This window comes from Pinus tabuliformis, chromosome 1_2, assembly GCF_031772625.1.
Source record: "Pinus tabuliformis cultivar Carrire ecotype Pingquan chromosome 1_2, CPIR1, whole genome shotgun sequence".
NCBI lineage: Eukaryota > Viridiplantae > Streptophyta > Pinopsida > Pinales > Pinaceae > Pinus > Pinus tabuliformis.
This window is the reverse complement of record NC_142298.1, coordinates 336921127-336993215: the sequence shown is the minus strand read 5'-3', so window position 1 is coordinate 336993215 and position 72089 is coordinate 336921127. Positions and strand designations below refer to the sequence as shown.

The 72089-nt window shown below is 36.5% G+C and overlaps 1 protein-coding gene and 1 pseudogene across 1 annotated transcript in view; both read right to left on the bottom strand.

Annotated features, from left to right (window-relative positions):
* Positions 1 to 4606, bottom strand: part of LOC149205757 (aldehyde dehydrogenase family 2 member C4-like) — a 5506-nt gene extending 900 nt beyond the window's left edge. Inside the window, exons 1-9 of the mRNA XM_089393544.1 lie at positions 4328 to 4606; positions 4063 to 4193; positions 3462 to 3604; positions 3212 to 3365; positions 1757 to 1986; positions 1559 to 1648; positions 1305 to 1478; positions 1080 to 1217; positions 1 to 138 (exon numbers count right to left, since the gene is read on the bottom strand). Of these exons, the coding sequence (XP_089249670.1) occupies positions 1 to 138; positions 1080 to 1217; positions 1305 to 1478; positions 1559 to 1648; positions 1757 to 1986; positions 3212 to 3365; positions 3462 to 3604; positions 4063 to 4156 (1161 nt within the window). The 5' untranslated portion in view covers positions 4157 to 4193; positions 4328 to 4606. The remainder of the gene's footprint in view (positions 139 to 1079; positions 1218 to 1304; positions 1479 to 1558; positions 1649 to 1756; positions 1987 to 3211; positions 3366 to 3461; positions 3605 to 4062; positions 4194 to 4327) is intronic.
* Positions 4607 to 36583: 31977 nt separating this feature from the next.
* Positions 36584 to 51092, bottom strand: LOC149205756 (aldehyde dehydrogenase family 2 member C4-like; annotated as a pseudogene).
* Positions 51093 to 72089: the final 20997 nt, after the last annotated feature.

Below are 72089 nucleotides of genomic sequence, written 5' to 3'. Positions count from 1 at the left end.
CTGCACATCGGAGAAAATGGTTGGTTCGATGTAAAATCCTTTCTCACCCACGCGATTACCACCTGTCAATAGTTTTGCTCCTTCTCGCTTCCCATGCTCAATGTATTCCAATATTTTTTCAAATTGTGTCTTGTCAATCTGCTCAGAAAGGAAAGAGTATTTACATGAATATTCGGTATACACATTTTTATAATTATAGTGCTTTTATCGATTTAAATTGCTCTTTTTCAATATATTTCCCTAAAATAAAGGAAAATAATAGAAAGTTACATTGTTGATTTTTGACCAAAGAAAAATAATTTTCTTAGATCCTCAGATTTACATGGTGTATAAGTGACATTTTTACGTGGATAATAGATTTTTGAAAAAAAATTGGAATCCGAAAATCAAGAAAAAAAGTCAAACAATTTCAGATATCATAAATATTATATGAAAATCAAGAAAAAAGTCAAACAATTTCAAATATTACAAATATTATATAAAAGTCTGGATGACAGATTTTATTTTAAAAATATCTTGAAATCTGAAAATAAAGAAAAAAAATAAAGAAATTTCAGATATTACATATATTATATAAAAACAATATCCCAATCTGAAAATCAAGAATCAAACAATTCACCCTTGTCTTAGTAGTCACTTTCCTAGATATTTCTGCCATAGAAATAAGTTCAGCCTTGGATAACTATAGTACAGTTTCCTAAATATTTCTAGAATCTGCCATCAATATAAGTTCAGCATTGCATAACTATACTATAATACAGTACGGTTTTCCAAAAATTGGTTTCTTAGGTATTCCCAGAATTTGTAATCGACCAAAAGTCAACATTGCCTCATTATAAAGTATATTGCTGTAGGTTTTCAGAAAGTCAACATTGCCTCATTATACAGTATATTGCAGTAGGCTTTGAGAGAGTATGGAAATTGGAATTCATTTCTGGAATTACGATTTAAAATTTCAGAGAAAATGTTGCCGAATTTCAACAAATATTTATAACCCCGATTCAGATGAATACAGTTCTAAAATGGCAGCCCCTTACAGAAAATTGCGGATATAATTGCACAGACAAACATAAACTTACCTGAGGACCATGGTCAACTTCTGGTTTGAAAGGATCGCCGACCACCTGCTTCTTCGCTCTTTCCACTACACTCTTCAGAAATTTATCGTGGATGCCCTCTTGAACATATATCCGGGATCCTGCGCAGCATACTTGTCCCTGTCATCCAAATGAAACAGTAATTGGTTTGATTAATGGAAGCGGACCTAATAACTGACTATGACTACATCGTTGAGTTGTGCTTACACTGTTAAAAAATATGGCCGTGTGGGCAAGATTCACGGCCTCCTCAATATCAGCGTCATCCATGATAATCAAAGGAGATTTTCCCCCGAGTTCAAGAGTTACAGGTTTCAAGTTGCTCTGGGCAGCGGCCACCATGATAACTCGACCTATATCAGTAGACCCTGTAAAGGCGACCTACACGCAAACAAATACTTCTTTACCAATGCTTCCATAGTACCTTGATGCTAAGAAAGATAAATAAGAAACATGATTACCTTGTCAATATCCATATGACTGCTTATTGCAGCACCAGCCGTTACTCCAAAACCAGTTATGACATTAAGAACACCAGGTGGAAGCCCTGCCTGTGGCAACAGCAAAACATTGAAACATTGGCATGAAAACTTCTTGGGGATAAGAAATGATTTCTGACTTCAACGGTGAATAGAAATTACAGACACATATTGACTTACCTCCTTGGCCAGATGTGCACAATAAAGTGCAGTTAGAGGAGTTTGTTCTGCAGGTTTGATAACTATAGTGCATCCACAAGCCAAAGCTGGAGAGATTTTCATGAAAAACATGACAAGTGGGAAGTTCCATGGTATAATCTGACCGACCACTCCAATAGGCTCATGCAAAGTATATGCCTGATATTGCCCTCCCATTTTTAATGTTTCCCCATGTATTTTATCAGCCGCTCCTGTACACGATACATTTGGTTTTATCGGTACAAGCTACACGAGCAACATCTATTTCTTATTCTAAGGAATCAAGATATTAGATAAATATATCTTAAAAGGACAACAAGCTAGTGACAACATTTACCTGTTATTTAAAGGAATCAAGGTGGCATTACAAACAAGTAGGTTATATGAGATAAATTTTCTTAGATAGTTTATCGTAGTAATTTGATTGGTACAAATAACATTTATTTTTAAGAAATCACGATAAAGGAATTAAGGTGGTATTACAAACCAATATGTTATAGGAGAAAAAATAAAAAAATTTAGATAGTTTATTTTATTAATTTAGTAGGTCTAAACAATATTTATCTTTATTTTAAGAAATGAGAATTTTTTTTTTACTAATTTAGTTGGTCTAAACAATATTTATTTTTATTTTAAGAAATGAAAAATCAAGATAGATAATTATATTATTGAGTCAAGAGGTTCATTGAGGGGAGAGGCTCATTTTACATCCCAGTGTGATGGATAATGTCCATTCGTCATTGAAGTTGAAATTTTGCTCATGTCTGCCAAAATAAAAAAAAATCTAAAAATCTAAAAATTAAAAAATAAAAAAAAAACTATACAAAACATTTAAATAATATCAACTCATAAAAAAAATTGCACGTGAAGAAATTGGATTGCTCTAAACTCATATTAGATCAATATTTAAGATAGATATGTGCTAGTATATAAACATATCATAACATGATATTAAAACTAGAAATAGAAAAAAAACAACAATCCACAAATACGTCATAACCTGAAATTCAAACTCTATAACCAAAAATAAAACTATACAAAACATTTAAATAATATCAACTTATAAAAAAAATTCACACGTGAAAAAATTAGATCACTCTAAAAAAAATAGATTTATATTAGTATATAAACATATTGTAACATGATATTAAAACTAAAAATAAAAGAAAAGCAATAATCCACAAACATATTATAACATAAAATTCAAACTCTATAACCAAAAATACAATATAATCCGTCCCGCATGGCTTTCCCTGCTTGACAACTACCACAAGATACATATAATATAATAGGAAATTTCAATCTTATACCTACATATAATATAATAGGAATTTTCAATCTTATACCTACCACAAGATAAGATACATATAAGACTCAAAATTTCTTCATGGGAAATATTTGAAGCACAGGTATCATGGAGTATTGACTGTTCAGTACCTGCATAGTATCTGAGATTCTCGATACACCCCGGCAAATCGACTGCACGAGCAAGGGTCAGTGGTTTTCCATTATCTAGGGTTTCAAGAGCAGCTAGTTCATCTATATGCTGCTCTACCAAATCTGCGTACTTGTTCAGAAAGCGACCCCTTTCCTACACACAAAAAGGAAATTTTTCATGAGATCCAAATCACAAGGCAAAAACAGAAGGGAATCTATGTATGCACAAGGGTCTAAAAACTGATATTACATAGCCAGACATTCGAGGCCAAGGTCCCTTGTCAAAAGCCTCCCGGGCGGCCTTCACAGCCAAATCCACATCCTCCTTATCACCCTCTGCGACACGTGTTATCAAATCTCCTGTTCGAGGATCCAAAGTTTCAAAAGTCTTCCCTGCACCACCAACACCTTGCCCGCATTAATCGACAGAAATGTCGCCTCATCCTTGCATGCATTAATCCACAGATATGCCAAGCTCTGAATGTTGTTCAACATGCTTTAGCTTATACATAGTTAAATAATCATGTTTCCTTCAGATACACAGTTTATATCTATATCGAACAATAAAATAAAACAGCAAAAATTCAAAATATTTAGTTAGGATTGTTATTTTTTCAAGAAATTTAGTTGTAGAGTGTTTAAATCATTTTTATAGTGGAAATAGATTTATTATTATCAAGAATTTTATGGTAATGGAGGTTTTCAAAAAAATTCCCCATATCTTTTTAAAATTAAACAAAAATTTATATTATTTAAACAAAAAATGTTCTACTTAGAGTTTAGATTAGCAGGTTTGTATTGAAAAAATAACCCAGCAAAACTCAAAATATTTCAAGGTAACATATAAATACCTGAAATTGCATCCACAAATTCTCCATCGATGAAAAGTTTGGTGAATTTCACAGACACGATACCATTACCTACCCCATTATCTGAGCCGGCCATTCTTTCACGCAACTCCAATTTCTTGAATCCTTCAAGACTGCACACCATTAGTTATAATTAGAAAGTATTAACATTGAAGTCAGACACAGATCCATAGGAAGAGCCATGCACCCAATACTTAGAAAGTTGGAAAGGAAATTGAAATTGAAAGAATTCCACCATAAACAATACCTTCAACAAAGGAACCTCAGACAGCTTACTGGATGTATTGATATCCTATTTATAGGAGTCTAATGACTGAGTGACACAGCCAAGAATCTCTCTAGGGTAGGCGCATAGACACGTCAACTTTGTACGTGGGATTGATGCACACATTCTCAATTTTACCTCCGTTACTTTCCACTCTCACCTGCAGACACTATTAAATACGCTCCTTTTACCTTCGTTATTTTACAAAAGAAACTCTTATTTTATTTCCGTTGCTTTTCTACTCACACTACCAGAAATTTTTGAATGTCATATGTGATTAAAACAAGTATAAATCTATCTTAAATATAAATTTGATATGCAACTAGAAAGATGTAATTTCTTCACTGTGATAATGGACGAATCTCATTTAGCTCTGAACTGAACGAGTCCACCCTTCTTCCCTGTGATAATGGACGAATCTCAATTAACTCTGAACTGAACGAGTCAAGCCTTAGAGAGATTGCGTGACGATACTTCTGATATTGCGTGATGTATGACTTTCCATTTTTAATACTTGTGATGTGTAACCTTCCATTTTTAATATTATTTTTCAATTAATAATACTCCTTGATATATCTGCAACGTTTTCTTGACAGCCACTCGTACGTCTCCTGCGCTTGATTTATTAGATACGACGCCTGAGTCAACAAAAACAAGATAATGAAATTCATGTAACGAGTTGTTTTATTCCTGCGTAGCTATCAGCTAGTGATCCTATTTACTGGGAGAGCACGCTGGAGATTAACGTGTTCCGAATTAAATACAAATAATCACTTGCAGTCTCCAGGGAAGGATTCAGTAAAAAAAATTACTTCAAATATGATTTCTCTGCTTTTCCTTTTAAATTAATGTCTGAATAACGATTAAAATCGCTACCATAGCTCCTTCAAAGTCTACACATGAATAAGTAAGAGGAGCTCTGACCTCCTTATTAATATTGTTATACACAAAAACAACCTCCTTATTAATATTGTTATACACAAAAACAAAGACATGCTAGACAGAAATATGATAGGGTAGAAGTAGCTAGTAGCACGGTGATCAGTGAAATATATATAAGTTGCATGAGTTTTTGGAAAGTGAGAATTTTGGGAATTTAGATAAGGGTATGGGAAAGGTTCAGAGATTTTCTAAAATTTATAGGAAATTGGTTAATCAAAACAGTAATATTATATAATAAAAAATATAATTTTTTTATTTATATAATAATTAAAATTTACATTGAATCAAAATATTTAAATATTCAAATTAATTTAAATAAATATGTAATATTTTTTATATAAAAATATATTTCATGGGTGGTTTTTTTTAATCTTTCTTTTTAATATATATAAAATGTCAAGTTCATCATTAATTCTTTTTTCTACATATGAATAGTGTTTGAAATAATTTGGCTTAAAAATACAAAGGAACAATTTTACATATGTTTTTCTAGTTTCATTTTTAAGAGGAAAAACGAAGCAACTCTAATGTTTAAGCATTGATTGCCACATACAATATGCACACACAATCTTCTGTAATATATATACATAAACAACAAAAGACATACTCATCAGCATGACATCCCAGATATTGCCCTTAGGTAGAGGTGCTCCAGTTTCTCAATTAAGAATTTATGTGTTAAGGATGTCTTTGGCCTTTCTTCCTGCGAAGGTTTCAACATACGCTCATGTTTTCTGGACAGTTCAACATAATTCTCTACAGGCTTTGTATTCCCCAACCCCAAGGAATGATGAAACTCAAAAAAACAATATTCAAAGCTCATTGCAGCTACGGTTGAAAGGGTGTGTCATTCCCATATAGTTTGAAAGCTCACGTTCCCATACAGTTCCAAAGCTCCCCAAAAGGTGTGAACCATTGGAACTGGTTTCACACGAATTCTGATGCTAGTTTGTTTTCACTCATTCAGGATTACAATAGATGAGAAATTTTCGGTTTCTATAAATAATGGGGAAGATTATGTGGGCACATTTTTTACATCATTATTGTGTAAAATTTACTTTACATAGATATGGTGAATTAAATTAACTTTGACTGTTTTTACACCAGCCTAGATCCATCTTGACCCAGAGGGATCCAATCTCTTGAGGTGCAAACCTCTTTTTTGAGTGCAAAACTTGAGGAAATGTTTGCACCTCTAGATATTTCATCTCTTTGGGAGCTTGATAGATCTAGGCTAATATGGATCTAAGCTAGTTATATAATACTATATAATATCTATACTTGTATTTACTCCCCCCCTCTCTCTCTAACTTTCTCCCTCTATTTCTTTCTTCTTCCTTCCCTCTCTCTCCCCCTCCAACTCCATCTCTCTCCTTTTCTCTCTTCAGTCCTTTCTTTCTCTTTATCTCCCACCTAGGTCTTTCTCTCCCCCCCCCCCTCTCTCTCTCTCTCTCTCTCTCTCTCTCCCCACCTCTTCTCTCTCTTCCATCCTCTCGTCTATCCCTCTATCTCTCCATCTCTCCCTTTCACTGCCTCTCTCTCTCCACCTCTATCTCCCTATGTATTTGTTCTTTCCTCCCTCTCTTCCCTCCTCTTCTTCTCTTTCTCCCCTCAGCTCTCTCTCTCCCCCCACCACACACACACTTTGTCTATGTCTCTGTCTCTGCCCTCCAACTTTGTCACTATATCCCTTCCTCTCTCTCCCTCCCCTCTCTTCCCTTCAACTTTGTCACTATATCCCTTCCTCTCTCTCCCTCCCCTCTCTTCCCTTCACGCTGCTTGTTACCATGGTTTGGATACTTAGTTAAGATGGACCTATGTTGGTTCTTACTAATACCATTTGTGTTATATAAATTTCATGTCTTTAAATATAAAAATATTCTCATTTTTTATTTTATTAAAACCTTAATTTAATTTCTATGGGAATATTTTTAGTAGTATTAAAGATAAAGAAATTAGATATATCTCAAAACTAATTATAACCCTTTTCCTATTAGCTTGTTATAAAATTAAATTAAAATAAATATTTTAATTGTGAAATCAGTTATGGTTTTTGAGCATGTGGTATTGATAAGTCATGGTATTCGCCCATGGTATTCTAACAAAGTCTATTTACAAGTTAATAATATCCATGGTAAAGTGGGGTGAATCTGGTTAAGAATCTTGTCATATTCTTATAAAATATTTTGATCGTGAAATAGGATATGATTTTTTAGGATGTGGTATTGTCAAGCCATGGTATTAACCCAAATCCATTGTAACAAAGCCTATTCACAAGTTCATAACATCAATGAAAAAATTGAAGTGAATATACATAATTATTTTTTACTTTTATAATTATTTACATACTTACATTACACCTACACATCTACTCTATACTGTGTTCAAATTTATAAAAATAATAGTTTTAAATTTTATATTATAATAATAAGTAATATAATAAATTAACAAAAAAAATTTACAATAATAACATGTTTTTTTGCCAATTATATTATTACTTATCCACAAAAATAATTTATAGTGTTAATTTTATATTTATATTTAATTTAATTTTTAAAATATTTGTTATATTATTAATTTATTGATTTTTAATAAAAATTAATTAAATATACATTTCTAAAGGATGTGAATTAATATATTATTTTTAAAATCCGAGTTTTAGTATATTTTAATCCTTTTAAAAAAGGAAAATCCAAATTTCCCCTCTATATCTATTAAAATATAATTTAACCAACATAAGGCTGGCTATAGAAAGGATTTTTAATGGCATAAGCCGTCATATTTAAACTGCATAAACTACATGTACACTGAGCGTTTCTTGTTCTGGCTTGAAAATAATAATGGCCATTGTTTAACTATATTATTTTTCCTTTTAAAAATGATAGAAATTTTAGTAATATTTTGATAAAAAAGTTTAAGAATTTTTGTAAATTGTGATTACAATTGTTAAATTTCAAAATTTTAAATGTTTTAAATTTTTTTAATAATATTGAATCTATTTTTATCATTAAAAGCGTGAAAATATTTTGTCCGATACCAATTACTTACCAATTACTTTTAACGATCCAGGGAATTCCTCCCAACAACGCCATAATAATTCAGTATTCCTAGCGAACCAACTGATACAACATCTCGATCACAATTGTCATTTAACTTTAACATACGTATTTTTAAATTTAAAAATAGTGTTGATGACATTGTTGTTAGATTTTTAATTGTCATTGACTTTGCATATTAAAGTTTAAATCTAAAATTAATTTGGATAGCATTGTTGTGGGGAAAGCATTCCTAGGTCTCCAAAAAATTATTTCAAAGTATAATTTAATTATTTCTTAATACATAATGTTAAAAAAAAAGTTTTTTAGTAAGTATAATTTAATTATTTCTTAATACATAATGTTAAAAAAAAGTTTTTTTAAATTATTTTAGTAAGTTTTAACAAAAAGAAAAATCCAAATTTCCCCTCTTCTCTATATTTATTAAAATATAATTTACCAAATTTGAGGACGGCTATAGAAAGAATTACTGATTATAGTTAACGTCGTCATGTGTAAACTACATGTACCGAGTTTCTTGCCCCTCCATGAAAATAAATAACTCGATATTTCGAACGAACGAACAAACAAATATAACATGATAGTCAATTATTTTCAAATTCAAGTTTTCTTAATTTATATTTCTTTTTCAAACAATTTTGAAAGAAATCATATTGTAGATCTAAGATGATGTGTTTTAAACCAACTAGTGTGGTTCATTATCACGACCAGATAAAAAATTAGATCATAGAAGTAAGTTAAATAAAGAGTCAAGACCACCTAAAGTTTATGGGGAAAACGGCTAAAAATAGCTATTTTTGACTCTATGAGAAAAAAAAAAAAAAACAAAATACTAATTAATTTATTATTATTATTATTTATTTATTTTTAAATAAACTGAATTAAATAATAAACACATTATATAATAATATTTAATTAACATGACGTTAGTTTAACCTAACGAAGAAGTAATAAAACAAAAATTGAACCAAAAGGAAAAAAATATATAAATTAGAAGGAATTACTTTTATGAATTAGTTATAAAAAGAAAAAACAATTAAATTGGTTATACAATAAATTAAATGTAATAAGAATAATCAAATTGGTTGGTTCGAAATGCATGGACAAATGATTTATCATGTGATTTACAACAAAAAACTTTTTTCTCATAAAGAATAATCAAACCTTATTTTAATTTTAATTGTTTATTAATATATTATTTTTTAATTAATAGTTATTCGGAAAAAGAGAAAGAAATTATAATAATAAATAACATGACCCTTAAAATGAAATTAACTTAATCCATTGATTTTAAATCATTTTATAAGCATTTGACATTAATCAAAGCAGAGGAGAGGAACAGGCGACGACTGGTAAGAGCTAGGGTTTACAAAATTAATCAGGCGTTGAATGCCATGGAGGGGCGTAAAGGGGGAGCTCAACTCCCTCCTACAATCAGGCAGTCTCTAGCCGAGGAAAGAAAACGTTGGAGGTTGATAAAGGTCTCTCAAGAGGAGGGAAATGGGGCAACGATGATACACAGAAGCAGAATAATGGGATGGAGGGAGATGGAAAAAACGATAAAGAAGGAGAGGAAAAAAACAGCAAGAAGAAAACAAAAACAAAACGGTCCATGTAAGCCTAAGACTGTTGTCACACCCAAAGTGGTGTTAAGTGATCTAGCACTACAGGCACATAGGGATCACATGAGTACTTAGGCCATCATTTGTAAATTCATGGGGTTATGGCCCACAGAGAAGGTGCTACAAGCATGGATTAAATATCACTGGAAACCTAAAGGGGATATAGACCTACATCTTAGGTCAAAGGGTTTCTTTACTGTAGTCTTTACTAACATCAAGGATAAAGACAGGGTGTTTGAAGGAGGGCCCTACTTCTATGTAGCTGCAAGCCTCTATATGCGGCCTTGGATGATGAATTTTGTCCCGGAGCGCGAGACGTTCACCTCGGTCCCAGTTTGGGTAAGGCTCTACTCTTTACCTCTAGAGTAATGGCAACTAGAATCTTTATTAGCAATAGAAAATAAATTACGGCATTTTGTTAAAATATTTGAGGCAACAAGAAGGGGAATGTACAACTCCTTTGCCCATATATGTGTGGAGATGGATCTCTTTAGAGCTCTACCGAATGAGGTGATCCTGGAAGTTTTTGATGAAGAACGGGTGCAAACAGTGGATTATGAACATGTTCCTTTTAGATGTCGCAAATGCCATGAACATGGGCATCTATTCAGAGACTTCCCTCTCAACTATACAGAGAGCAGAAGTAAAGTTACAATAGGGAAAGATACTGAAAGCTTTCATAAAGTGGGAAATAGAGGTAAAGGAAGGAAAAGGTTGCAAAAGAAAAACCACACCGAGGAAAAACAGGCTAGTCAGAACAGGTACAAGATACTAGAAGAAGAGGAAGAGGTAACAGAGGCAAATCAGGCCACAGAGGACAGCCCAGGGGAGAAGGAAAAGGAAGAAAACAGGGAGAAGACACAGGACAATAACCAGCTAAAGGAGACTATGCTAAGCAACATGGAACTTGAAATGGACCAAGAAATGACCCTGAGTGAGGTGGAAATGGAGGATCATGAACTGCAGGATATTTTCGAAAGAGAACATCTAGATCTAGAAAGATTCCTGAAACAAGGGACCATGGAAGGTATGAATTCATTACTTCAAGATGATTTTAATAGAGTGCAGCAGCTGTTTTTGTGGAGAACTCAGGCTAAAGGGATGATAGGGAAAAGAAACCTTGAAAGACAGGACAACAAAGGGGTGAAAACCTTGAAAACCACCTCAAGACTCGCTCCTAGAAACCCAGGAAGGAAAAGGGGTAGAAAGAAACAAAATGAGTTACTAATAGAATGTGGAAAACTGATGATAGATTCAAGTAAGATGAAAGATCTAACCAGCTACTCCTTTACAAATCTTTCTTAATGAAGCTCACATCTTGGAATATTAGAGGTCTAGGGAGTAAAAGGAAGCAAAGGAACCTTAACAATAGAATGAAACAAGAAACTCCATATATGATTTTCATCCAGGAAACTAAATGTTCAATTCAGAAAATAAGATAAACACACAGTAAATGGCTCAATAGATATGAATTTCTAGAAGTCAAGGCAGACAAAACAGCAAGAGGGATTCTAACACTTTGGAACCGTCAAAATATTGGCATAGTGGATGTTGAAGCATCTAGGAATTATTTATCAGTGGTTATTCAGCCTGTGGGAGACAGGGAGACTTATTTAATCACAAATCTTTATGGCCCTTAGAGACCTGATCACAAACTCAGACTACTCACTTCTCTAGAGGATTTAAGAATTAGACATTCAGGAATACCATTAATTCTGGGCGGGGAGTTTAACATGATCAAATCCCTCTCAGAAAAAAAGGTGGGACTAGAACACTAAGCGGAGACTCTATAGCATTTCAAAATTTTATAGACAACATGAAGCTGATTGACATAGTTACAAATAATGGCCTCTTTAGCTGGAAAAACAAAAGAGGAGGAGAGGCTCAAGTAGCCTCAAAATTGGACAGATTCATTATCTCAGAGGACCTCATGCTCACAAGCCTTGATATGATAGTGAGAATTCTCCCCTTTGGTGGCTCGGACCATTGGCCTATTCAATTTGAGGCGATCGGCATTGGAACCCCAAAGAATAGACCTTTTAGGTTTGAAAACATTTGGCTCACCCATCCAGAATTTATTAGCAACATTGAAAAATGATGGAAAGAAGATCTGCAGATCCAAGGAACAAGGATGTTTCTATTACATAAAAGATTGAAGCATATCAAACTTAAGCTCAAAGATTGGAATAAGAATGAGTTTGGTAATATTTTTGAAGCGAAAAAAGTTGTTGAAATAAAAATGCAAGAAATTAATCAAACCCTTATCACAAATGGCTTTGATGGGGATAGAAATGAACAAGCCAACAAGCATCAACAGGATTGGGAGGACTTATGCAAACAAGAGGAAATATTTTGGAGACAAAAATCAAGAGTACAATGGCTAAAAGAAGGGGAAAGAAACACAAGGTTTTTCCACAGATCTACAATGGAACACATGTCTCACAATAGAATCTCCACGATCAAGGACTCCAGAGGCCATCATCTCAATACCCATAAAGAAATAGAAACTATGTTGGTTCAACATTTTCAAAGCATAGCAGAGGAACCTCTCTTCAATAGATCACAATTCATCAGGGACTTCACAAAGCACATCCCTACGCTAGTAATAAGAGAAGATAATTATAATCTTAATAGGTCGATGAATGAAGAGGAGGTTAGTGAGGTCATCAAAGAAATGCAGAATGGAAAAGCGCCAGGCTTGGATGGCTTCAATGTAGATTTCTTTAAAGCATGCTGGAGTATTGTCAAGCAAGATATTCTGAATGTGGTGGAGGACTCCAGGAAGAATAGAATGGTATTGAAGGTGCTCAATACATCCTTCATCTCCTTGATTCCTAAACAGGACAATGCTATGACACCAGACAGATTTAGACCTATAGCTTTATGCAATGTGGTGTATAAGATAATATCCAAAATTATTTCCAACAGACTCAAACCCCTTCTTCCTACTCTGGTTTCTGTGGAGCAGACGAGATATGTGGAGGGCAGACAAATTCTCAATAATATCATTCAAGCGCATGAGGTGGTTCACTCATTGGTGAGTAAAAGGCAGGCAGGAATGATTATGCAATTGGACCTAGAAAAGGCATATGATAAGTTAAATTGGACCTACATCAGGAAGGTCCTGCTAGCTTTTGGATTTGACCACAACTGGGTAAGATGGGTAATGGCCCTGGTGACATCCTCTAGTTTTTCAATTCTAGTAAATGGTTCTCCATCTAAGACCTTTAAACCTTCAAGAGGCCTCAGGCAGGGAGATCCTCTACCCCCCTTTCTCTTTATTCTTATGATGGAAGGACTAGGTCGAGCCATAAAGTCCACTAAAGAAGCAGGTAAAATCCAGGGTCTCAAACTTTCCAGTAATGGGCAAGCTTTGATCCATCAGCAATTTGAAGATGATACCATGCTACAGGGCATTCCCACAGTCAAAGAATCACTTGCTTACAAACAAATCCTGAGTTACTTCGCTATGGCGGCAGGCACAGAGGTCAGTCTCTCCAAATCAAAGATTTTCTTTTTCAATACTAACATTGTTATTCAGTCAAAATATCTCCATAATTCTAGGCTTTCAAAGGGAAATGCTACCTTCCAAATATTTTGGTGTACTGCTCATAGACAAACCTCCAAACAACACTGTTTGGGAGTCTGTGATTAATAAGCTGCAGGACAAGACGCAAATATGGACTAACATATCTTTGAACTTGGTGGGCTGATTGGTGCTTACAAAAGCTGTCCTACAAACAATCCCCATCTTCATGTTTTCATCCCTTCCAGCTCCAAAAGGAGTTATGCAACAATGTAGAAATATCCAAAGAGATTTCCTTTGGGGTAAAGGAGAAGAAAATAACAAATGGGCCTTGGTTGCTTGGGAAAAGATTTGTAAACCTAAAAACCACAGAGGTTTAGAACTAGATGATCCTGAAGTGCTAAGTAAAGTTTTGGGGGAAAAATTATAGTGGAGATGGATAAAAGATTCAAATTCTCCTTGGGCTAAGATTTGGAACCAGAAATATGCAAGAAATTGGCAAAACAAAGACCACATAAGAATGTCTGGCATCATAAAAGGCTTCCACATCTGGAATAAAGCTTGGAATAATAGAGACATAGTTCAAAAGAATAGCTTCTGGGAGATTAGAGCAGGAGACCTGGCATGGTTTTGGGAGGGTAAATGGCAATAGGAACCAAAGCTATTAAGGTAGGACTTTGTGGATCTCAGAAATGATAATGATAACAAAGGGTTACTCCACGTAAATGATTTTTGGGATCAGACAAACAACAAAGGAAAATGGAGAACCTGGAAGAAAATGGATTACAGGGATGATAACCCCTTGAAAGAAAAGGCTGATGCTCTAATGTCCATTTTGGATCAAAGAAAGATATTGATATCAGTTGATCCTGATCAACTCAGATGGGGAGATAACAATGAAGGCATATTTAACCTTAAAGAGGCAAAATGCATAGCCCTTGAGCTTGATTCCACAAAGCTGGATTGGGTATGGAAGAATCTCTGGAAGAACCAAGGATGGATGAAAACCAAATTGTTCATGTGGCTGGTACATCATAAGAAAATTATGACATGGGAGAATATCCGGAAAAGGGGCATTTTGGGCCCATCCAGATGCTAGCTATGTGAATCACAAGAGGAAGCAATGGAGGACCTTCTCAACACCTACATATTTACCTCCGTGTTGTGGGATGGTATTGCCTTAATATTCAGACAAATAGACAGGGACAGAGGAAGCATTACCAATACCCTAAGCAACTGGAGGAGGAACTTCTTTGATTATGAAATGATAAACAAAGCTTGGGCTTTAACTCCAAGCTTCCTAATATGGGATGTACGGAAATAACGCAACAATAGAATTTTCAAAAATAAAAAAAGTTTCCTCCCATAACATCATGGAACAAATTTTAAGATAGCTGAAGGAGACGGTTGGAACTTTAATGCAAACACCCCCTAACACTCTCCCTTCAAATGCTGATGTGAAGATACATCTTCAGTTGGGTATGCAGGGGCTTATTCCTCAGGGCAAGAATAGGGTTGTAAAGTAACTGGTCACTAATAAAGATTTTTGGCACCCTCCCCCTCAAGGATTTATGAAATGTAACATAGATGGGGCCTCAAAAGGGAATCTGGGTATGGTTGGTTATGGTGGTGTAATAACAGATGATAAGGGTTGCATACAATACATTTTTAATTTCAATCTGGGAAGAGCCACATACAATATGGTGGAGCTAATGGAATTAGAGAAATGTTTAGAAATCCTGAAGTATGATAATCTTCAAAATATCATAATTGAAGTAGATTTTGAGCTGATAATCAATTCGATCAAGAGAATCTGTTGTGGTTTGGCTCCAGAAAAGGTCTCAAGACACTGCAGGTTTCTATAGGTTTATCAAACAATCCATCTCTACCTGCAAAACATGAGAACCTTAAGCTTCACACATGTGTGCAGGACGGCCAATAAATTGGCAGACATATTTGCCAACAAAGGTGCACTCTACATCAAAAGTAGTAATAAGTACAAATGGCAAGAGGTTCCTCGGGGTAGATTGAGGGATGATTGTCTTAACCAGGCGAATGAGGACCGAGAGATACATCAGAATAAAGAAGGTCAGCAGTAGCAGAGGTTGGGTTTGTAGATACACAATCAACATGAAGGGGTTTTCTAGAGGTAATTTTGAAAATGGCACATAGGCATTTGTTAGCTTTATCAGTCCAGAACAGCTCAGACATAGAGTTCTTGGGTGGGAGATGATCTGTAGATTAAGGATTCTTTCAAAACTTTCTCCTAACTCAGATCAACTCAGTTTTACTCGGCGCTAAGAAGGGGTGAAGAGTCTCCAGTCAGAAGGAACAACAACACCCCACCATAGGTATATAACTGTTGGCAATGGATATAGCGAACGGGCGAGGTTGGTCTACAGGGTTTTGGATGCTCGAATGGCGGGAATCGCTCCTCTCATCCGTTGGATCAAACAACTAAGGGTCAAGGGTGGAGATTCAAATCACAGAATGATGGGTTTAGGCCAGAGTCTTTGCTTCCTTAGTAGATTCGAAACCTTCCTCATTACTACCTTTAGTTTCAATACTGCCCTCACAGTGGTTTTTGGCTTATCGGAAGCTCTCAACTCCGGAAAGTGGTTTCAAAGATTTGAGCCCGATGCCACTCAACATGCAACACATGGCTCTAGTAGGAGAGAGAATACCACCCTCATTGGGTGGGTATTCTCCAGGCTTCTTTTCCATCTGATATATTCTTCAACAGTTGGATCTTGTGAGGCGGATCAACGGCCCAGGATCACTTTGAATGTTGTTGGGTCCAGGTTAGAGTTGCACCTTATTGTTATTGTCTATGCTTGTTCAGCTTCATGTCAGGTAGCAATGAATTTCGAGCGGACCACATACGCTATATTTATGCCACTTTTTGGACCCGAAATCTGATTATTTTGGTTTTCAATTCCTTTTCGGGTCCGGTTCTAGTTCCAACTTGTTTGCCTTCTTTCGCTCCTTCGTGACGGATCAAATTGCATCTGTTTTTTGGAGGATGTAGGGGTGGGAGCGCATGGCTCAACTGTTTAGCCTTGGGTTCTCTGGCCCATTCCCTGGGAGGGAAAACTAATTCAATGTCCCCCGATTCCTTAGGGGTGGTTGTAATTTATGTAATTAATCCTTTTTGGTTAATATGAATAGAAGGCACGACTCTTGCTTCAACAAAAAAAAGAAAATAACCTAATCCAAATTAATGGAAGAAATAATCAAATAAAACATCAATCAAGTCAAAGGAAAATAAATAAGAAGGAAATAATATTATTAATTAGTTGTACAAAATAAAAAATTTATTTAAATTGGTTATACATTAAATTTAAATGTATAATCAAATTCAATGCAAAAATTTTGGCTAATCTAATTAATCTTTGGTATACAAACTTTAAAACATTTAGCTATATTTTTATAAAAATATTTAAATTTTTAAAGATTTTATACATTTCTATATAATTTTCGTTATTCAATAATTTTGTTTTATAGAGTTTAGGTGAATCACTTTTATAAAAAATGAAAATATTTGAATTATTTTGGGCCAAAAACATGGAATTTGAGACCATCGAGAAATTTAGCCACTAAAATTTTCTTATGAAATAACATATATATGTATGGGAAATGGATTAGAGATATGAAACTACGTAAAAGGAAATTGTGTTTTTAGGTCAAATGAAGAATTCAGGTACAATGAATGACTTACGCAAATATTTTAAAGTTGTCTATCATCTTGGAGTTGACCAAATCTAATTTAAAACTACAATATGATAACATAGTGGGAACTCCTTTAAACCAAACTATGCATCATGATAGAATGACCTATTTGAAACACATGGGACTAGAACAATGAATGAAGGATGTTTTTCTAACGCACTCCTTGTGTGAAGGTTGCTAGTTCAAATCCTCATGGGTACAAAAAAGGCTAGAATTGTTAAGGGTTGGTGTGGTCTAGGTCAAGTGCAATCCCTCTATGATTTTGATGTCTTAGATTCCCATAACTCATAGTTTCTTAGCCAAATGTTAGTCCTACAAGTCATGAACAAGGTAGCAAATAAATATAAAAAAGAACGACATATTTGAAGGTAGGAATTAACCTAGATATATTTTAAGGATCATGGAGCATCATGGAGTTGCCATAATTTAATTTTGACCTCCAAATGTTCAAAGTCATAACATTAAGAAGGTTTCCCCAAGATGAAAATTTTTACAATATGCTTTATAGAGTACATAAAAAAGGCATCAAAAAGTATCATGCAACTAGTCCTCAAAAAACCATTTGTGTTTTCTATGCACTACTTCTTATGGAACATCATTTATCCTTCATATGCAAGAGATATAACAATTGGAATATTATAAACCAAGGATTCACACATTTTTAGTTGTTTTTTGACATGTTTTGTATATAAATTTAGACTAGACAATGCTCTCTTTTTCTTTTGACAGTTGAGAAGTTGTTTTAAGGGGTTGTTGATATGATCCAGTGTTACATATCGAAAAGTTCATTGGCCCCATGCGGAGAATGTGAGTAGCAAAAAATTTACAAATATGGCCATGTTTATGTGCTTGGAAATCCAATTTTTGCTTATTCAAACATGGAACTAAGGCATGTTCTTTTAAGTCTAGGCATGAGGATTACCTATGTCAATTTTTAATATTTGGAATGCATCACAATGGGAGCTTTGACAATAAAATTAGATAAGCATACTGAACAATTACCAAGAACTTTGAATGAGAAAATGAATCACATAGCATTAATCAACACTTCTCAAGCTTTATCGTTGATATTTAAAACTTATTGAGAGGTCACCTATTCCAAGACTGATCTAGCTCAACTCAGCTTAGCTATGTAGCTTTCCCTATAATCAATCCCGCTTATGTCTCTATCCCATTTGCAAAAATCTTTGCAAGTATTGTGCCCTATGAACTACTGAGTTAGTTCACTTCACTCTTTTATTTCAACATCGAGGGATTTCAATAATTTGATTTTATGAAATGTCATATATGAGATTATCTACAAAGGGTAAGTCATCATGACCTGTAATCATAAATATTAGTTTCAATTAACTAATTTATCATTGTTTGAATAGTTCAATTAGCACTCATTGCATTGGGTGATGCTCACATAGGAAATGAAATGGGATTGAAACTAGTGAAATCCATACTTTAAGGCGTGTACCGAGTAACTAAAACTTCCCTTAAGGGAAACCAGAAATGTGACAACATCAATTAAAGTTTATAATGTTGCAAATCATATAAAGTTTATAATATTCTTCCTCGTGTTGAAAATTAAGCAATACATTTAATCATTTGATTCTAGATATCCAAAGTATGGTTCCAATATAATAAGGGTTCCACCAGCTTGTTAGTAGGGTTATTGAGAAAGGGGTACCATGTTCGATGGCCCTAATACCTACATCTATCCAATCTACTTGTGCATATTGTGACTCTTCACAAAATTTTAGAGGAAAAGGTATGAATGAGTCTAGCTGTTCACATCAAAAGAGTCAAATTGATGGTGATCATTTCATGGCAAGGTTTCAAAGGAGGCGGAGGCCCTATGAAAGAAAAATCCCCATGAGTGAGAACCCGTCCAAAGCCATTTGACGATCCAAATATATATATTTTTAATTGAGGCATCATGTTCATGTCATAGTCAATAAAACACATAACCTACTCTTTCTATAAAATCTCCACGGGGTCTTTTGTATCAAAACATTGAACATCAAATCTTCACGAACATGGGGATAACAAGATATATGTTATATTACCCTTGATACCATGGACAAATGTAGATAAATTTGATGATTCTCATGAATAGGTAAACTATATGGGTCACAATGCAACTCTCCAACTTAATAAATTGTATTTTCTCACACTTATTTATAGATTTTCTTATATTTTGCTTAGTGAGAAGAGTAAAAGTGACTTACTATGTCATATGGCTTAATGTGTGTTAAATGTAGAAAATTGGAGCAGTTTTGAGATGACTTGAATGCAGGGACTCGGAGTAGGGAAGCAAGAGAGATTCTAGGAAGTGATCTCCCTCCTTAACTCCTCAAATCATTTGAATATTGCCCCCCTCTATCTCATCAACTCATTGTCACTGGCAGCCAAGCAAGCTAAGTTCATTGACAACCAAGTTAGTTCTAGTCAAGGAAAATTTATTCTCGAGTTAGGGAGTTGTTGGTAGCTCCAGTTTTTTATAAATAAGCAAGCTAAGGGACTCATTAGGATTCAAAGTTTTACTATAGCCAAGAGTCCATTAACTTGAAGTAGATTTGATTGCTATTGTTATGATGTATTTGACATTTTTATGATAATGAGAAATTATGTTTTGATCCATCACTGAGTTGACTTGGAGGGTTGAAGCTCTTGGGTTAGGGCCCAACCCTAGCAGCAGAAGTTCCTCTCTTTTGTATCTGTATTATTAGCTTAGAATGTTGATTAACTGCTAAATTTATTTATGTTTTTGTTTAGCTTATAAGGTTGATTAAGCTGTTGCTTATTCATGCTTTCATTATCTTAAAGACAGGGAAAATTTTAAGAACCCCCCCTAAATTTATAAATATAATAAATGGGCGAATCTCCATGGTATATAGGAAAAATGAAAGGCGATTTTATCAATAATATAATATGTATATATAATTTTTTGGCGAATCTCTCACCAGGCATGGAGAATATTTTACTCAATTATAAAATCTTGTAAGATCTTGGCGAGTCTTTCACTAAATAATAAAACTTTGTAAATTGAATCTTAGCATAGGCTACATGCTGGTTTATTTCCCCCATTTAAATAGGCAACATTCCAGGCGAATACCATGGGTCAATACCATGTGCCATTTTGGTGAATACCATGGGTCAATACCATGTGCCATTTTTATTTTTATTAGAATATTTTACTCAATTATAAAATCTTGTAAGATCTTGGCGAGTCTTTCACTAAATAATAAAACTTTATAAAGTCCTAGTGAATCTTAGCATAGGCTACATGTTGGTTTAATTCCCCCATTTAAATAGGCTACATTCCAGGTGAATACCATGTGTCAATACCATGTGCCATTTTGGTGAATACCATGGGTCAATACCATGTGCCATTTTTATTTTTATTAATTCTAATATTAGGGTTAATAATGGTTTTTTGCATGGTATTAATAACAATCTAGTCCATGGTATTTTTCCCATAGTATTTTGGCCATAGGTTTCACCTAAATATAACCCATTTTTTGAGTGTTCGTAAATATAAGGTGACTTATGGAGTAAATATAAAAAAAAATGTTTTATTTGTTTACCACACCTCTCATTTATTTATATTTTTATTAATTTACCATACCTCTTTTACAAATATGGTATTTGGCCCATAGGATTCACTTAAATAAAACCTCTTTCTTGAGCCTTCATAAATAGAATGAGGGTTATGGACTAAATATAAAAAGAGGTTTTATTTATTTACGATACGTCTAGTTTATTTATATTTTTATTATTTACCATTCCTCCACTTTACTTATATTTTTATTTGTTTACACCCTTACATGTATATAAGGTGACTTATGGAGTAAATATAAAAAATGTTTTATTTATTTACCATACCTCTCATTTATTTATATTTTTATTAATTTACCATACCTCTTTTATAAATTTATTTATATTTTTATTTATTTACCATACCTTTTGAGTAAGTATAAAAAGACGTTTTATTTATTTACCATACCTCCACTTTACTTGTATTTTTATTTGTTTACACCCTTACATGTATATAAGGTGACTTATGGAGTAAATATAAAAAATGTTTTATTTATTTACCATACCTCTCATTTATTTATATTTTTATTAATTTACCATACCTCTTTTATAAATATGGTATTTGGCCCATAGGATTCACTTAAATAAAACCTATTCTTGAAAATGGGCGAATGGATTCACTTAAATAAAACCTATTCTTGAAAATGGGCGAATGAAAGGTTGTAAGTCCTAATTTCAAGGGCTAAATTTACCTTTTCTACCCTCTCCCTTAGAATAAGGTGGGCTATTTGAGGTGATTTGTAAAAATGTACTATGATACAAAATATTTGCCCACTAAAAATTTAAAACCCCTTAATTTCGCCAAAGGGCGAACATTCGCCCCTAAAATTATCCTTGCTTAAAGAGTATCTTACTATTGCAGTCTAGTGAAGGAAAATATACCAGGAAAGATTGTGACAGTGACCTCTATCTCATCTTCCTTATGGGACCATGATTAGGGGACCCCACTCTAACATCCCAAAAACAAAGTTTGTATTTTATTCATTGGCTAGGTTAAGTCTCATTCTTAGCTAGATATCTATTTATGATTCCTTGGAAATATTTACAGTTGTTATTCTTATTCTGGAGGTTGTTGTAGCTTAGAAGGTAGTCCATTTCATAGATCTAGTCCTTAACAATAGTTAGATCAGATTTTTTAAATTCAACTCATATTTTCCATGTTGACATGAAATAATTTGTTAATGCAAAGAGAGACAGGTTTTATTGCAGGGATTATTGATCTAGAGGAATGGAATCCTCTGACCAAGTCCACCTAGGTCTTCTCCACCTTCTCTTGAGGCATGCTAGCCCATATTCTGAACCTTTGTTTTCCAACCACCATGAGCAAACCATCTTAAGAAAATCCAACCTGCTTGGCATGTTAGGCTTGGCCTTGGGTGAGTTTCACCTTCCCTACACCTTCCACCACTGTCATGCACCTTTCCAACACTTCATTCCACCATTCTTGTCCTCCAAGACCTCTCATCCAGCTTCCTGTAGCAGTTCAAGACATCCTGTAGTAGCCTATTTTGACCCTATTTTGACCTAAAAATGATAGTATAGCCTAGTTTAGGTGTAGGTTAACCCCTCAACTTGGGCTCCATAACCAAAAGTGCCACCTAGACAAGTCCTTTCACTCCTTTCCTTCTTGCATGATTAAATAGCATTAGCTCTTTTATTTCTAAGTTTAGTAATTAGAACTTTATCTATTCTGCAAGTGTGAATGAGATAGTTAATGCATGCATGTTTGAATTATGAAATGATATAATAATCTTCCATTTTCAAGCAACCCTGATAGCTAGGTGATCAAGTACAATATTAGAATAATTTCCTTTCTGCAAGTGATTGGTGTCATTTCATAGCATTTACAAGTTGGCAACTTTCATTTCTTGGTTTTATAAGAATTTACCTTCTTTGGACTAGAAATAGCTTTACATTCCATTGTTAGCAGTCAAACTCCCTTCAGTTCAATAGAGGAATGGTTTGGAACCCTAATGGTCAAGTGCCCCAGTTGAGAAGTGACATGAGTAGAATGATGCATCTGTTGTGTATATAGCACTATCACCTCCAAGTTTGTACGAAACCTTGGGTTGATAAAGTAAAGCTGGCAACCCTAGGAGTTGCAGTAATCTTGCTGCAATACTCAGGCTCATCACTTTTTGGTGTCATTGCCAAGGAGGTTTCTAGTTGATGTAGTTTCTTCTTTTTGTTTCTATTTTTCATTTTCTGGATAGATGTTACTCTTGATTTCCTTTCCATCTTGCATTTGGTTTTTAAAAAAACTCATAAAAAGGAAAAACATTTTTCTTTCATGCCTCGTAGGAGTGGAGACACTTTAGGGAAATTCTTTCCAAATACCCCTGCACCATCAAACAATCAACCTTCCCTCTTCTTTGGTGACTATCAGCTTCCCTCTCTCACTGCAAGAGAGTTAGAAGACTCCTTAGGAGAACAACCTGAAACCTTTGAAGAGCCTATTAGGGAACAAGAAGAAGATGCCATTCCACAAATTTACACCATGGATGAAAACAAAAATGAAGTTGAAAACAGAAATGGGGGTGCTTTCCCATTAGAGAGACTAATGGGGATACTAGGGTGAAGAATATAAGTCCCTTTGCCCTTCCTCACTTCCATGGCTTAACCTCAGAAGACCCTGATACCTTCTTTTTTGAGTTTGTTTTCATCTGAAAAACTTATGATTATACCTCTCATGACCAAAGGTTCAAGTTGTTCCCATCCACCCGCAAGGATGTAGCCTTGCGGTAGTTCATGGGTCTACCTGGGGATAACATCACTACCTGGGCTTAAATGAAACAATCCTTTAATAACAAGTACATGAACTATTGTAGGTCTAAACACACCAAAGAGGAAATGTTTAGAATGACCCTATAGCTTGATGAATCCCTGGAGGATTACGAGGAAAGGTTCCAACTCAGTTAAAAAAGGGCCAAATGCACCCTTGATCCTGAATCACTCAAGTTAGTCCTTCTTATAGGAATCTAGGAGGACGTATTGGAAACACTAAACATGTTGGCTAGAGGGGATATTTATCCAATACCCTATAATGATATCAAGACAATGTTCAAAAACCATTCTAGGGCTACTAGAAAGAAGGGGTAGGGTTAGTCATGCTTTGACGAGTTCCTCTTCCTCCAACACATCTATCAAGAGTGAAATTGGAAACATGTTGGAGGAATTTAAAAGTGAAATGTTGCATAACTTTGCTCTGGAAATGGACGCTATGCAAATCAAGAGGAAACAAGAGGAAGCAGAGAGATGCTTAGCTAGCTTTTGCCCTAAATGCACTAGGAGGCACCCCATAAAGTAATGTCTACTAAATGTTATAAAGTTCTACTTAGTCTGTGAGGAAAACCATTCCACAGATAAATTTCATTCTCTACCTAGATTAAAGGTTATATACCAAGGGGCTGAAGGTGGGGCTAAACAACTCGGTTATATAAATCAAAGGAGGCCTCAAGGACCTCGACCATACTAGCAGGGAATGTAAGGTGCATCACATTCCTATTACAATTGCAATCAGAATGCACTCCTTCCCCCTTGGTATTATCCTACTCATCCTTCATGGTCCACACTTTCTCCTTGTTCTTATTCACCTCAGTCTCCTCCCTAACCTTCCAATCAATCATTTCAGCCATATGCTTCTCCACATCCTCAGTGGAATACCCCATCACAAGGTTGGAGGTCTCAATTCAACCAACCTCCTGCTTTACTGCCTCCACCTCCATCTCAACAACAACTAATTCATCTTGCTCCACCCAAGCAACCTTAAATGCCTACTCAACCAAATCTGAACCTAAATAACAAACAAGCACAATAGGTTTATATTGGAGAGACATCTTACCCTGCATATGTTGTGGAAATTCAATAAATCAACCTCAGGTTTGGAATAGTGCTCCTAGATAACCAACCTCCATCTCCACATGAGGATATTGAAGAGGAAAATGAAGAGAGTGATCCTAAAGCCAATCCACCTCTTTTTCCTAAAAGATTGATCTATCCCACTCAGCACACCCCAAAAGAGACTAAACTTCTAGGAGAACTGAAAAACTTGTTTTTTGGGTTCCCACTACTCCAAGCCATCAAGGATGTCCCCATCTACATCAAGCTAATCAAGGAGAAAATCTTTAAACATCCAAGGAGGAGAAAGAAAGACACCCCTACCATTAATGCCATTGGTCAATTTTCTGACCTAATGCCGGGGAGAGTGATTTTCCGAAAGTATGTAAACCCTGGAAGTCATGTGGTAGATGTGCACATTGATGGCATCATTGTCCCTCACACCTTGATTGATCTTGGGGCTGCCATGAATTTGATGACTAAGGAAACCATGCTCAAACTAAATCTCCAAGGATCCTTAAGAAAGACCACAACAATATTGCAACTTGCAGACAATCCCACAACAACTCCTCAGGGGGTTGTTGAGGATGTAATGGTCTCTATTGATTCCTAGGAGTATCCTGCTGACTTCATAGTTCTACAACCCAAGACCAAATTCCATGGTTATCCTCTCATCCTTGGAAGACCATGGCTAGCCATTGTTGATTCTTACATAAATTGTAGAACTAGGAACAAGACCATTAAGAATGGGAATTTGTCCAAATAGCTGGGCTTGTAACCTCCTCCTCAACCATCCCTAGAGCATGACTTACCCTTATGGTTGGAAGAGGAGGAGGAGGATGAAGTATGTCATACGAAATCCTATCCAATATGCACCCTAGATGTTATTATAGGAGGGGGAAAACCTGACGAAGATGTCCTCATTGAGCAAATCCTCTAGAACCATCCCCCCAACACCATGCCTCTTGATGAGCTGGTGAAGGAGTTCGAAGATAACCCTTGGATTGATTTATTCCTAGTGACCCAAGTGCTTCACATGTCAAAATGGTATAATTTGGTCCAACTCAGAATTTGAAGATCAACCTCTCTCTCAGCCAACCAAGAAGCGAAGTTATGTAACATGTTGAGAGAACACTTAGATGTATTTTCTTGGAGCTATAAGGAAATGAAGGGAGCCCATCCTTCGATGCGTACTCACCACATATACATTAAGGAAGGTTGCAAAAAAGTGTGCCAACCTCATAGGAGAATGAACCCAACCATTAAAGAAATAGTCAAAGAAGAATTACAGAAGTGGTTGGATGAAGGGTCATTTACCCCATCTCAGATAGTGAGTGGGTGTCCCCTCTAGTTTTGGTACCAAATAAAAATAGAAAATGGAGGATCTATGTGGATTACTGAGAGCTAAACAAAGCCACTAAAAAGGAGCATTTTCCTCTATCTTTCATTGATAAATTATTGGATGGTCTTGCAGGAAGGAAGTTCTTGTCTTTCCCAGATGGATTCAGTGGTTATAATCAGGTCTAGATCAGCCTAAAGGACCAAGATAAAATCACCTTCACTTGTCCTTAGGGTACCTTTTCTTATAGGGTCCTTCCTTTTAGATTATGTAATGCCCCTGCCACTTTTCAAAGGGCAGATCTGAGCATCTTTGTTGATCTAGTCCATGATTCTGTAGAGATATACATGGATGATTTCACTACCTATGGGTGCAACTTCCTAGAGGCTCTCTCTAACTTGGGGAAAGTACTAAATAAGTGCACTAAAATTAACCTATCAGTTAGTCTCTAGAAGTTTGAATTCTTGATTAATGCAGGGACCATTTTGGGTCATTTAATATCCCAGGAAGGAATACAAGTGTGTTGGGAATCACAATTTCTTTTAAACCAAAACCCATAGGCGTTAGTCAAAAATCACATCATCAGAGATAAGGATCCACGAGATGCAGTTATTCCATGTCGCGAAACACACGGGGAGCATTGGTTTATCCAATGTCCAATAATCTTCCCCCCAATGCGAGTCGAGTGTGTATCGAACTCGTGGCCTACGCTTTGATACCACTTGATGGGAATCACGATTGTTGTTAAACCAAAACCTACAGGTGTTAGTCAACAATCACATCATCAGAGATAAGGATCCATGAGAGGCGGTTAGTCCATATCGCAAAACATGCAGGGAGCATTGGTTTATAAAATGTCCAATAAAGTGGACCCAAATAAAATGTCTATGATAAAAATGGTACCTACTCCTCAAAAGCAGAGGGACATCAGGAGTTTCTTAGGCCAATTTGGATATTATAGGAGGTATATCATGGACTTCAACAAAGTAGCCTCACCATTATTTGGACTACTGGCCAAGGACTCTAGATTTTTCTAGTTAGATAGTTGCCAAGAGGCCCTAGAAATCTTGAAGGACAAGTTGACTACTGTACCCATAGTTGGAGGCCCAAATTGGGCTCTCCCTTTCCACATCCATACTGATGCATCCGAAAAAATATGTAGGAGTAGCTCTAGGCCAGATATATGACAAGTTTCCTTATGCCATTTACTTCATTAGAAAAATAATGTCTAAGGTTGAATTGAATTACACTATGATTGAGAAGGAACTCCTAGTTGTTGTCCATTCCTTGAATAAATTAGGACACTACATCAATGGTTATAAAAACTTTGTGGATATTGTTGGGTGATTTAATGGTTAGTTAAATCCCTGTCATTTAATTTGTCAACCCAAGATTTTGTAAACTAACGATGTCTACCTGAACTATATGTACTAGGTGGTTATATTTCAGATTAGATTAATATAAATGTAATTAAAAGTAAGAAATTAAATCAATCTAATCTAATCCAATCCAAAACAAGCATATCGAAACTAAAATCACACTTTCATAGATGAAAATCACACCACTTATGGAATTGAAAGCACTCTTACTGAAAGGAAATCACACTCACACTTGCATAATTGAAAGCACACTTGCATGAAAAGAAATAAAATAACAAAACTATATTATGTTACCAATGTACAAAGATTTGAAAACTATGGTTGATGGGGGCCCTCCATTCCTCAGCAAGCACACCAAACTACCATCACATCCTCAAAGTAACAATATGCTAAAGAACCTTGGACTAAACTAATTTGTTGATTGGAAGAATAGAATACATAGATATATAGATATATAGAGAGATATGTTTCTTTTGAAGGATGCACCCCTATTTATACAAAAACTGAGGATGAATGATCAATAAATGCAGATCCCTCAAATCTCTCCTAAATCTACATTTATCTCATGTGGTTACAACCAATCTCATAAAAATCTGAGATACATATCCTCTCAAAATCTTGTCATCCATGATTCTTCTCCTTTTAATATGCATATATAATGATCCTCATCTTCTATAATTACTCCACAAATCTTCATGAGTTGTAACTTTAAATTTGAATTTGTAGTTAGGAGGCCAAGTAGGACCCTTCTAGAAGCTCCAAGTAGGCTTACAATATCACAAAGCATATACCACTTGCATGTATATATGAAAACATGTTAATTTTATAATATTTAATCACAAATTCACTTAAAATACTTAAAATAAATGACTTTTGAAAATATAATGCTAAAGCCATATGATCATGAAAGTGGTTACTTAATGTAGGGTTATGTAGTTACAGAGTTACGGAATGAGGGTAAAATGACGGACATTAAGGTGAAAGTGGATGAAATTTTTGAGGCCGAACACATACTGACCATGATGATATCAAGTATTCAAGGAAAAAGTGTGATGTGAATGCTAGAATTATTAGATGACGAGATCTTCGATCTAAAGCTAACTTTATGGAGATTTTGACACTTTGCGTTTTGAGCATAATTTTGAGCACTGATCACTCCTCCCCACTAGAAGCCTTTTGGACCCCAACAAGATCACTTTCAATTTTCTAGTAGGTGAGGGTACAATTCCCTCACATTTCCAACCTCCATCCATTTGGCTTTTAAAGTATTTGTACCCTTGAGACCCACTCGAAGATAGTTAATACTTCCCCTTTTTGATGTCGTTGTTCTTCTGTCAAGTATAGTGTCTTACTGAAGCTCATCAAGGAATTCATGAAAAAATACTTCAATAGATGGAATTTGAATATTCTCTCCTTTATATTCAATAAAATTAGGCTCATACAACCTTAAATTATCAACATTAGCAACAACATAAATTTTCATATACGAAGGCAAATCCAACCTGAAGGCATTGTTACCAATCTTTTCCAAAATTTTGAATGGACCATATCTAATTGGTTTCAGATTTTTAACTTCTTCTTGGAGCCTCTCTTTATTAATTTGAAGCCAAAATCCATCAACAACGTGGAACTTGTGATCTTGACGATGCTTATCGTGCCTTTCTTTGCACTTGCATTGGATTTTCACAAGTTTTCTCAAACCTTTTGGTGTACTAATTGGATTTGTTCAATGAAATTTCTTGCTTTGTCTATGTTGCTATGACCTTCAATAGCAACATCTTTGTCAAAAATAAAATCCAAAGGTTATTTAGGCAAGTATCCCAAGCATGCCTCAAATGGCGAAGTTTGAGTTGAAGAGTGCTTGGCTTGGTTATAAGCATGTTGAATATAGTGAAAATGTTCATCCCACAACTTAGGATGCTTGCTGCAATACCCATGAAGAAGATGTATCATTGTTCTATTCACCACTTATCTTTGACCATCTGTTTGTGGATGAAAACCTGTACTCTTTTTCAATTTGGTGTCCATGAATCCCCACAATATTGACCAAAAATTACCAACAAAGTGAGACTCTCGATCACTAACAATGGATGTGGGCAATCCAAAATGCACACAAACATTTCGAAAGAATAACTGAGCAGTTTGTTTCGTTGTAACTTTCTTTTTACATGGCATCAAAATAGACATTTTCCTAAACCTATCCACACCTACATACAAATAATCATGACCTGTTTTTGACAATGGAAGACCTCATACAAAATCCATAGAAACACTTTACCACAGTCGTGAAGGAATCAGAAGTGGTGTGTACAATCCTAACTTCCTATTGCTAGGCTTACTGATTGCACATAATGAACATCCTTTAATAAAACGAGACACACTTTCAAGCATACAAGGCCAATAACAATACCTCTTTAGATGTTCCACCATCTTACTTACACCAAAATAACCAGCAATAAGAGAAGTATGTGCCTCTCTTATGATGTTAACTCTTTCTCCCCGTGGAATACAAAGCTTGCTAATATGGTACAACAAGTTATCATGCAAATGATAATCCAATTCCACTACTTGGTTACCTTGGCTCAAGCTTGCATAAACATCTTTAAATTCATTATCTAATGCACATTGCTCAATATAACTTTCATGTAAAAAAAAGTATGCTTGAGTAAAGTAGTTGCACTAACAATAGGACTAGAAAGCATGTCAACAACTTTATTGTAGATACCTTTCTTATACTTGATTACCAAGTGGTATTGTTGAAGAAAACCCATCCATCGGAAGTGCCTTGATTGCTGCAACTTTCATTGTGATCACAGGTATTGAAATGGTTGATGATCAGTGTGAATGACTGTTTCCTTACCCATCAAGTAGTGTTTCCATTTTTTCACACTTTGCACCAATGCATACAATTCCTTGGCATATGTAGGATAATTAGTCATTGCACCATTATATGTTTATGAATGAAACATATAGGCTTACCATGTTGCATGAGGATTGCACCCATAGTGTAGTCACTAGCATTAGTGTGAATCTCAAATGACTATCTCAAGTCTGGAAGTGCAAGTACTGGAGCTGTACTAATCTTTTCCTTCAATGCATCAAAGGCATTTTGATGTTTGCCTCCCCATTGAAAAAACTTTTTCACGCTTGTCAACACATGCAAAAGAGTTTTTATAAGAGAAAAATTAGCAATGAATTTCGTCCAATATTGGGCTTCTCCCAAAAAACTTCTTACCTCCACAATTGTCTTGCGCCTTGGACAATTCACAATGACATCAACCTTGGAGGGAGCTATTTTCAACTCACCTCCGCCAACAATATGACCCAGGTAAACTAACGAAGTTTTTCCAAATTCGCACTTTGACATCTTAAGATACAATTGTTCTTCTTTTAAGACATCAAGTACTTTTCTTACATGCATGATATGTTCATCACAAGATTTACTGAAAATTAAGATTCCATCTATGTAGACTATGGAAAAATCACCAAGAAATGGCCTCATTACATCATTCATCACACGCATGAATGTAGTGGGAGCATTACATGAACCAAATGCCATAACTAGCCATTCAAACAAACACTATTTTTTTTTGAATGCAGTCTTCCAAATGTCTTCTTCAGCTATTCTAATTTGATGGTAGCCGCTTCTTAATTCCAACGTAGTGAAAATATTTTTCATCTTTCAATTGATAGAAAATCATCTATTCTGGGCAGTGGGTAATGGTTCTTTATCACAATTTTGTTCCATACACGAAAGTCCACACACATGCGCAATGTTCCATCCTTCTTTGGAACCAAGACAATAGGTGAACCACACCGCGAGGAAGATGGTCTAATGATCCCTTCGTTCAATAACTATGGAATTTGCTCCTTAATTTCTGCACTTTCCATCACTGACATCTTGTACATGCCAATGTTAGGAAGAGGACAATATTGATGTAATTGTATCTAATGCTAGATTCCTCTCTTGGGAGGTAATCCATTTGGTTCCTAAAACATCTCGTCATATTGGTTAACTACGTCAACCAATTCAGATTTCAAATTTGAATCACAACCTTTAAAACCTTCATTATCAACATCATCGTTGGGTTTGATCATTAGAAGCACAAAATTATTTCTCTAATTCACTTGTCTTTTCATCTTCCCTACATTAACAAGCGAAAGATTTATTTTCTTGCTATGAGCTCTCACAATATATTCTACTCCACCTTTGAATAAATGATATTCATTTTCATGTCTATGGAAGATAGCTTTTTTGTCATAAAGGTAGGGGATGTCCAAAACTATGCCACAGATATCTAACGACACAACGTTAAGCTCCACTTCATCTATGAAATTTGCAGTAATGGCAAATTTTAGTTTACACTTTCTCATAACCTCCAATTGCGCGTTGTCACACACCCATCCCAGTGGATACAGTTTATGATGTGGAACGATTTCCAAATTTAAACTTTGGACAATGTTTTCAGAGACAAGATTGGCTTAAGAGCCGCTATTGAACAACATATCAATGTTGTTGTGTTTTGATATCGCCCTTATGTGAAAAATTTCTATTCTCCTCTTTTCATTTGGAGTTTCATTTTGTCAGTTTGAAGAACTAGTGCTAGCAATGAATTCTTTTCCTTTTAACCCATGATTTGGGTTTTAGTTTCATCACCCGAATCAAATCCCAAATATTGTTGAGTGGTTGCAGTTGTTTTTTGTTTTCCCTTGTTGTTGTTTTTCTTTGGTCTCATTTCAGGATGAAATTTCCAACAATGAGCTTCTTCGTGACCCTCTCTGGAATAATGTCTGCATGTAATTTTCTCTCCTTCTTTTTTGATAAATGCATTTTTCTTTGCCTTCCCTTTCAAAGCCTTTTCCTTTCCTTTACTCTTAAATGGCTTTTTACTACCTTTTTCTTGGGTGTTTTTCCCTCTTGCCTCAAGATGAGTGGCTTGCACACACACATCATCTAGATTATTGGGATTAAACATTAAGATATTATGCCTAAGGTAACTGTGTAAACCCCCTATGTACTTCAGCAATGTGTCCTCTGAGTGCAAATCTACACCTAACGTCAAAGACCTTTTTCTGAATTCTTGGGTGTAATGTTGCACGTTTTTACCTTTGAGCTGTCTAAAGTTCTGCCAATTCATGATGGATTTCTACATATAAGCTAGAGGGTAGAATTGTATTTTGATTGCAACAATGAAATCAATCCAAGAAACTAAGATCTTACCATGTTTTTAAATCTCTTCGTGAGTCTTTGATTCCCACCACACCAATGTTGCACGCTCCATCCTCAAGGAAGCTAATTGAATATTTATGTCATCCTCTTGAAGGTTTTGAATCCTACAATATACCTCCAAATGATGAATCCAATTATCAAGCTTCTCTACATTCACTTCACCATTATACATTTGCAACTCAAATTTAACATCAAGTTTTAGAAAAGGTGATTTACCAGTTCCTTTTGAAGAATGATGATGAGTATGTGTAAGGGTTGTGTTAGTGGAAGAGGGTGAAGATTCTTTTGAAGAACAAGATGAAGAATATGGTGGAGAGCGTGGAGGTTTGTCTCCATTTTCACTACCTCCTTCTGAAGAGAATTCTCCTTTGGGATGTTTGGAACTTTCCCCTTGCAACTTGGTATTCCTCTCTTTAGAGAGGACATTTTCCATCTCTCTCATATCAAAGAAAGTCATTCTGAAGGTCTTCTCATCTTCTATCATATTTGTAGGTTCTCCTTCATGAGACATGATCTCTGGAGTGTCAATTGCAACTCGAGGCTGAACTGGTGTTGGAGATTGTGGAAACCTTGTTCTCTTTCCCCTTGACCCAACTTCAGCGCTTCCAACCAGCTTCCCTTCTCCTCTTTTGAGTTTTAACTTTGTAAGCATGACATAAAATTGCAAACAATTAAATCCTTATTTCACAAAGAAAACCTAGAGCTCTGATACCAAAATGATCTGATTTGGAATATTAGATTATTGTTCTAAGATCCTTCTCCGATTAGAAACAAACTGCTTTCATTGTGCTTAAGGATTCATGATTTTTTGCAAGTGAAATAATGAGTTTTTATGTTAATTTTATGAGCAATTTAATATAAATAAGAGATTGAACAACTAAATAAATATGTACAGAACATCATCAAAAACACATTACAATAGGAATGTGATAAAGGAGTTCAACCCTCGTGGGCTACGTCTCCTTCGTCTAGCTTCCAATGGCTTGGGCCTCCCTATTATGCTCCAAAGTGTAAAATTTTGTGTTTACAATGGCCAAATGCTTTTGAAACCTACTCTAATCAGTTCAGAATAACCAAAAATAGCTATCTAGCCTCTTTTTGCATCCAATTTGGTTGAAAATTGAAGAAGTTACAGCCTCTCCTAGTTTTCCCACTATTCGCTCCACAAATTGCTCCAAATCCAGCATGATCCTAAAAATTATATCCAAAATGTGCTAAATGAGCGCAAATTTTACCATGCAACGGTCCATAATCTGTCAACACCGATTATCCCATCGCAAATCGCAATTGGTGAGAACTGAAGGGCTTATGGTTTGTGTATACGGCGGGGTGAAGTGCGATTGCGATATGGCGGACACGACAGAACTATTAACCAGAACTCATAAACTTATCACATCTGGGATATTTTCATAATTCACAATTGGTGGAGTACTAATAGTCTTATATCTACAGAACTACGTTTTCTGTGTTGTGCTATTATGATCTACGGTTGCGACTATCGCATCGCAACCCTTCCCTTCTCAAGGGTTGATTCTTTAATGTCTTTCTGCCTGCCCTGTTGCGATGTGCGATTATGATTATTGCATCACCCTAGCTATTTCTGGGGCCGATTTTTAACACTGACCCACCTGCAAACCTAAACTTTGACTTGCTCTAACTTCTTCATACGAGCTCAGATTTGAGAGTCGTTCACACTGTTGGAATCAAGATGACAAGATCTTCAATCTAAAGCTAATTTTATGGAGATTCTGACAATTTGAGTTTTGAGCCTAATTTTAAGCACCTGGTCAGTGAGAGAGAACAAAGATGGTTTATGCACTATAGTATTATATGAACCATAGATCTCACTTCTTTGTATTTGGATCCATGTACATTTATAGAAAGAGATAGTAGAGCAACATCACCTTCCAATTGGGTTCTCTCCCAAAACAATTTCTCGAGTCATATCTTGTGTTATTATGATTATAAGTAATTGTATTTTGTATATTCTCTATTTCTTCATTTTTTATATTATATCCATAAAAATAGAAACCTAATACATCCATAATGGTAAGGAAAATGATCCTCATAATATAGATTTTGTATTTTAAGTATAAAATTTATTAGATATGTTGGGTTGAACTACCCAATGGAGTATCCATAATTATTCACAGATCAAAAACATTAGGAAATCACTTGGTACAATAATATAACTTAAAAATTAAACAAAATATAAGTAGTCATTTAGATGATCTCAAATCACGACCATAGAAAAATGATTAGAGGAAAATGCTTACATGAGCCCCAAATCATTAGCTACTAGAACTAGAATTATGAAAGAAAAGGCGAGATCATTCCAACATCTTCAACTATAAGGGACCAAATGGTAAGAATCTAAATGAAGAGGTCATATAACCAACTTCTATAATTTATATTAAGCCTAGATGCCTAAGAATAGGTAGCAAATGTCACATGGACTCTAATTTCAAAGATGATCAATTCAAAATACAAAGACTAAGGAAGTCTCTTGTAATCCCAAGTACACCCCAAGGTGTTGAAATTTTCATTGATACTTCATCAATTTGGATGAGTAGTCCTTATGATACCCACCTTCATAAGTGGGGTGCTTCTTGAGGCATCATGAAGTAGCAACAATTAATGTTGGAGAAAGTAATTATTAGTATTGGAAAGGAGAGGTAGGGTACAACTTGTTGTCTTGACTTGGAATTTTGAATGGCAATCAAATTCAACCTCCCTATGGTTGATACAAAAATATAAGAAGCCTACCAGGTATAGCTATAAAAAATTGTGAAGAATATTGATTGAGATTATTCTATAATCTATTTGTGATCTATCTTACCATTCCCATCTACCAAGTATAGCTATAATAAATGGCGACGAATATTGATTGAGATTATTCTATAATCTATTTGTGATATATCTTACCATTCCCATCATCATCATTGAACAATGTTATTTACCATATTCACATTATTCCTTATGTAAAGTTTGAAGTGGTTTTCTTGATAGTACTATTTAGATTATAGAAGATATTCAATAATAAAAAAATTAAATGTACATAATTGATGATCATTTAAATTTTTATGTAGACGCAACAGTTGGAACCAACATATATCTACACTAATGGTGGAATTGGATTTATCAAACGTCAAGATGGATCAAATCCCTTGACTTGAAAACCTTTCTTAATTTATTTTTTCTTTTAAGAAAATTCCACCTCAAGGGATTTGATCCCTCTCAACTCTTGATAGACCAAGGATTATAATAGAATTTATTAAAATACTTGACAATAAAAAAAACTTTATCTCAAAAACATTATATATAGAAATTTCAGTTATTAAATCTTGTAATTTACCGAGTCAACGCTTAGAGAGTTGGCGTAACGATCTTTCTCAGACTTTCAAATACATGTGATGTGTAACCTTCCAGTTTTAATATTATTTGTCAATTAATAATACTTCTTGATATCTCTACAACATCTTCTTGACAGCCACTCATACGTCTCAACGGATTTGATCCCTCTCAACACATGATAAACCAGGGGTTATAATAGAATTTATTAAAAAACTAGACAACAAAAAAGATTTTATCTCAAAAATATTATATATAGCAATTTCAAAATATTTATAAAGCTATTAAATCTTGTAAATTAATAACTTAAATAATTTCTTAAAATTTAATAAACATAAATTATATCACTAAACATAATCAAAATCCTCTTCACCATTATTACTTTATCTAATTTTAAATTCATACTAAACAAATAATTTATTAAAAATTTACATATCAATAATAAATAGTTCAAAATTCATTCAAAAAATTAAAAAATATAATATTATAAATAATATCATTTCAATTTTATATGTATAATTATTTAAATAAAAACCCATGTAAATGTAATGACTAATTTGATACATAAATATTTTAAGGAATTCATGTGAATGAAATGACATCATTGACTCAAGTGATTACATACAAAAATTTATTGAAGCTTCAACGTAAATATATAAAGCTATGAAGAATTTGACAAACACATTTGATAGAGGTTAAATCATAGTTCTTCAACCAAGGTAAATCATGGAGAGGAATTATAACACACTTGACTGCCAAATAATTTTTAAGAACATCGAGACCCTGCTCTCTACCGATCCCACTCATCTTGTACCCTCCAAATAGAGCATGAGGAAAAAATGTGTAGTAGCAGTTAACCCAAATCACTCCTGCTCAAATAGATCTTGAAAGCCTATTGGCTGTATTTATATTCTTCGACACAATTCCAGTAGCTAAAACATATATCGTTTTATTGCCCAGTTCTATGGCTTCTTCAATGGTCCTGCATGTTGAAGATAATGGAGAATATCCTCAAATAGGTAGAGTTGGTTCACGTAACCTAAGGATAGTAATTAGTTTCTATTTCTTAGGATGCTGTTCTAACTTCCCTAAAACCATGTTTTCTATTTAATGTGTAATGTGCATAAACAATGTAGAGTGTTCTGTAGACACAGACTCTCCTGGTTTAGACTCTCTTTCGTAGAGCTGACCAGTGGGTTTTATTTTATTAATACAAACATTGCCATTTTTATCATGGTATCAGAGCGTCAGGGATGAGGAACCTGTACGCTGGCTAGTGGGTGGTTCTTGAACTGAGATCATCGCAGTTGTAAGGCAGATAACTACGACGATTCTAAAATCATCGCTAGTTATGAGTGTACCTCTGCAAAGAGGGCACTGTAGCACCTTCGCACATATTTTCTAATTTTTTTCATCGCAGTTCGTCGCAGGAAAGACGTGTATAGCTGCGACGACGTCGTAGAAAAGACATGAACTTCTGTGACGATCGTGGAAGCCAACAACAACACTGTAGCTGCGTGGGGAAGCCAAGAACAAATGTTGTTGCTATCAGAGAAGCTGCGTGGAGAGGCCAAGAACAAGGCTGTAGCTAAAAACAAAAATTTGTCTAGAGATTGAGAAGGAAGCCACGGTGATCAGCAGGTGTGCTATGAGATCAAGCAACATTGAAGATCAATGATCTGTCTCTGTCACAGATCTGGGGTAAATTTAACATCTTTTACCTGTCGAATTTTTTTTCTAAATCGCCAAGATGAATAACAATATTTTTGAAGCATGCATGAATGAGCATAACAAGCTCGATGGTTCCAATTATGCAAATTGGAAGTTCAAGATGTAGACTCTGCTATAAGTGCAGAGTGCTTGGATGATTGTGAATGGGAATGAGCCGAAGCCCGTGGCTGGATCAGCATCGATCCCAGATTGGGAGAAAGGAGAAAGAAAAGCAAGTCCTAGATGTCAGTGAAAGCCTACATCATACCGCACATCAGAGAATGTAAGTCAGCTAACGAGATCTGGGGAATTTTGAAGGAATTGTATGAGATGAGGAATTCAAATCATCTTCTGTTCCTCAAGAGTAAGATCTTATCCATGAAGATAGAGGAGAATAAAAAAATTGTTTCATTCGTAGCAAGGATCAAGGATCTGAAAAACAAATTATCAGACATTGGTCATACAGTTGACGATACAGATCTTGTAACCATTACAATGAATGGTGTCACTGATGATTATCTAATGTCCATCACTGGGATAAATGCCAGAGAGAAAATCCCACATTTTGAAGAGCTGACAGGTATATTGATGCACGAAGAAGAGAGAAGATCGACTCTGAAGCCCCAGAGTGTCGATCTTGCATTGATGGCGAAGAAAAACTTCTACAAAGGGAAAGGAGGTCCACAACAACAAAACAGAGCGAGTTCATAGAAACGCCAAATCAAACCCAAGTTATGCATCCGAATAAAAAATACTCTGAAACTAAATGTTTTTATTGCGGAAAATTGGGTCATATTTCCAGGGAATGTAAGAAAAAGAAATATCATGAAGAATAGCAAAAGTCGAAAAGACATGCAGGTCATCTCGCGAATGGTGATCAGGTGCAAAATTTAAGATTGTTCATGGAAGATCATGATGAGAATGTTGATGCAGATATCTAGTATGTAGATTCAGGAGCGTCAACGCACATGACAGGGAATAAGCATTGGCTTGAAGATTTTAAAGAAATGAACGAAGGCGCACAGATTTACCTAGGTGATGACAGAAGTCATCGAGTCAAAGGGTGTGGGAAATTTTTTGTCATCCTACCTAATGGTAATATCAAACAAATTTATAATGTTATGTATGTGCCTATTATAACAAAGAACTTGATTTATGTATCTATGATTACAGATCAAGATTTGAAAGTTGAATTTTTAAAATCTAACCATTACATTAAAGATCTGCTAGATGGCATGAAGACAATTGTTACAGGAATCCGAACAGGAGGACTGTATAGGTTGGATGTGAGACCTGCACCAGTTCGAGCATTGACAGCAATGAGCCTGACTACAGAAAAGCTTTAGCATCAGAGATGCGGCCACATCAACTACAATGATTTTTTGTTACTACAAAAGAAGGAAATGGTAAGAGATCTTCCTATGCTAAAGCAAGTTCATAATGATTGTGATCACTGTATATTAGGAAAAATGCATAGAGACGAATTCCCTATTCCAGTAGAAAAGAAACAGAGGGATATACTAGAGTTAGTGCACACATACCTTTATGGACCCATGGAGACAAAATCATTAGGTGGTGCACTGCATTTCCTATTGTTCATTGATGACTATACGAAGTTTTCTTGGGTGTATTTCTTAAGTAAGAAGAGTCATACATTCGAATACTTTAAGCAGTTTAAAAATATGATTGAAAGAAAAATAGGGAAACAGATAAAAATTCTCCGTTCTGATCAAGGGGGAGAATACAGGAAGGATGAGCTTATCAGATATTGTAAAAATCATGGAATTTTGTAGCAGTTTACAGTACCCTATACTCTACAGTATAATGGAGTAACATAAAGAAAGAACAAAACACTGGTGGAATGTGCTAGAAGTATTCTAAAAGGTAAAAATCTTTCAAATGGTTTTTGGGCTGAAGCGGTGAATACTGCAGTTTATTTAAAAAATAGGAGTCCTACAAAAAGTCTTGAGTCTAAAACTCTTTTTGAAGCATTATATGGATATAAGCCTGTAGCAAAACACTTGAGAATATTTGGATCTAAAGCATTTTCCCACATTCCAAAGGAAGATAGAAGAAAATTAGATTCAAAAGCCATCAAATATATTTTTATAGGGTATTGTTCATCATATAAAGCATACAGATTATTTAATCCCTCTACTCACAAGATTGTTAGTAGAGATGTTAAATTCCATGAGCAGGATCATGAAGAACCTGATGAGCACAATGAGGAATGGTACATTCCGTACTTTGTGGATGAAGGAGAAGCAGGGAATAGTCAGGGTCAGTAGCAGACTAAGGCAGAGGATGAGCAACAGCAACAGCAGCAGAAAGAAAAATCAAATGATGATCAAATAAGGTTTGAAACCACCACCCCAACACTCAGGAGATCAGGTAGGAAAGCTCAAATGCCTGCAAGATATAGGGAAAATGCTTTTATAACTAGTATGATGAATGTGGTTGAAGCGTTTAGTTATAAAGAAGCAAATGAAAGTAGTGAATGGAAAACCGCCATGGAATAGGAATATGATTCAATAATAAAAAATAACACTTGGGAATTGGTTGAACTTCCTAGAGGAAAACCGACCATAGGTTGTAAATGGCTATATAAACCGAAAATTAATGCAGATGGAACTATAAAACAGGGAAAATTTTAACAACCACCCTAAATTTATATTTATAATAAATGGGCTAATCCCCATGATACATACAAAAAATGGGAGGCGATTTTATCAATAATATAATATGTATATATAATATTTTTGGTGAATCTCTCACCAGATTATATTATCTTTTATAGTGATGGAGAATCTTTCACTGAATTATAAAATCTTGTAAGGTCTTGGCAGATCAATTACTGAATAATAAAACATTGTGAAGTCTTGGTGAATGTTTTGTTAAAGTAAGAAACCATATATGATAATAAGAAAACATATTCAATAAATTGTAATATACTAACATACATGTTTGGAGAAAAGAAACATAATTTTATCTTCCTACAAACAATGTTCCAAGTTTCACTGGGCATGTTTGTCAAGGTTCTACAATACACTCTTTCATATCCTTCTATTAGTTTTAATAATATTCCACAACAAAGTTCTTGTAGGTGTTGATATTGACCACGAGTTTTGTCAAGGTAGGAGAGATTAATCTCTTCTCTACAACTTTTGTCAAGCTACCACTTTTTTCAAGTTATCAAAATTCTTTCTTATTCCATAGACTCCAACTGCGAGATAAAAAAACACATCAAGTTTGTTTACCCCAACACGCCAACAAGTAGCAAGCCCCAACTATATTATATAATAAAGTATTAGGTATCCCAAAGGCTTGAAGGGGATCTAATTGAAAGAAGTGACCATTGTAAGAAGCCTTTCAATCAATATATGAATATATAAATGTAGATTTATTATTATTTTAATTGGAAATCTTTAATTAAATAATAAAATTTAATTACGTCTCTCCTAATCTAAATTGCTTATTAGCATAATTCACTACCCTCATATGTCTTCCATTTTTTAACAGCGTTGTAACATGTAGATTAATTTCCTTTTTGGTGAACAATCTTCACCTTTTAGGAAAATATGGTGCAGTGGCTCCAACCCCTACAGATCATTAGGACAAACTAAGAATAGCACAAAAGATGAAAGGTTCTACAAACCAGCTTATTTTTCAAACAACTAATTCAACATCAATACCTAAACTTTTTCATGGAGATATCATATTGAGAATGTTTGAAAAACGACTGGAAATCTTCTGCAAGGGTGATGCGGAGATAGTGATAAGGTTTCACAGTTTTGAATTTTTTTTGTTAAATCAGAAAAACCAATATTAATGGAGATATTGGCATTTTTTACTAAATTTTGTGAAGTGACTAAATGTAGCTTTAACCATTCACCTTAAGATGTTTTTACAATATAATTTTCTAAGTCTATTTAATATCTTCATTATCATAAAAACCAACCTATATCCATCTTAGCTCCACATCTACCACTCTTAGAGGGATGAAATCTATTCATCCCTCTGAGTACTTGGTAGACCCATAGTTAAGATGGATCTATGATGATAGAATTTCCCCATTAAATAGTCTATGCTCACATGAATACCATGGTATTACCTTGGGTCGATACCATGGGTTATGATAAACCTGGAGCTTAAAAATTACTATTAATAATTTATAAAAATTAATAAAATTAATAATTGATTTTTATTTTATTTTTTATTTTAACCAAGTTAAAATGTTTAACATACATTAAATTAGAACATCCATTTTAACTCTTGATCCACCAAGCCCTAAGAGGAATCAAATATTTTTTCACTCTATGCTAGTTTGCATATCACGATATTTGATCCCTCTCGCAGCTTAGTAGATCCAAAGTAAAGATGGATCTATGTTGGTTTAATTCCCCCCTTTAAATAGGGTACATTCCACATGAATACCATGGGTCAATACCATGTGCTATTTTTATTTTTATTAATACTAATATTAGGGTTAATAATGTTTTTTTCATGGTATTAATAATAATCTAGCCCATGGTATGGGTTTCACCTAAATATAACGCATTTTTTGAGTGTCCTTAAATATAAAATGACTTATGGAGTAAATATAAAAAAATGTTTTATTTATTTATCATATCTCTAGGTTATTTATATTTTTATTAACTTACCATACCTCTTTTACAAATATGGTATTTGGCCCATACGATTCACTTAAATAAAACCTTTTTTTGGAGCCTTCATAAATAGAAAGAGGGTTATGGACAAAATATAAAAAGAGGTTTTATTTATTTACTATACCCTTAGTTTATTTATATTTTTATTTATTTACCATACTTTTTGAGTAAGTATAAAAAGATGTTTTATTTATTTACAATACCTCCATTTTATTTATATTTTTATTTGTTTACACCCTTGCATTGCATGTATATAAGGTGACTTATGGAGTAAATATAAAAAATGTTTTATTTATGTACCATACCTCTCATTTATTTATATTTTTATTAATTTACCATACCTTTTTTATAAATATGGTATTTGGCACATGGGATTCACTTAAATAAAACCTATTATTGACAATTAGGGTGAATGGAAGGTTGTAACTCCTAATTTGAAACGCTAAATTTACCTCCCTCTCCCTTAAAATAAGGTGGGCTAACCTCCATACCTAATTTTTTTATAAAATAAATTTCAGGTGATTTGTAAAAATGTACTATGATACAAAATATTCACCCATTAAAAATTTAAAACCCCTTAATTTTGCCAAAGGGCGAAAATTCGCCCCTAAAATTTTCCATGCTATAGAAAAACTGAAAGCTAGGTTGGTTGCAAAGTGATACTCACAAAAATAAGGGATAGACTATGAAAAAACCTTCGCCCTTGTAGCTAAATTAAATACTTTCAGAATGTTAATTGCTTTAGCTACTAAGAAACATTGGATGATACACCAACTAAATGTAAAGTCTGCATTTTTGAATGGAGAACTGAAAGAAGAGGTTTATCTAGAGAAACCAGAAGGGTTCGTCCAAAAAGTAAAAGAACATTTAGTTTGTAGATTGAAGAAAGCACTTTATGGACTAAAACAAGCTTCCAGGTCGTGGTATGAGAAAATTGATTCATTTTTTCTACAAGCTGGCTATAATAGAAGTAAAAATGACCCTAATCTTTACACCATGAAAGATGAACAAGGGTGAGTAGTGTTGATTTCATTATATGTAGATGATTTGATAATTACAGGTGATGCTACATATCTAATTGATGAAATCAAGCAACAGACGTCACAGATGTTTGAGATGAAGCATCTCAGTGAACTCAGATACGGTTTAGGTCTCGAGATCTGGAGAGATTCAAGTCAAACATTTATGTTTCAAGAAAAGTATATCAAAGGCCTGTTAGAAAAGTTTAGAATGGATCAGTGTAAGCTGGCACTAGTACCATTGCAGCAGAACATCAAATTGCAGTGTGAGGATGGCTCAAAAGCATCGGATGCAACACTTTACAGACAACTGGTTGGGAGTCTGGTCTACCTAACCATCACTAGAACTGATTTGTCTTATGGAGTCAGTGTGCTAAACCAATTTATGTCTAAGGCACTTGAAAGCCATTTGAATGCAGCGGAGAATTTTTTGAAGTATCTACAAGGTACTGTAGATTATGGAATTATTTACACTGACTCTTCTGATGTTAGATTGGCAAGATTTGCAGATTCAGATTGGACACGAAATGTAGATGATCGGAGATCTATAATAGGTTATGCATTCAGTCTTGGATCCGCGGTGATCACATGGAGCAGCAAGAAGCAGAACACAGTGTCCTTGTCCTCAGCAGAAGCAGAACTTATCAAGCCATGTGTGCAGCAATGTGTGAGGCGGTTTGGTTGTGAAGACTTCTCCAGGATGTTGGGGAAGAACAAACAATCGCAACAACAATCAGATGCGACAATCAGAGTTCAATCAAGCTGGCCAACAATCCATTCTTTCACAAAAACACTAAACATATTGATACACAATTCCACTTTGTCAGGGAAAAATTGCAATCCAAAGAAATCCATTTGGAATCTTGTAATACAATTGATAATGTTCCAGACATTTTCACTAAGCCTCTTGGAAAAGTTAAGTTTCAAATGTGTAGGGAGATGTTATGCATATATGTGAACTCATTCTCCATTAAGGGGCCCGAGTGTTGAAGATAATGGAGAATATTTTAGAATAGATAGAGTTAGTTCATGTAACCTCACGATAGGAATTAGTTTCTATTTCTTAGGATGCTGTTGTAACTTCCCTAAAACCATGTTTTCTATTTAATGTATAATGTGCATAAACAATCTAGAGCGTTCTGCAGAGCCAGACTCTTCTAGCTCAAACTCTCTTTAATAGAGCTAATCAATAAGTTTCATTTTATTAATACAAATATTGCCATTTTTTTCACTGCAAATATTATTGTAAAGTTACAAAAAACAATTAAGTGTGACAAGAATGATAACAAAAAATAAATAATATAATGTAATAATTAATATTTTTTTATTTAGATTTCGAAGTTACCTCAACTTGAAAATGGACATGACTAGTCCAAATATTTCTTCTTTCGCAATCTTCATGTCTTCCAAATACATCAACGCATAAAGAAATCCACCCTAAAACATTAGGAAACTTTATATATATATTTTAAACTGTTGTCAAAGTAAAAAGTTTTGGCATCCAGCTGTATAGTGTTCAGTGAGAGAACCTACACATGGGAAAAAATGGTTGGTTCGATGTAAAATTCTTTCTCACCCACGCGACTACCGCCTCTCAATAGATTTGCTCCTTCTCGCTTCCCATGCTCAATGTATTCCAATATTTTCTCAAATTGTGTCTTGTCAATCTGCTCAGACAGGAAAGAATATTGACATGAATATTCAGCATACACATTTTTATAATTATAGTGCTTCTTTCTATTCAAATTGCGCCTTTTCAATCTACTTAGCAAAAATAATAGACATTGCTCATTTTCTATGAAAAAATTGAAAACTTTAAGATTTTTTTTTAATATGAGATTTACATGTTGTATAAGTGACTACAACTTTATTATGTGAATTGTAGATTTTGAGAATATGTTAGAATTTTTGGTAAATAATTTTAGATATTGCATAAAATCAATATTCTTTGATCTGAAAATAAAAATCAAACCATTCATTTCTCTCCCAACAATCAGTTTCCTAGATATATCTCTGGAATCTATAATAGACATAAATTCACCCTTGCATAATTATACTTCATTACAGTTTCCCTGCAATTAAATATTCCTAAAATCTGCAATGGACATAAAGTTATTCCTAAAATCTGCAATGGACATAAAGTTAATATTAGATAACTATACTGCAATAGGCTTAATTAATATTAGATAACTATACTGCAATAAGCTTTCAGAGAGTATGGAATTCATTTGTGGAATTGCAATTTGAAATTTTAAAGGAAATGATGCCGAATTCAAACAGATATTGGTAACCCAGATTCTGATGAATACAGTTCTAAAAATGTCAGCCCCTTACAGAAAATTGCGGACATAATTTCACAGATCAACATAAACTTACCTGAAGACCATGGTCAACTTCTGGGTTGAAAGGATCGCCGACCACCTGTTTCTTCGCTCTTTCCACTACTCTCTTCACAAATTTATCGTGGATGCCCTCTTGAACATATATCCGGGATCCTGCGCAGCATACTTGTCCCTGCCATCCCAATGAAACAGTAATTGGTTTGATTAATGGAAGCGGACCTAATAACAGACTATGACTACATCGTTGAGTTGTGCTTACACTGCTTAAAAATATGGCCGTATGGGCAAGATTCACGGCCTCCTCAATATCAGCGTCATCCATGATAATCAACGGAGATTTTCCCCCGAGTTCAAGGGTTACAGGTTTCAAGTTTCTCTGGGCAGCGGCCACCATGATAACCCGACCTATATCAGTAGACCCTGTAAAGGCGACCTACACACAAACAAATACTTCTTTACCAATATTGCTTCCATGGTACCTTGATGCTAAGAAAGATAAATAAGAAACATGATTACCTTGTCAATATCCATATGGCTGCTTATTGCAGCACCAGCCGTTTCTCCAAAACCAGTTATCACATTAAGAACACAACAGCAAAACATTGGCATGAAAACTTCTTAGGGGATAAGAAATGATTTCTGACTTCAACGGTGAATAGAAATTACAGACACATATAATGACTTACCTCCTTGGCCAGATGTGCACAATAGAGTGCAATTGGAGGAGTTTGTTCTGCAGGTTTGATAACTATAGTGCATTCACAAGCCAAAGCTGGAGAGATTTTCATGAAAAACATAACAAGTGGGAAGTTCCATGGTATAATCTGACCGACCACTCCAATAGGCTCATGCAAAGTATATGCCTGATATTGCCCTCCCATTTTTAAGGTTTCCCCATGTATTTTATCAGCCGCTCCTGTACACGTCATGAAATTTATATAGCCTAATCACATAGAAACCATTGTTAATTGCATTTCGAGAGCAGTGTAAGTCAATATAATATTTTAGTATTATTGGACAGTGGACGTATTTTTTTATTATTGGGCAGTGGAGGTCCTGCGATGTTTATAATTGTGATAACTTAGAAGTTACAACCTTGGACAATGAACCATATTGACAAACTCTCGTTAACCTACCACAGAATACATATTGTTTTATTGGTACAAACTACACGAACAACACCTATTTCTTATTCTAAGGAATAAATATGTCATAAAAAGACAACAGTCTAGCGACAACATTTACCTTTACCGGCTATTTAAAGGAATCAAGGTGGCGTTACAAACAAATAGGTTACATGAGAGAAAAAAGTTTAGATGGTTTATTGTAATAATCTGGTTGGTACAAATAACGCTTATCTCTATTATAAGAAATCAAAATAAAGGAATCAATATGACATTACAAACAAATATGTTATCAGAGATAAAAAAATATAAAAAATTTAAATAGAATGTGGCATTACAAACAAATATCTTATATAAGATAAAAAATATTAAAATATTAAATAGTTTATTATATTTGGTACAAATAAAATTTATTTTTATTTTGAGAAATGAGAAATGAGAAATTAAGATAGTTAATTATATTATTGAGCTGAGAAGCTTATTCTACAACTCAGTGTGATGTGTCAAGTTGTCTGTCCCTCATCAAAGTTGAAATTTTGCTCATGTCAGTGAAAATAAAAAATTTTAAAAATCTGAAAATAAAAAACCATACAAAACATTTAAATAATGTAGGCTCATAGAAAAATTTGTACGTGAAGAAATTAGATCCCTCTAAACTCATGTTAGATCCGTATTTAAGATAAATCTATATAGGTAGATAAACATGTCATAACATGATATTCAACTAGAAATAGAAAAAAAACAATAATCCACAACCATATCATAACATGAGATTCAAACCCTATATCCAAGAAAACAACATAATCCCTACAACAACAGATCACTCCATCCTTAACACCTACCACAACCTACACATAATATAATAGGAATTTTCAATCTTATACCTGCCCCAAGATACATATAAGACTCAAAATTCCTTTATGGGAGCTATTTTAAGCACGGGTATCATGGAGTATTGACTGTTCAGTACCTGCATAGTATCTGAGAGTCTCGATACACCCCGGCAAATCGACCGCACGAGCATGGGTGATTGGTTTTCCATTATCTAGGGTTTCAAGAGCTGCTAGTTCATCTAGATGCTGCTCTACCAAATCAGCGTACTTATTGAGAAAGCGACCCCTTTTCTACATACAAAAACGGAAATTCTTCATCAGATCCAAATCATAAGGCAATCTATTTATGCCAGACATTCGAGGCCAAGTTCCCTTATCAAAAGCCTCCCGGGCGGTCTTCACAGCCAAATCCACATCCTCCTCATCACCTTCTGCGACGCGCGTTATCAAATCTCCTGTTCGAGGATCCAAAGTTTCAAAAGTCTTCCCTGCACCACCAACAACTTACACCCATTAATCCACAGAAATTTCGCCTCATCCTTGCATCCAGTATTAATCCACAGAAACGCCAAGCTCAAGCTCAGAATATTTTAGTATTCAAGTTTGGACACAGTGGTTAATCATGTCAGTTTATACGTAGTTTATATATAGAAATACAAATTTGTTTGAAAAATAGTGGAAATTTCGGTGTGACATTAAAACTTTGCAGAAATTTTTGGAAATCTGAATTACAGTTATCAAATTTCAAGATTTTAAGTGCTCCAGAGCTTTTTGAGAGTGCTAAATCCATTTCTACCATAAAAAAACAAATTCAAACATTCTTATGATAGTATTTTTTGAAAAAAAATTCTCGAAATTTAATTAAAAATAATTTGCGAGGAGAATGTGTGGCCTTGGAAGAAGACAACGCCCTTTATATATATAACCAAAAATAAAATAGCAAAAACTCCAAATATTCCAACTTACTCACTAGCATTGTTTAAAAAAACTGCAATTTAGCTAAGATTACTAATTTCTTAAAAAAATTCAAGTGTAGGAATGTTTAAATCATTTTTGATATTATATATGAATTCTATACCATCAAAAATCCTTACCGCACTCAAAATAATTGTTAATTATAATAGAGATTTAATAAAATTACCACAAAATTTTATCAAAATCATACAACAATTTCTATTATTTTCTCAACATACTTACACTACCTAATTTATATCCAAAAATAAACCAACGAAACCCAATATTTCAAAATAACATATAAATACCTGAAATTGCATCCACAAATGAAAAGTTTGGTGATTTGACAGACACGATATTGGTACCATTATCTGAGCCGCCCATTCTTTCACGCAACTCGAATTTCTTGAATCCTTCAAGACCGCACACCATTCGTTATAATTAGAAAGTGTTAACATTGAAACAGATCCACGCGAAACGCCATGCACCCAAAACCAAGAAAGTTGAAAAGGAAATGAAATTGAAAGAATTCCATTCTGAGCAATACCTTCAGACAGCGTAATCAACATATTGATATCCTATTTATAGGAATCTAATGACTGAGTGACAGAGCCGAGAATCTCTCTAGGTGAGGGGCACAGACACGTCAACTCTGTACATGGGAGTGATGCACACATTCTCAAATTTACCTCCGTTACATTCCAATCTCACCAGCAAAAACTGGTAAATACTCTCCTTTTACCTCCGTTACCTTCCATTCACACGACCAGAAACTGTTGAATGTCATTTGTGATTAAAATTAACTCTGGACTAACCGAGTCAACCCTTAGAGAGTTGGCGTAACGATCTTTCTCAGACTTTCAAATACATGTGATGTGTAACCTTCCATTTTTAATATTATTTGTCAATTAATAATACTTCCTGATATCTCTACAACGTTTTCTTGACAGCCACTCATACGTCTCCTGCACTTGATTTAGTAGATACCACGCCAGAGTCAACAAAAACAAGTTAATGAAATTCAAGTAACGAATTGTTTTAAAACTACTAATCCTATTTATCATTAACCCGCCTACAAATTAAGCTATGAGACAGAATTTTTGGAAAGCTTAAGAGATAACATTGTGTATCTATTCAGAAGAATTCCCAGATAGCAGCATAAATAATAAATAATGGCCCAATACTAGTAGGAAAGAACATCATATACTTTTCAATAAATACAGAAAACCATTTCCTTCTCAATATTAAAACAAAAACATAACTCTATTCCAATCTGGCAGAATCCCCAAATCTAGGTACAGATAAACGAAACTGGAACTAATTCTTTAGTTGGAAAAGAAGCAATCAGTAGGAAATTGTAAGAAATATAGCGGCAAGGCTGCAATTATCCACAAAAGGAAACATTTAAACATGGAAAACCTATAGCAAAGAAATAGTATGCGAGTTCACATATATTCAAGCCAGGAAGCAAAGAAAATAGAGTATTAAATATCCGTGAGCGAAAGAGTCACTTAAAATTATCTTCCAGTACAGACACGGAGCAAATGAACTCCAGGTTTTGCATAAGCAATAGCCATGAATCATACATTAACAAGAGATAGAGACCGTCCTCATAAATTACAGTTCAAGAGGAAAATGTCCCAATAGTACATAATCAAACTCAGGACGAGCCAGCTTATTCATGCAACTAGTTTGAGGACAGTAGTCACCACCAAAATTAAAGAACAGTACCATACTTTCGAAAAGAGCAGAGATTTTGTGCCCAACCCTCATAAAACTAAAAATAACGTCTCAAAGGCTAGAGACTCGTGGTCTCATTAACAAAGAATACATATCAACCAGCTCAACCTAGCTAAAAACTCAGAAGCTCTACACTAGATCAACCCGAGCTCTGCTAACATATACATGCGACATAACAATTCATGAGACCAGGGGCACGCCCTTCATTTCTTGAAAGATATACAAAACTATGCTCATACCCGTTGAATACCAAGCCGAGTTTGGACAGTCGGACCCAGGCCTCTGAAGCTGCACTTGCATACCCTAACAATAAGGCTAATTAGAAAACATTGGCAACTGAATCAAACACTACAACTCTAAATAAACAATGCCATAGTGTTGGGCTGACTTACCCAGGCTGTCACAAAACACCTCCAGTACCCCTGTAGCCATGCCCAAAGCCATAGCAACACATTGTAGTCAAGAAGGAAGAACATTCAAGGAGCGAAAGGCCTTCCTGAGTAGCAGTGAGAATGAATAGGCAGAAGTTGGGTTCAGATTTTTACCACAGTGAAACCCTCTGCGCGTGGACAGGAGAAAAAACCCTCCATCGTGAGCAAGAACAACAATAAAGACCTTTCCTGTATTCCACGAAGCATAATACTGCCAGTAGCGGCCTCCACCATCTGATTCAATGCGGCAAGGAGAGCCCTCGATGGGGTACATATCTCGAAGCAGCAAGGGACAGTTGTCCACTATGGAGAAGCACCCAGAGGAGGTCATCCCCTCGTCCTAGCAAGTGGCCTCCGAAAATTAAAGTCCACCATAAAGAATGTAGAGTTCCACAATAGATCAAGTTTGTGGATATTTATGATAGTACCCCAATGCGTAGAATGAGGGTTTTTATAGTTCAGATATTTAATTAGGTGGTTGACAAAACAATTGATAAATGTAAACCTTGGAAATCATAAACCTGCCTACAAATTAAGCTATGGTTGTAACAACATCCACCCAACCCCAAATGTATAGTGATGACATATGTATACAGTGCTTATTGTAGTTAATAATATCGTTAATGATAAGTCAATATAATTAGCAATTATGGATATGTTGTGATTTGTAATCATTTTCAATTTTTTTTTATATGGAGACATTGCATATGTTATCATAGCGCTCAGGTTGTAAAATTGAGACCTCTGGGTAAGAAATAACAAGTTTTGTCGTATGCATGTAGGAAGTAGGAACAATCAACATGAGAAGAACAAGGAACCTACCATCCAGACCTGCAATAGGAGCAGGGACCGAAGCCCTGCCATTTTAGGAGGGCAATCTTGAAGTATGGGTACAGCTGGGTGAGGAACTCTGAGATACCGGTACAGACATTAGAGAGACAGTACAAGGGTTAAAAGATGAAATGGCCCATTTACGGGTAGATAACGAGAGATTGATGTTGGAACAAGAAAATATTATAAAAGGGTTATCTAATAGACAAAATAATTGGCCACTAGTTCCTAGCCCTGAATGTAGGAATATGTCAAGGGAGCCAGAATTCCGGACAGAAGATGGGGAAACCGAGGGTGGTGAGGAGAATCGTGAAGAAGAGTCTGATAATGTATCCAACCACCGAACCCAGAAAAACAGAAAGTGGAACTCCAGGGGGAGTTTCGAAAAACAAATCCCCCACTTTTCGATGTAGAGCAGGAAGAAGCAGCAGAAGCATGGCTCATAAATATGAACAAATACTTCCAACTATACAAGTATGACCATAACTTGAAGGCTTGTTTAGCCATTTTCCAACTATAAGGAAAGGCCACATTATGGTGGGCGGAAGTAAAGACTGTTCGGGGAATGGATGAAGAAAGTATAACTTGGGAGAAATTCCAAATATATTTTAAAGAAAAGTACCTAACAGAAAGATTTTATGATGAGAAATCTAAAGAGTTTCATGATCTCCGGGTAGGAAAATTGACCATGGATGAATTTATAACAAAGTTAAGCTCGTTGCTTCGTTATGTGCCCCACATACGTGAAGAAAAAGCAAAGGTGTAGCGATTCATCAACAACTTACCTTTATTTATGAAAGAACAACTAGAATTTGACAACCCAAAGACCATGGACGAAGTGATCCACAAAGCACGGATTTCCTATCAGCAGAAAAGACAAAAAGGGACATGAACAAGAAATGGAATGAAAAAAGATAAATAAGTTCATTCTCGGACATAAAGGAAATAGAGGCTCAAGAAGCAAGGGAATTTTCAAGGGATAGACTAATAGAAACTTCAATAAAAATCCACCCAGATTTAAGCTACCAAGCGAAGCAAAAAACTAATGAGCAACTGGGAAAAATTGAAGTTGCATTGGTCGCAAGGCCCCCTGTACAATTTTGGGATGTGGAGGGTTGCACTATGTCAAAAATTGCCCACAGTGTAGGGGAACTAACCAGATATCTTAGCTACAAGAAGCCACTACAGTAGGGGAAATAGCAAGAAGTCTGCCCAAAATTAACGCAACCCTCGAAGACCACCAACTAGAATTTCAGCCGACAATGGTCAAGTTTGAAGGTAAAATTTTTAACCAAATTGTAGCTATTTTGATTGGCCTCGCGGCAACCTTAAGTTACATTAGTCCCAAGATTGTGGAACAATGTATGCTACAAGCAGTAAAATTTAAAAATCTACGGTTGGTGCAATTAGCCACATGAGCAAAAAGAAGAGTTTTGGCCAAGGTCAATAATTTCCCTTTAGAGCTATTTGGCCAATCCATGCAAGCAGATTGAATATACTACCCTTAGGATCATATGATATCTTTATTGGTATGGATTGGTTGGAAAAGCACTGGTCCCTTATTAACTGCAAAAATAAAACCATTAATTTCCGAGACGATAAGGGGGAAAGACAAGAAATATGGGGCATTCAAAAGCCTCTGCAAATAAGACCTGTAATAGCTTCCCAACTATCAAAATGCATCAGAAAAGGCTGTAAGATTTTTTCCATTCAAGTAGGTTATGTTGTCCTTAAGGAGAAATCTGATGTGTTAGAAAATATACCAGTAATACAAAACTTTCTTGATGTTTTCCCTGAGGAAATTCCAGGTTTACCCCCAAAAAGGGACATAGATTTTACCATTGAGCTAATTCTGGGAGCTTCCCCAGTCTCCCGAGCCCCTTACCATATGGGTATCCTTGAACTGACAGAATTAAAAATGCAGTTGCAGGAGTTGCTAGATAAGAAGTATATACGACCCAGTGTGTCCCCTTGGGGAGCTCCAGTATTGTTTGTTAAGAAAAAAGATGGAAGAATGAGAATGTGCATGGAATACCATCAGTTAAACAAGCTGACCATTAAGAACAAATATCCCTTGCACTGTATAGATGAATTATTTGACCAGGTTAAGGGGGCAGCCGTTTTATTCAAGATTGACCTCCGATCAGGTTATCACTAGATCCAGATAAAGGAGGAAGATATAACAAAACAACATTTAGAACTCGATATGGGCACTATGAGTTCTTGGTGCTGCCTTTTGGACTGACCAATGCCCCAGCCATCTTCATGTGCCTCATGAACATCAGATTCCATCAATACTTAGACAAGTTCGTGTTGATCTTTATTGATGATATCTTGATCTACTCACGAAGCATGGAAGAACATAAGGAACATCTCCGCATTGTCCTCCAATTTCTAAGAGAACACCAACTGTATGTTAAGTACAACAAGTGTGACTTTTTCAAGGAAAAAATCCAGTACTTGGGACATATTATCATCAAGGAAGGAATTGCGGTAGAGCCTGAGAAAATAAAAATCATTATGGAGTGGTTGGTACCGAAAGATGTGGCTGACATAAAATCATTTATGGGCCTAGCTAGATATTCTAGGTGGTTTATGCAAGGTTTTTCTATGGTAGAATACCCTATTACCTCTCTGCAAAAGAAAGGAAGAGCCTTTAGGTGGACCACTAATTGTCAAAGAAGCTTTGACTAGCTTAAGCACCTGCTCACCACTGCTCCAATTTTGAGTATTGTTGATCCTAGTAAGGAATATGTAGTGTGTACAGATGCTAGCAAGGAGGGGGTAGGTGGCATACTAATGCAAGAGGGTAGGGTCATAGCTTACTAATCAAGAAAGCTCAAGGAATACGAGCAAAAGTATTTTGCATATGACTATAGTTAACAACGGTAATTCATGCTTTGAAACTGTGGCGACACTACTTGTTGCACAAAAAAATTCTTCTTTTAACAGATAATCAAAGCCTAACAAGCTATTTCAAACACCCCACATTAAATGCTAGATAAGCTCATTATGGTGACTTCCTAAGTGAATTTGATTTTGAAATCAGGCACTTGAAGGGAAAAGAAAATCGAGTAGCGGATGCTCTAAGCTGGAAGGTAAATTGCTTATACGATATTTCTTTTAATGAGTCCCGCACTACCTTCTATGATCGGATTCAAGAAACAGACATGCAAGATGTGGTATATAACCATTTGTGGCAGCAAGAAAAAGTGGAAAATAGGCACGAACATCAAATGGGGTACAAAGTGACTCCAAATGAGTTGCTGGTTTATAGGAAGAGACTTATGTGCCTAACCAAAAATTTCTTAAAGAATTAATCTTGAATGAATATCATAAAAGTCCTTACGTAGGACACCAAAGATATCAGAAATTGATTTCTATCCTTAGGAAGGAATTCTTTTGGCCTGGTATGAAGAAAGAAGTAGCAGAATACCTAGGACACTGTTTGGAATGCCAGCTCATAAAATAAGAGCACCAACGCCCAACAGGATTGCTTTGCCCACTACCCATTCCAGAATGGAAGGAGGAGACAATATCTATTGATTTCATTACTGAACTACATAAAACAAAAAAGATAAATGACTCTATCATGGTGGTGGTAGATAAGCTGAGAAAATCTGCTCATTTCATACATGTACAATCAACTTATAAAGCAGTACAAATTGCTAATGTTTTTATGCAAAATGTTTTTAAGTTGCATGGCTTACCTAAGATGATCATCTCTGATTGAGATGTAAAATTTACGTCAGCCTTTTGGAAGGCCCTATTTGAGGGATTGGGGACCCAATTACATTTCAGTACTGCATATCATCCTCAAACGGATGGGCAGATGGAAAGAGTAAATCAAGTTGTCGAAGATATGTTGCAAGACTATGTAATGAAACAACCATCAATAATGGGAAGACTACTTGCATCTAGTAGAATTTTCCTACAACAGTGGATACCATACATCCTTACGGATGAGCCCATTTGAAGTATTATATAGGCATAAGTGCAGGACACCTCTGAGTTGGAGCGGGCCAGATGACAAACTAATGTTGGGACTAGATATGCTAGAAGAGATGGAAAATATGGTGAAAAGTGTGTGAGTTAGTTTAAAGGCTGCTCAAGATTGGCAAGAGAATTTTGCTGATCGGAAAAGGATCTTCTGAGAGTTTCAAGTAGGGGAGCACGTGTACATTCGGGTTAAGGCCAAGAAAATCACCTTGCAATGGACCAGATGTGCTAAGCTATCACACCGATTCTATGAGCCTTTCCAGATTTTAGCTCGAATCAGGCTAGTGGCATACCAGCTCGCTCTACCCAGCCACATTCATGTGCATGATGTTTTTCATGTTTCTTTACTTAAGAGATATATTTATGATGCTAAACATATAATAAACTAGCAGGACATCCAGGTGAGTCGGAAAGACAAATCTCTCAAAACAATCTATTGTAGACGTACATAAAAATGTATAGATATACAGATGCAGAAGTAAAAGTTAGCAGTTGAATGAATTTTTTTTAATGACCGAATTCTTTTATTTTGGCAAGCAAGTCGAACCGGAGGGATAATTCTTGGTGGAGACAATGGGTATACTCGATCGAAGAGAAGTGATACTGCAAAGACGAGTTATTACCCAAGTTAAAATCTAGTGGCAACATTATGGACCTGAAGAAGCCACCTGGGAAGATGAACAAACTATGAGGGAGTTATATCCATGGTTGTTTCCCATAGAGGAACATCGGGACGATGTTCAATCCTTGGGGGGGGGGGATGTGACATCCCCTGTGATTGTGAATATTTACTTTTACTGCCAGTAAAACAAACTAGAACTAATTTGAGTTTTTATAATTAGAAAAAAAAAATCAAATTGATTAAAAGAAATTTAGTACTGGAATATGTTAAGGAAAGAAACTGTTTTAATTCATGAGATATATTTGTCATAAGGGTGATGGAAATGAGTTCTCAGGAAACAGTTGGTGGGGCAGTTACCCAACCCTAACTGCTCCTATGAAAAATCCATCCCTAAGAGATCAAGAGCATGGGAGTTATGGGAATCTGCGATCAAGGGAATGGAGGAGTAAGAAAGAAGAATCTCTGTGATGTAGAGACAGACAGACAAGCAGTGGATAAGTCTAGTTAAGATCGAATATCTGCTGCTATTCAAGACGGGGTTTTCTTGAATAATTTACCAAGTTCGGGTACCTCGAGGGGAGACTGAAGGTGCTGGTGTGCAAGTCTCAAGGTTGGGAGGTTAAACGAGTTATAAGTTTATCGGGAGTTCAGCAAGTAAGATAAGTTTACATCTAGAATATCTTGCTTAATTATTATTAGCAATAATTTTCATAGAATAGAATGCTAAATTACAAGCTAGACAAGTTTACATCTAGAATATCTTGCTTAATTATTATTAGCAGTAATTTTCTTAAAATAGAATGCTAAATTACAAGACAAACAAGTTTACATCTAGAATATCTCGCTTAATTATTATTAGCAGTAATTTTCTTAGAATGGAATGCTGAGTTACAAGTGAAACAAGTTTACATCTGGAATATCTTTCTTGAATACTATCAACAATAACTAATAAAATAGAATTCTAAATTACAAACCAAATATGTTACATCTGAAACATCTTGCTTAATTACTAATAACAGTAACCCTTAAACAAAATGATAATCCCAAATATAGTCGCATATACAAATAGTAATTAATGAAAATTGATTCACTAAACATGTATAAATTGAAACCCCTTTAAGTTCAGGAGTTGGCAACATGAGACAGAATTTTCGAAAAGCTTAAGAGATAACATTGTGTATCTATTCAGAAGAATTTCCAGATAGCAGCATAAATAATGGCCCAATACTAGTAGGAAAGAACAACATCTACGTTTCAATAAATACAGAGAACCATTTCCTTCTCAATATTAAAACAAAAACATAACTCTATTCCAATCCGGTGGAATCCCCAAATCTGGGTACAGATAAACAAAACTGGAACTAATTCTTTAGTTGGAAAGGAAGCAATCAGTAGGAAATTGTAAGAAATATAACCGCAAGGTTGCAGTTATCCATGAAAGGAAAGATTTAAACATGGAAAACCTATAGCAAAGAAACAGTCTGCGAGATCAAATACATTCAAGCCAGGAAGCAAAGAAAACAGAGTATTAAATATCAGTGAGTGAAGGAGTCACTTAAAGTTATATTCCAGTACAGACACCAAGCAAATGAGCCGTAGGTTTTTCATAAGCAATAACCATGAACCATACATTAACGAGAGATAAAGACTACCATTAGAAATTACAGTTCAAGAGGAAAATGTCCCAGTTTTACATAATCAAACTCGAGCCGAGCTGGCTTATTCATGCAACCAGTTTGAGGACAGTAGTCACCACAAAAATTAAAGAAAAGTACCATACATTTGGAAGGAACAGAGATTTCCGGCCCAACCCTCATAAAACTAAAAATAATGCCTCAAAGGCTAGAGACTCATGGTCTCATTAACAGAGAATACATGTCAACTAGCTGAATCTAGCTAAAAACTTAGAAGCTCTAAACTAGAGCAACCCTAGCTCTTGCTAACATATACATGCAACATAACGATTCATGAGACCAGCGGCACGCCCTTCATTTCTTGAAAGATATACAGAACGAAGTTCATACCCATTGAAGACCAAGCTGAGTTTTGACAGCCGGAGTGAGGCCTCTCAAGTTGCACATGCATACGCTGATAATGAGGCTAGTTAGAAAACATTGGCGACTGAATCAAACACTGCAACTCTAAATAAACAATGCCTTAGTGTTTTGTTGACTTACCCGAGCTATCATAAAACACCTTCGGTACCCCTGTAGCCACGCCCAAAGCCATAGTAGCACACTGTAGTCAAGAAGGAAGAACAATCAAGGAGCGAAAGGCCTTCTCGAGCAGCGGCGAGGATGAAAAGACAGAAGTTGGGTTCAGAGTTTTACCACAGTGAAACCCTCTGTGCGTGGACAAGAGCAGAAACCCTCCATCGCGAGCAAGAACAACAATAAAGACCTTTCATATATTCAAATAAGCATAATACTGCTAGCAATGGCCTCCACCATCCGAGTCAACGCGACAAAGAGAGCCCTCAATGGGGAATAAACCTCAAAGCAGCAAGGGACAGTTGTCCTCCATTGAGAAGCATCCCAAGGAGGTCACCCCCTCGTCCTGGCAAGTGGCCTCCAAAAATTAAAGTCCACGATAAAGAATGTATAGTTCCACAATAAATCAAGTCTGTGGATATTTATCACTGTACCCAATGCATAGAATGAGGGTTTGTATAATTGGGATAGTCAATTAGGCAGTTGAAAAAACCATTGATAAATGTCAACGTCGTCATGTGTAAACTACATGTACACTCCGAGTTTCTTTCTCCTCTTGGAAAATAATAACTAGGTATTTGGAACGATCAAACAGATATAAACAATAACATAATGGGCCAATAAGATTATTTTTCTTTTTAAACTCAAATATAATTTTCATTAACATTAAACTCTATATTTTCAAATTTAAAAATAGTTTTGATGGCATTGTAATACAATTAATTTAAATAAAAAATTGTAATACAATTAATTTATATACTTTGTCAAATTTTTTTTTACCATAAATTATTAATTTAAATTCACTCTATAATTATGATACATTATCAAATCACTCCTTACCATAAATTATTAGTTCAAATCCACTCATAACTATCCCTTAAAGAAAATAGATTCCTCTAATATAATATAAAAAATAAAAATAAAAAAACTGTAATACAATTAATTTAAATACTTAGCCAAAATTTTCTTTACCATATATTATTAATTTAAATTCACTTTATGATTATGATACATTATCAAAGCACTCTTTACCATAAATTATTAACTCAAATCCACTTTATTATGGTCCCTTGAGAAAATAAAAACTCCAATTCACTATTTAACAAACATCGAAATATAACAAAACAAACATCCAAATATAACAATGGCTACAATTTTTTTTGTACATATTCAACGTCATCATTTATAGTTAAACTACATACATATTAACACATGGAAATATTTTTTATTAATATCTAGAATATAATACAGTTGTAATTTAATTGTCAAGTAAATTTTAAGTTTTAAATAATTTTGATAACGTTGTTTAAAAATAAAATTATAGATTAATGATAAATAAATATATATTATTAATACAATTATGTTAAAAATATTAATGTGGTTGATATAGCTGAAGATTTTATAAATATAATTAATCTTGAGGATACAAATTTAAAATATTTAGCTATACTTTTATAAAAATATATACATTTTTTTAAATTTTATATATTTCTATAAAATTTTGGTTGTTAAGTAATTTTTTTTCATAAAATTTAGGTGAACAACTTTTATAAAATAATGGAAATATGTAATTTTTTTTGGCCAAAAACATGGAATTTGAGATTAGGAGAAATTTATCCCTTAAAATGTTCTTATCAAATAACATATATAACTATGGGAAATGGATTAGACATATAAAAGTACCAAAGAAGAAATTGTGTTTCTAGGTCGAATGAAGAATTCAGGTACAATGAATGACTTAAGAAAATATTTTAAAGTTTTAGATCATGTTGGAGTTGACCAAATCTAATTTAAAACTACAATATGAAAACATAGTGGAAACCGCTTTAAACCAAACTAGGCATTATGATAGAATGACCTATTTGAAACTCATGGGATTAGAACAATCAATTACAGATGTTTTCTAAGGCACTCATTGCATGAAGGTTTCTAGTTCAAAACCTCAAGGGTAAAAAAAAACTAGAAATGTTAAGGGTTGGTGTGGTCTAAGTTGAGTGCAATCCCTTTGTGATTTCGATGTCTTAGATTCCCCTAACTCATGGTTTCTTAGCAAAATGTTAGTCTCACAAGTCATGAACAAGCTAGCAAATGAATAGAAAAAAGAATGATCTACTTAAAGGTAGGGATTAGCCTAGACATATTTTTAAAGATCACCGAGCATCATGGAGTTGACGTAATTAAATTTTGACCTCCAAATGTTCAAAATCATAACATTAAAAAGATCTCACCAAGATGCAAATTTTTACATTATGCTTTACAGAGTACATAAAAAAGGCATCAAAGTGTATCATGCAACTAGTCCTCAAAAAACCCTTTGTGTTTTCTGTGCACTACTTCTTATGGCACACCATTTATGCTTCATATGCAAGAGATATAACAATTGGAACCTTAGAAACGAGGGATTCACACATTTTTAGTGCTTTTTTTACATTTTAAGGATTGAACTAGATAATTCTCTCTTTTTGGTTTGACAATTGAGAAGTTGTTTTAAGGGGTTGTTGATGAGATTCAATGTTACCTATGGAAAATCTCACTGGCCCCATGTAGAGCATGTGAGCAACAATAAATTTACAAACATGGCCATGTTTATGTGCTTGGAAATCCAATTTTGGCATATTCAAACTTGGAACTAAGCCATGTTCTTTCAAATCTAGGCATGAGGATCACCTATCTCAATTTTTAAGATTTGGAATGCATCACAATGGGATCATCGACAACAAAATTAGCTAAGCATACCAAACAATTACTAATAACCTTAAATGAGCAAATGAATCACATAGCATCAATCGACACTTCTCAAGCTTTGTCGTTGATATTCAAAACTTATTGAGAGGTCACTTATTCCAAGATTGCTCTAGCTCAACTGAGCTTAGCTATGTAGCTTTCCCTATAATCAATCCAACTTAGGTCTCTACCCCAATCTGCAAAAACCTTAGCAAGTGTTATGCCCTATGAACTATTGAATTAGTTCACTTCACTCTTTATTTGAACATTGAAAGAATTTCATAATTTAATTTTATGAAATATAATTTTTGAGATTATCTAAAAAGAGTAAGTCATTAATCTATGACCTATATTCATAAATATTAATTACAATTAACTAATTTATTATCATTTGAATAATTCATTTAACACTCATTATATCGAGTGATTCTCAAATTAACAATAAAATAAAATTAAAACTAGTAAAATCCATACTTTAAAATTTATGCCTAGTAACCAAGACATGCCTAAGACTTCCCTTTAGACAAACCACAACTGTGGCAACATCAATTAAAGTTTATAATGTTGCAACATCAAATAAAGTTCATAATTTTCTTCCTCGTGTTTAAAATTATTCAATGCATCAAGTCACATGATTCTGGATATTCAAAGTATGGTTCCCAATGTAATAGGGGTTCCACCAACTTGTTAGTAAGGTTATTGAGAGGGGTACCATGTTCCATCTCTCGAATCTACTCGTGGGAATTGTTACTCTTCGCAAAGTTTTGGAGGAAAATGTATGAATGACTCTAGTTGTTCATATCAAAAGAGTCAAATTGTTGGTGGTCATTTCATGGCGAGGTTTATGAGGAGGGGAAGGCCCCATGAAAGGAAAAGGCCCAAAGCCATTCGACGATCGATTTTTTTTTTAACTGAGCCATCACGTTCATGGGATGTGGAAATAAGAACAATATCTGAACAAAAGAATAATGGCATGGAGGAACTAATCTATGATGGTTAAGGCCTAGGGAAATGGTTGTAGGCATAAATTGATTAGGAGAGACACCAGCAGTAGGAAAGGGTCGCTGAGGATTAGTATTAGGAGGCAAGATTGAGATAGGAACAATAGGTTGTTGATCTGGATTTAAACCTAACCGTAGAAGATGAAACGCCAATGTGTGGGCCCCGTTTGAGTAAATTGGTACATCAACTTCCCGGGGTCGTAAGTTTGGCATACGATCTCCATTTGACGCACACAATATCTCGTTAGAAAGATCTACCAGAGAACTATAACTTGGGGAACATAGACATCAGTGCATGGACCCATGTTTCTCCCACTTTTACAAAAAAATGTCATTAAGGTCCTTAAAACCGCTCCAGAAGTTCACGACTCGAAAAATTGCTAAAAATAGTAAACTATGCTACAATTAAGTAAACTGAAAAGTTGAAGAAAACAATGGTGGGGGCCAAGTGGACTTGGCAGGTGGCGACCAATATCCACCAGGATCATTCCTCCACCCTTAGGAAGCAATGGTCCCCATTGCATTGAGTTCCTTCATGAGATGAGGAAACTTCTGTTGAACTTGGTCCCTGGTGAGCCACTTGCCATGGTGAAGGAGTTGGCCTACTTTGAAAACGCTATACAGTTGGATATTCTATTGGTGAGTGTGTTTGATCTATGTGTCTTTTGGCTTAGTGGGGCTTGACCTAGGTTCATAAGTGATTTAGCCAAGAAAATCTCGATACTATTGGCCTTTTCGGCAATAGTTCGTGGAGCACGAACTGAGGTCTCACTCGAAGTAGTATGGGAGGGTGCTAGAACTAGGATTCTGCACCTTGGGGATGTTTGATATGAGGTGATTGGTACTCTGTCCAACTTCGCACTTACTGCACAACACGCACCTGCGGCCGCCGCGTTCCGTGTGATACTGTCTTTGCACAGTTCTAGCCGCAGTGCGACACATGTTATTTACCAAAGTCTTCTTTTATTAGTCTTAGTTAGTTGATTACTTAGATTAAATTCACATATGAGTATTCATCAAGTGCGCGTAGTAAATAAATAGAGTAAAATTAATGTATAACATCAAAATAAGGATTCAAGAACAGATGCACAAAATAAGCTTCTCTTTATTAACTTTCAATCCTAAGTACAGACTCGACTCCGCCCTGCGCACTCAGCTACAAGGGTCTGTGCACTCAGTTTCAGACTTTAGCAGGCCTATACGCACTCAGCTGCAAAGCCTCTACCTACTACTATGACCCAGTACACTTCAGATTCCACTCTAACCTCGAACCATGCCTTCGTTATTCTATATCTACTCTACTAAGCTATCTTTACACTTAGAGCCTCGCTCTATTTTTACAATCCTATGGTCCGCAGACCATGGGTAGGCCGACACAACTTTACATTAAATTACAATATTTTAGGGCAGACATCCCTATGAATCATCCTAAACTTCGCACTTCGCGCCCTCAATTCGCAAAGTCTTACACGATATTTGACCAAAACTTGGGCTTTGAGCCCCAAAACCGCGGGGGATCCCATGCCCAACAAGCTTGCAACACAATCATCGTGACTCACCCTGAGTCACTTTGATGGTGCAGTCATCTTAGCATGGAGCCCCTTCAACTATGCCTGTGCTGCGCAAAGGTCCACAGTGCACTGTTCTGCCGTTTGCTGGATCTGCTCTACTGTTTTTGCCAAATGCTTGCTGTCAGGGGCGGATCCCTAACTTATGGCATGCATCACCTTTCCTTCAATATCGGCAACGATGAGGAAGGCCTCATCAATCTAGGGCTGGACGGGCGATTTAGGTACTACCTCTTTCTGTCCCGCGACATCCACTAGTTCCTCACTGCCTTTGCCTACTATAGCTTTGCCAACCATTGAGATAGGAAAACTATCTGTGTCATTCTGCGCACACTATCATACTGCACTTGAAGCTCTCGCACCTCTATTTCCAGGCTCTGTATGGTGAGATCCTCTTGTAAGGAAGTGAGGACCATGAAGGGTTCTTCCAACATACTCATATAGGTCTGCACTGCTTGTACTATTTCCTCTATCCCTTTTTGGATAGCGTCAGCACGCTGTTCCCGAACTTCCGGGGGCATGGATGACTGCGTCTTCAATCACAGTTCAACAATCTGAAGGTTGAGGTCCAGTTGTATCCTCGTTGCTTCCTCCTTTTCCTCGTGGAATCCACTGGCCAGTGAATGAATTTACTCTCCCACTGGTAGATCCGCCAGGACATCCAATTCCGGGACAGTTCTATAACCATCGTCCATCGCCTGCACTAGTCCTTGTGTCTACACAATGAGTTCATCACGCTACTGGCTGAGCTGTTCCATATTGATCTCTTGTTCGCTCAATACCTGTAGCGCACGGCCTTCTCTAGTGCTGAGCTCGGCTATGACCCGATGCTGTAACACGTATAGGGTTTCTCGCGAAAGGGAAGCCAAGTTTACGCTCAACCCCTTAATCCTGCCCACCGCAGCTCGGTCAACTTCATTTTCTACCACTAACCCACCCTCGGGAAACACGAAAGTGTTGGTCATGTGGGCACACATCATCTGTTCTGTCTCTAATGTACCTACTGCAACATATGAGGCCATCATTCCTGTTTGTAGGGGTTGCACCTATAGTTCCTATAACTACGTTTGTAGCGCCTCTAACACAGTGTTCTGCTCCATCATCACTTCTTGGAGCGCGTCCTAAGTGACATCGCGAACCGTACGCCAATGTCAAACAAATCACCTTCTATACACGTGATTGGGTCAATGAACGTCTTAGATGCCTTCGTCTTTTTTCTGGGTTCCAGCTTCTAAGGGACGCGAGCTGTTTCAATTGTTGTGAGGTAGTTTCTGGATACGCGCGCTCTCCGTTCAGGTCGATGTCCTCAGCTTCCTACCTTGTGGATATTTCCTATCCCCCCCTCTGCCTCTTTTATTGGCACTGTTGTGGTTTCTGCTGTCTGCGCCACTTCTACTGCATCGACCATCTCCTGCGATGCGCAGCTTGGTGTCCTTCTTCCTTTGCTAGGCTATGACCTTCTCCATTCCTGCCAAGTCCGGGGCACGCCACTCCGGAGGCCATGTTTCGAATGCTGTGAAGATGGCGTCATCTGTAGCAATAAATGGAAGCTTTTTCCATTCCTTCATTGGATCCTTCCGCACCCAGACATGAATGTTGTGCAAAGCTCCGCAGAGTTGCATGCATTGTGGCAGACAATTACGACCTTCTATTCATTCATATCCGGATGCTCGCCTCCATCAACACCCAACACACTTTGACCGCGTGAATCCACTTTGCATCCTTCATGGCCCAGAGCGAAGTGTACTTTGCGGCCTCAAGAGGGTCCTAGTCAATAGGTGGGAACTGGTTATTTGCCTGTATTTCGCCTGCTACCAGCACAATGGATAAGAGTAACCATGCATAGTGGGAGGTCTTACCATACTCTTGGGACTCCTTACAGTTTATCAAAAATTCCTCACAGAGTAACTCAACCCAGTTCAACTGGACACCCTCCACGCACTGCTCGGCTAGCACAACCACAAGCACTGGTCCACATTAACTTGCTGGCCAGGAGCTGGGTGGCTATGCGCACACCTTTGTCCTTGATACTCGCAATTTCATAGCCGTGCTTCCTCTTCTCCAGCTTGTACCTGGTTTTCATGGCTTTTGCGAGAGCCAAATCACTGCATTTACTAGCTATTTCTGAGGGGTCCCTTCCCTTACAGCGAAGCTGAGAAATCTTGTGAATAAGTTCCACCGTGATGGCAATCAGCTCCTCTAGCCATAGATACCCATCATGCACCTAGCACAACAGCTGCCTGATGATGAAAATGGTGATGGGCGGGCGGTGAAAGTGAGGTATCCATCGTAGATGAAGTAACCAGGCCTTCTCCACACCGCGCAGCCATTTTCGCGGTTCCAACGTAATCACTAGCCCCTCCAACTTCTATTTCATCAAGATTTCCATTGTCAGGTGTGGGAACTTCTCGCTGTCTACGAGGTCCCAACATTCGAACTTCAGGGTAGACACTCGGCTGAGGGGCGGACCTTCAAAAGTAATGTAGTCCGGGAGGAGCAGGGTTTGGAGAACACTCTTCATGGCCTCCAGGTCTTTGGCCATGCTAACTTTCCCTTTCCATGGAGGGACGTACATGGGTAACTTTGTTGCAGAAGGGATTGGTGGGACATCCTCCTCCACATCGTCTTGCACCTCTATTTGGTCAATTAGAGCCTGTAAGTCTTCCTCCTCTGCATTTTATTCAATGGTGATGGATTTACCTTTCTCTTCCATTGACAATTTTCCAAACCATGGGTTTCTTGGGGATAAGCGGACTAGTCCCACAGTCTGCTTATCTTTCTTCGGTTGTGGCGTCCATCACTATTTTGGAACTTTTGGTGAAAATGCCACATCTCCGAGTCCCTCATGGACCATATAGGACGTCATGGCCTCACCAGTGGTGTCTTTAGTGAATCGCACTCCTGGTTTGTTAGAATTCATCATGTTTACACGGGATATGATCCGTCGCGTACTAAAAAGTGGTAAGAGTGCTCGGCGCTCAATGCTCTGTAATTGCTCAAGTATCAAACAACCAAGTGTTGTCTCATGGCTAGCCCTAGGGTTTTTACAGAATCTTTTGAATTTGAATTAGACCATCCCCCCACTTCTGAGTCATTAATGCCTTCTTGGTAGCAGATCGTCCCAAATATAGCTTTTAATTCGTATCTTAATTTCCCGCCACCCGCTCCTCTTTGTCTTAAATTGGATATCTTGTCATGAACAGTAACACCAATGGTCACTTTCCAACCTACCCGTGCTGCAACGCAGCCCCATCTGCACGGGCGCGACCGTTGTGACATGTCGATCCTTCGTGTAACCTCCTTATCGCACAGCTCCCTCACAGACTCTTTTATAGTCCCACGCTTTCTTTCAACTACTTGGAATGTTGAGACTGTGCTCCCGATGGATAGTCAGGTGGTCCCACCACATGTGCGAGGCTTCAATTCACCTTCCAACCTAGTCCGTGGGCATTCCTCAATTATCCTTTCGACAATCAACACCGCGCGTTCTTCCTTAGGTGGTGCACTCCCTTGGTTACTTTGTTTGGTAAGGAGCGATCACATCCATGGTAGCAGAGTCACAAATTCTCAGTGACAGTCTTCTAATGCAGTAGTATGGTTGTCTGTATCTGGTCTTGTCATTCTTAGATTGTTGACAAGACATGCTTGTGCGATTTCATTTTCCAGTTTTTTAATCTCTGCATCCATTAACATGCTTTTCTTCTTTAGTCATACCCGATCTTCTTCGATTTCGCAAAAGTTTAAGGTTCCCTCGCCGAATGACTTCCTAAATCTGCATATGTTTGCCCTTGCATAGCTACATAATTCCTTCATCCTGGTCCTCACGTACTATCCCAACTGTGGGAGCTATTGCGTGAGGATTCCTTTCCTCTAAAATTATTGTCTCGACTCTATTCCTCATCTTCAGAATCATCTCCACGCTTAGGTTTTTGCACATGGCCCTATAGGCCCATCGAATCACTGGCACGCACAGGTCCCAATTAGTTCTTCTCACCTAGTGAATCCTGTTCAGGACTCCACATACCTTATTGAATGCTTCCATGTGGAATTTTTGTGGTGCGCATTGCCTTTCCTACTGCTACGTCTGGTTCCCATCTTCGATCCTGAGTTTTGTGTGTGCTTGTGGGGGCTGCACAGCACATGCCTGTACCCATCGAGACAGGTGGGCGTGCAAGTTGCTTTGTCCTTGCTAACTGACTCTTGTTCGAGGCTGGGGGCTTCCAAACCGTAGGCGCATCATCCTTCTTCATTCACGCCAGTCCTCAAAGGTTCCTTGATGTGTAGCCCACCATTTGGCGAGTGTTGCGCGCAGTGCCCACTTTAGTGCATCGAACCACTACTGCACCAGTACTGCGCTTTCAAATTTTCTCAGGAATTCGTCCACCACTGTTAATCCATCATATGTCGACAGTGATCTTGCCTCTATTGTCATGCAACGCAATGATCTAATCATCATGTTGCAATTCAACATCATTACTTCGTGTAAGCAATTCTACCATCACTCTACTTCCTCGTCTAAATCCGAAGTGTAGGAGCTTTCGCGCTCCCACGAGATCCTTCCATCTGCAATTGGATTCACCCAATCCCAGCCTCACGCATTTATCTTGTAAATACACTCGAGATCATCGTCACTATCATCGTTGCACACCGGTTTAGTGTAGCACGCTCCTTTGGCTGGGTCCAATGGGACTACTACGCGTAGTGACTTTTTCTCGAAGATCATTTTGCACTTCTTCAGGTTGATAACTTTGTTCATATCGGTGGCCCAGTCCATTCATAACAGTGCGGGATAGGGATTACTATCATCAACAATCTCTATTACTTCAAAATGCGCCTATGTGCTCACGCCTTCGATATCAACTGTTACCCCGTGCAACCTTCCCATGGGCAAAATCATTTGTTGGTTCACCATTCATAGTTGAATAGGGGACCATTACAACACGGGCCTGCCCATACATCCCCATGTTTGCTTCGGTAATACATTCGTGTTCGAACCTAGATCTAGGATTACCTGATCCATTTCATACTCACCAATGTGTGCATTCAATCTCATTTCCCTTCTAGTGCGCAATGCATGTTTCCCAAATTTCTGGACTACGGGTGGTTCTCCTGACCCCACACAACTAGTGATCAGTTCTTGTAGTCATTTGTTGTTGCGCAGCAGTTTCATGCATGTCTCTAGAAAGGTAGCGAGCATTGAAGGATCCATTCCTGGCACTGGTTGATCCTTGCTACCTGAAGTGGAGGCCTCTGCGAAGCTCTTCTTAGCATCCATGAATCTTTCCTTTACGTGTTCTAAGTCAAACTTGGGTTCCTTTGTAGGAGCCTTGCGAACCCATGTACTTTCCTCTGGATGCTTCCCCATATCTTCTCGCATGGCCATACCACTTCTAAGCATCATGTTTACATTTGGGTCCTCTTCGCGTAGCTCAGACCTCATCATTTGTATATTTTAAGTTAGGGGAGGCTGGAATACCCCTTTTTCGCACATCTTTGTGATCAACGTAGGATAGTCTATTGTTTCATGATCAAACTGAGCATAATACAAACAGGATATCCTGATCGGGTTGGTACAACCGCGGGCATAGTGCCCTTTTCCTCTGCAATTGTATCAAATTAACTGTCTCCGGCCCCTTCCTAGTCCCATTCCACCGCGTCCTCGACCTTGCCCCTCAAATCCAACGTGCGCGATCCCCGCATCTGGGTCGAGGGCTCGCATTTCAGTATTCATCCTATAGGTAGGGGTCCAATCCATCATTAGGTTGTAACTTCTGCAAGTGTGCTCATCGTGGCCTATCGACTTGTAGAAATTACAAAACAATTGTTGGGGTGTCTGTGTATACTTCTGCAGCAAATGAAAATTATCCGTCATGTGTTTCCCTCCTATATGATAGATCACACACCATAAAGCGGGTGTCGCACTTGGCCCTACCCGTGCCTCCAGTCTCAACGTCATTGGCCCTCCTCCTGCCAAGTAGTTCGCGAAGACTAGATAGTGATCCTTGTCATGGCCTTGGCCTTTTCATTTTATGCACCATACTTCCTTGTGCATCTCTGGCCACAGTGCCCTATCCTGCTTCAAGCTTTGCATTTCCATACATAGATTCTGTAGTTGTGTGTGTTTTTTTTGAAATCCCAACCGAGGGTCTTGTATTGGGGTCTCATATAATCTCATCACCATTTCCAACACTTTGGCCTAAGTGGAAAGATTCTATTGTGACAGCACCATCCTCAGTGTGGTGCCAGAGATGCTACAAACCATGCTCAATGATGTGCATCCATTAGCGTCATATTGGCTTCACGGATCGTACTCTTCAGCCATCGATCCAGATCCGTTGATTGGATCAGGAGCATCGCGATCTCTTTAAACCCGATGATTGATTGTGTTTCTGACTTTGGCCTGCTAAATTCCCTATTTAGCGCATTTTGGATCTCTGTTATCCCTTCGTTTGGGTGGTCGTTAGAGTGCTTGATGTACCATGTTAATGTGTGATCCTATAGCGCGCTCACTAATGTAGCCTTTTTAATATTATCATCCGTGACAACTTGTGCTTCCCATACTGCTCTTACTACGAACCAGAATTGGTACGGATCTTCATTCCCTACTGTATGGACCTACGGTCCGTGCGACGGGCAGGGTGACTCCACCGTGCGAAGGACTTGTGTGAAATGCGAAATGAATGAACCAAGAGGTGAGTTTATACGATGTTGGGCGAGTTGTGAGGGTGGTCCCACGAGTTGGGCGGGCCGACCCTCTACTCGAGCGAAGGCAACATGCTAAACAAGTTAGCTTGCGCGTTGGGCATGGGTTGGCCGGGTGACATAACCCGCCACCAGCTCGTATATATTGGAGGGCATTTGGAGGAAAACGACCATCATTCAATCAACATGAGTTTGAACAAGGAGTTCTGCGGCGCATGGATGAGCCCGCAGAATGGATGGAACTCGAGTGGAAAACTCGTTCAAAAAAGTCGGGTGAAAAACTCAGGTGAGAAACTCAAGCAAAAAACTCGTGCAAGAAACTTGTGCAGAAAAATCGGGCGAGGTCATCGGGCAGAACTCGGGCGAGGTCGTTCAGGCAGAACTCGGGCGAGGTCGTCAGGCAAGAAACTCAGGTGAGGTCGTTTGGGTGAACCGGGTGAGGTTGTTCAGGAGAGCCGAGTGAGGTTGTCGGGTGACCCGGGTGAAGTCGTTCAAGCGAGCTGGGTGAAGTCATGTGGCCATCTGGGTGAGGTCGTTCGGGCGAACTAGATGAAGTCGTGTGATGACTCAGGTGAAGTCGTGTGGCGACTCGGATGAAGTTTTTCGGGTGAACAAGTTTGGGTGGACGTGCGGACATGCGGCCAAGCGAGGGCGCGTCGTGCACAACGAAATGGTGGAAACGATGAAGTGTTGAGGTTGTGAACAAAGGTGTGACTCATGCAGAGGCGTCTGTGTGTGTCAACTCGGTTACGACGAGGCGTGCCCAAGTTGGGAAAACAGTACGATCGTGCGACAAGGTGAACGAAGGGTTGGTGAGTTGTGCGGCGATCGTGTAGAGGCGCCAACGAGCTGGGCAACCAAGTTTGCCGAAGTTGGAAATTTGGCTAAGTGTAAATTTGGGGTTTCCCACTATTTAACTTGTATTTATAAAAGAAGATTATATATATATATTGATTTGGGCGGACTCATATTGCAGGGAGTTGCCCCTCCCTTTATACTGTTGTGCATTTCTATTGTATAATGTTGTTTATTTGAATGTTATGAGCTTTCATTGTATAAAGGACAAAGATAATATTTGGTAATGAGAAAAAATAAACTAAGTATGGAATGTTAGACGTAGTCTACAATTGCAAGTATTGGTGAAAAGAAAACGATTGGTAGTGTCACACCTCGCTATAGTGCAGTTGGAAGAGTACCGTCAATGTAGGGAAGTGACAAGTGGTATCAGAGCTAGTGCTAGGGAGCTGGTGCTGGTGTTGCAGCGTTGAAGCTGATACAGACCTGCACTTCGTGACAGGTGGTATGAGAGGTGATGATCAGGGAGCTGATTCAGGTGAAGTGCAGATGAAGGAAGCTGATTCTACAAAGGCCGAAGACTTGAAAGGGAGTTCAAGTTTTGCAGGTGACAGGTGGAATCAAGAGCTGGTTCAATCTTGCAAGGGGAACCTGGTGAATGGTGAAGAGTCAAGAAGGATGTCTATCTTGCAGGAAATGGGTTTTGCAACCTTTAAGGAATTTGAAGGAAGTCTACTTGAAGAATCAAGTAAGGTTGAACAAATATTTGTAGAATGGGGCAAAGGCTTGTTCAAAGCAAAGGATCCCTTCGTGCTTTGGTCAAGGAAGGGATTTCTGACAGGAATAGGGATGAAGCCTATCAACTTGCAAAGGAAG